We start from the raw sequence: 72,089 nt of genomic DNA on the forward strand, positions 1-72,089 counted from the left end.
TGCTCGGTCGGATGCCGATATGTAAACCAACAAGGGAAGATTCAGTTTCGGCTTTGTCAGTATCGGCGGCGATGCTAGCGACCTTTTGAGTTCTAAGAAGGCTTCCTCACATTCGTTTGCCCAGACAAATCGGTCGTTCTTCTTTAAACATTGGAAAAGCGGCAACGCCTTATCGGCTGACTTGGAAAGGAAACGTGATAAGGAAGCCATCCTTCCCGTGAGCTGCTGCACCTCCTTTATCGTGGAAGGACTCCTCATGTTAATGATCGCCGAGCATTTGTCAGGATTTGCCTCGATGCCGCGATGAGTTAGCAAAAAACCCAGGAATTTTCTCGCTTGGACTCCAAAGGAACATTTCTCGGGGTTCAACTTAAGCTGGTATTTTCCTATGGTATCGAACAATTCCCTCAGGTCGTCTATATGCCGGTCCAAACTCATTGACTTTACCACCATGTCGTCCACGTAGGCCTCCACGTTCTTACCCAACTGATCCACCAGCACTTTGTCCATCAGACGTTGATACGTTGCCCCTGCATTTTTCAATCCAAAAGGCATTACCTTATAGCAATAGTTGGCCTGGTCAGCAATGAACGCAGTTTTATCCTCGTCGGTTGTGTGCATTCGGATCTGATTGTAACCAGAATACGCATCCATAAAACTTAGCAACTCGTATCCCGACGCACCATCGACAAGGCAGTCTATATTCGGTAGGGGGTATGAATCCTTCGGGCACGCCTTGTTTAGATCGGTGAAATCTGTGCACATTCTCCATTTTCCGCTGCTTTTTCGTACCATCACAACATTTACAAGCCAAGTCGGGTATTGTATTTCTCGGACGAATCCTGCTGTTAGCAACTTGTCGGTTTCTTCAGCAATTGCTTTGCGCTTGTCCTCACCAAACTTCCTCCTCTTTTGGATGACGGGTTTTGCGCGTGGATCGATGGCTAGCTTGTGGCACATGAAATCGGGGTCCACTCCTGGCATATCTCTGACGTGCCACGCGAATGCTGACACGTTCGCCCTTAACACTTCAACCAATTTCTCGGCATCCTCCTGACTGAGGGATGTACCAACCTTCACCTTCTTTCCCTCCATCAACGTCACCTCCTTGATGTCTTCCGCAGGGGCTGGTCGGCGATCAAAATGGCTCACTCTGGGGTCTAGGTCGATGGAGTGGACCTCCTGCTCCACCTGTGCCGTATACAGTCGTCTTCATGCTTTCAAACTGTCGCCATAGCATTTCCGAGCCACCTCCTGGTCCACTCGGAGAGTGCCCACAGTACCATTCGGCAACGGATACTTCACCTTCAGGTGGGGAGTAGACACCACCGCTCCTAGCTTGTTCAGGGTCGGCCTGCCGATCAATATACTATAGGATGACTGCGCGTTGACCACCAGATACCGAACAACCACCGTCTTCATCTGAGCGCCCTGGCCAAAGGTTGTTTCCAGGTCGGCATATCCCCTTGCAATGACCTGGTCTCCTGCAAAACCCACTAAAGTTCCTGCATAAGGGATTAGTCGTTCGTTAGGTATCTTCATCCCCTCGAAAGTTTCCCAAAATAAAATGTCAGCGGACCTTCCCTGGTCAATCAATACACGCTTCACGTTGTACCCCATGACGATCGCCGATACGACGACGGGGTCGTCCTCATGAGGGGCCACTCCCTCATAATCTGAGTCCGAGAACGAAATCACTGGCTGATTAGGTCGCCGGAACTCCGATAAGGTGAGCACTGACCGAGTGTACCTTTTTCGTGCAGAAGAGGTAATTCCCCCGCCCGCGAAGCCCCCCGCTACGGTGTTGAAATCCCCATGGATTGGTTGCTGATGGGCTTCCGACGGTTTTGCAGGCACGCCTCCGGGAGGAGTTCTCTCTTTACGCCTATCCCTCCCGGCGTCGTCTTGCGTACGCCTGGGTCGCCTATCCGACGAGCTTCCCTCCTGCTTTTTCGCTACGAACTCCTTCAGTCGTCCCTCCTTGATCAACCGTTCTATCTGCCTTCCCAGAACGAAACAATTTTCAGTTGTATGCCCGTGAGTCCTGTGAAACTCACACCACGCGGTTTTGAAAGGGCCCAACTGACGCTTCGTCACCGCTGGGAACTCAAACAGCGAGGCACTATTAACATTGTGGAGTATCTGTCTCCTGGGAACAGTGAGTGGAGTGAACTTCTCTTCTTCATCGCCCCGCATCCACTCGCCTCTTGACCGACCACCATGATCGGCCTGTCGGTAATTGCCCTCCTTCGCACTGTACCGGTCGCCCCGCTTATTCCAGTCTGACCGAGGTCGGAGATGTTTGTTTCCCTCTTTATTGCTGCCTCCTGCTTCTCGGTTCTCAGCCGCCCTTTTAACAATCTGGTTTTCCTCCGTCTTGATGTGGCTCAAAGCAAAAGCCCTTACCTCCGACATCGTTTGACAGTTCGCTCTTTCGAGTGCAATGTCGAAAGCCCCAGACCTCAGACCTTTCTGGAATGCGATAACCGCCATCCTCTCGTCCAATGATGCTATCCTCAAAGCGACCTCATTAAATCTTTGCAGGAAATCTTTCAGAGATTCCTCGCGTTGCTGTTTGAGGTCGAACAAATCTGATGTGATCGGCGGCTTCTTTTTGTTAGCAGCGAATTGCGCCATGAAGAGCCGGCTGAAAACATCAAAATCGGTGATCGCCCTATCCGGGAGACCGCTAAACCAGTCGAGCGCCGCCTTCTTGAGAGTGCCCATGAACAACTTGCAACGGACTTCCATGCTCCCTTCACAGATTAACATTTGAGCCCGGAAGTCTGTCAAGTGCTGACTGGGATCTTGCGTTCCATCGAAAGGCTCGATCTGCGGTATCCGATGATCCCTAGGGATCACCTCGGCCTCTATGGCCTCCGAAAATGGTCGAAAATCCCTAGGGACCTCCAACATGACGTCCTCCTCAACAGTCCTAGTACTGGCCGCTACTCTGGCCTGCAGCTCGTCGGCTCTTCTCCTTATCTCCTCATTTTCGCGTTGAATGGCCTCCTCTCTCTCCCTGGATCATGCATTGTCCTCCCTTAAACCATTGATCATGGCCATCATCTCCTCCATGGTAGGGGGTTGCGAGTTGTTGTTGTTGCCGCCTCTCGCCATGGTAAAGTGTAGGTCTTTCTGTATGACTTGGGGCGTAGGAAGAGTTTCACCGTAGCCCCACGGTGGGCGCCAAAATGTTCCGGCCAAGGGGTGGACTAGGGTTTTTTCCTAGGTCGTGCCTCAAAGCCAGAGCATTCAAAAGTGTGTTCTGCCGTCTCAACTCTAGGGTTTCAGGCTTTATGGTGCGTTGTTCGTGGGCCTCTTAGACCCCGAGGATCAAGGGATTTCCCTAACCATTCTTATCACGATGATGCGAGATCAACGGGAACGAGTTCAGTCGGGGTCCGACCGACAGGGTCTATACCGAAATCCGACGAGATAAGTGCCGAGTGGTTCCCTGGTAGGCAAGAGGAATCGAGCTCGCTAAGCCTAGTCGGGTCATGACCGAATAGGCTTTTACTGAACCCTACATCGGGTTAATACCGAGTAGGAAATCATGGTCACCTTATTTCCGAGTGCCCATAAGGCGAGAGGTTTTAGGGCCTGGTTGCCAAGTCGGGTAATTTCCGAGTATAGGGCTGTTGACGTCCTATCACCGTTAAGGAGATCAGATCGGCCCACGACCGAGACGGTACAAAACTTATAAGTACATATATTATATTTATGATAATATCTTTTGTATATCATTATACGTAACATTTCTGATAGTGAGATATTCTTGAAATCAAAAGGTCATGTTAACAAAAACTCTCTCCATTAAGATATGTTTGAGTGTTTGACAATAAATAAGAGTTATTAAAAGGAAAAAATTAAGTATAATTTCCTAAATATAATTAGAATATATATTAATGAAATCTACATTTAATATAAATATATATTAAGAGATAAAATTTTAAATTTAATTAGAAAATAATATAAATCATATCTAAGAAAGAATATCTAAATTTTGTCCTTATTAAAATTCCTTTGGAGTTTGGAAACAAAGTTGAAAACCCATTAAATGAAAAATTGAACTGGGACAAGAGTCCGTTTGCTACTTTTCATGAAAGCATTAAATTTATTAATCAACATGTGAGTTGTTTAATTTGCTCTTGACTCTTGGGAGACATGCATATATATTGCATAGGTTCCGATGTACTTTCGGTGAATACATGTTTAAACGTGTGTTTGTGTTATTGATAACATTCATTCTTAAGTAACTAAAAGAAGAAATATATGAGATGAAGCTTCTAAGTAATCGTATTTTTGCCCCTCCTAAAATGAAAACCAAACACACTCTAAGTGTTTAGATTTGAAAATTTCATCAGCACATGTGATCATAATTAAGATCAGTGGATACAAGCTGGCGACTTTGGCGCAAGTGTTGTTTGGCTGAGACGTAGTTTATCCGGAGAAAATGGAGAAGATCGAGGAATTGGGAAGATAGAATGAAAGAGTTGAAATTCTGACTGGCATATCATCCTCTTTGTTAAAAATAAAAAAGACAAAATATTCACGTTTTAAAAATGAGAAACTAAAAGTTGAACTTTAAAATATTTATAAAGTTATAAAAAAAATGTTTTATTTTTATTTTTATTTTTAAATTGAAAGCATAAATGTTACAAGAAAATAAGGATTTATTGCTATGGCCTGGTCGATGGAGATTTTATGAAGCTAGCTAGAGTTTGGTACCAACATAGATAGCTATGAAGCAAATATTTTTTTTACTTCTTATTTTCATACCTTCTTTTCTTATGGTCTAGGAGCTAAAAATTTGAATTTAAAAGTTCTTCGCAGATCAATAATATCCGTTCTAATAATAGTTTGAGACTAAGAATTCGTTTTAAAAAAAATAATTTATTCAAGATTTTATTTAATAAATTCTTATATAACAAGTGTTTAAAATTAAATAAGTTATTATATTTAAATATATATGTTAAGAAGCACTAATACAATTTTTAGGTGTTTGAATATATCATTATTTAAGTACTTATAAGATTTTATTTCATTTTAAAATTTTAAAAAATTACAAATCACATTTTGACTGAAAATAAAATAAAGATTTTAAAATATTTTTAATCCCTACAAAATTAGTTAGTTTTAATTTCAGTTCTTATAAATTTTTTTCTGTATTTTTCATCCTTCTAAAATTGAAACAATCAACTTTAGTTCCTATTTTTTGTATGATTATTTTAACAAGTTTTTTGTTTATTAAAATATTAAGCTAACATCTTAGATATTACATATGATTATTAGTGATAGCATGTCAATGTTTGACACTTTTAAAAGTTTGTTTAGATCCTTAAAATAATAATTATTCATTTATTTTAAAATAACCGGGAAAAAATAATAGTGACTTTAAAATTTAAAGGATGAAAATTAAGGAAATTTTTTTTATAGATATTAAACAAAAAATAATTTATTTTATGAGGACCAAAAAAATGTTTACAAATTTTAGAATGATAAGAAATAAAGATTTTTTTTTGCAAAGATCAAAATCAAAACTCCTAATTTTACGAAGATTAAAAATATATTTGAGCTAAATAAAAATATAAAAATTTACTAAATATTTCTAAAAATGCCATTATACATCACAATAATATTAAAAATAATAAAAAATATTAGTCACCATTCACTTAACTTTAGTTTATGAAAACATAAAATTATTAATAAAATATGAAAAATCAATATATATATATATATATATATAACCATGATTAAAAAATAAAAATTAAGAACCTTAAATTTTAAATATCAAAATTCAATTCTATATATTTTTATAAAATTATGATAAAAAATTATTGAATAAATCCTAACAACAAAATTATTTTAGATGTACTATTTTAGAGAAAAAAGTGACAATTGTTTTTATAATAGCGTAATGTGGATTTTGCGAGTGAGAAAGAAAAAAAAATTGGAGGAGAAGAGAAAAAAAATATAGAGGAACAAAATCTTTTTTAAGGAGAAATGAAAATCTTTGAGGGAATAATGAAAAAAATATATATTAATTTTTAGTGAAAGAATGAAGAAAAAAAACCTATTTATGTCAATGATATCATTCAAGCTTGGTATTTTTTATTAAATTCTCACATAAGTTATATTAAACAGTAATTAATCAAAATAAATTTAAAACATCTTATAAATTACTTATAAGTTATTTTATAAATTTATCCAAATTTTTTTATAAATACTTATTAAATAAGATAAATATAAATAAGTTGTTGATAAATTTTCTTAAACAGACCTAACTAAATAGTCATTGACTAACCATGTGCTCTATCTAAATTTTTAATTTTTTTAATTAATTTACTATTTATTAATTGTGTTAAGTCTTGTTGATACCAGTTAATTCATCGCTGAAGCATTGTCTTATGTTTAGTGGTATTGAAAAATATAAATAGTTAATTATTAAATAAAAAAATTACAGCTCATCCGTGATTTATCACTTGATTCAAGGATGTTTAACACTTCTACCAAAAATGTCATTTTATGTCGATATTCTGAATTATGTTAACATATATTTTTGAAACATTCATATAATTATATATAATCTAAAATCAACTGAGAATTACGTAACAAAAATTGTGAATTGTATATTCAACAACCATATTATATTACATTAGTAATATAAAAAGTTTTTTTTTAATTATTATTTTTATATCACAATGATATATATGTATTAGAAAACAGAGTAGAGGTACCAAACCAGAAATAGACAATTTCTAACAAACATCTGCATCATACAGACACTCACCATTGAAAAGGTTAGAACTTATTTATGATCAAAATTTGACGTGAATAAAGGATAACCTAATGAGTACAAAAAAACAGCTAATAGTAGTCATTAGTGGAGGAAGAGTCCAATAGGCAAGACAAACAAAAATACTAAACTAACTACTGAGCGTAAATTTTGAACAAACTAACCATTTTATCATTATAAAAGTAAAGAATTTGTTATATATGATTATATACACACGGCATTCTTCAAAAGCAGAAAAAAAATGGCCGATATATTTTCTATTAAAATTATTGTTGTTGTTTCACGTGTGACATGTCTATTAAATAATTAAATTTAAGTAGTTGTTATGGTTACAAAATAAAGACCAAGGAACTGAACCATAAAAGTAAACGAAAGGAAAGAAAACCTGTCCCATTTTGGGTTTTCTATTTCGTTTCTGCCTCTTCTCTGTTTCTTGGTCTCATCTTTCTCTTCGGAGCTCTAATAAGTAATAACAACTCCTTATTCTTTTCAGACTCGAGTTCAGTCCATTGACAATTTTTTTTTTTTTTGTTTTGCCTTTCACACAGTAACGCATATTTATATACCAGAAAAATAAAAAAGTAATGCATATTTTTATTCAAGGCCATAATGTGAATCGAGAGACAAGGCCTAGTTTGCCGAATACAGATATATTTAATAATACTACAAAGTATACTAACATAGGAGAGAGTTTCATTAAATAATAAGGTTCATTGATATATAAACGCTTATTTATTATCATGGAGGCAGACTTAATGTGACCAAAAGTTAAAAAAAAAAATGGATTAAGTGTACACATGTGGCATACCACTTTGGTTATTTCATTTATAAACGCCAAATTGCTATGATCACCACCATATCCTCTTATTCTTGATTTTGATTCAAAGACATTGTTACACTTAAATCATGGTTCGCACGTTTGTAAGGCAAAAATCCATGTTGGTTCTAATTCTCTGTGTGTTTCTAACATTCTCGTGGCCCCAAGCTGCAGCTGAAGACAGCGAAGCAAATGCTCTGTTGAAGTGGAAACACAGCCTTGACACCTCCAGCCAAGCTCTCTTGTCAACATGGAGTGGTAATAGTTCATGCAAATGGAAAGGAATTCAGTGTGACAAATCCAACTCAGTCTCCTCCATAGATCTTACAAATTTTGGACTTAAAGGTACACTTCACACTCTCACCTTCTCCTCTTTCCCTAACCTCCTCACCCTAAATATCTACCAAAACTCCTTTTATGGGACCATTCCCCCACAAATCGGTAACTTGTCCAAAGTAAATGTTTTGAATTTTTCTTTAAATTCTTTCCATGGTTCCATCCCTCAAGAAATGTGGACACTAGGGAGTTTACATAGCCTTGATCTTTCCTTGTGTCAACTAAGTGGAGAGATTCCTAATTCCATAGCAAACTTGTCCAACCTGTCATTTCTAGATTTAGGTGGCAACACATTTTCTAGCCACATTCCTCCACAAATTGGAAAGTTGCACAAGTTGGAGTATCTAGGTATTGCAGGTAGTAACCTCTCTGGTTCCATTCCTCAGGAAATTGGAATGTTGACAAACCTTAGGCTTATTGATTTGTCAAGAAACTCTCTCTCTGGTACTATCCCTGAAACAATAGGTAACATGAGCAATTTAAACCAACTTTACCTTTCAAATAACTCCCTTCTATCAGGACCAATCCCATTCTCCTTATGGAACATGTCTAACTTGACCTTGCTCTACCTAGATGCCAATAAACTTTCTGGTTCAATCCCTGAGTCCATAGAAAAATTGGCCAATTTAGAGCAACTTGCACTTGATATCAATAACCTTTCCGGATCCATTCCTTCCACCATTGGAAACTTGACAAAGCTCACCATGTTGTATTTGAGCTTTAATAATCTTTCCGGGTCGATTCCTCCCTCTATAGGAAATTTGATCAATTTGGATGCCCTTAGCCTCCAAGCAAACAATCTCTCTGGAGCAATTCCTGCCACATTTGGAAACTTGCAAAGGCTCACCATTTTGGAATTGTCCACCAACAAACTTAATGATAGTATTCCACAAGGCTTGTATAACATTACCAACTGGTATTCCTTGTTACTAGCTGAGAATGATTTCACAGGCCATTTACCACCTCAAATTTGCTCTGCTGGCTCACTGGTTTTCTTTAATGCTTATCACAACCGTTTCACGGGTCCAGTGCCAAGAAGCTTAAAGAATTGCTCTAGTATTGCTAGAATAAGACTGGAAGGAAACCAATTGGAAGGAGATATAGCACAAGACTTTGGTGTATATCCAAATTTGAAATACATTGATTTAAGTGACAACAGATTTCACGGTCACATTTCACCAAACTGGGGAAAGTGCCCTAATCTCGATACCTTGATGATGTCCAACAATAATATTTCTGGTGGTATACCAATTGAGCTTGTTGAGGCAACTAATCTAGGTAGGCTACACCTTTCTTCAAATCACTTGAATGGAAAACTACCAAAAGAGATAAGTAAGCTAAAGTCATTGGTTGAACTCAAGATCAGCAACAACCATCTTTCAGGAAACATTCCCACTGAAGTAGGATTGTTGCAGAATCTTCGAGTGTTGGATCTTGCAGCAAACGAGTTGACTGGTGCAATACCAGAACAAGTTATATCATTACCCAAATTACTAGAATTGAATTTGAGCAATAATAAAATAAATGGAAGTATTCCCCTTGAGTTTCGCCAATTCCAGTCTCTTCAATCTCTTGATCTTAGTGGGAATTCATTGAGTGGAACAATACCAAGAAAACTTGCAGAGGTGAAGCAATTGCAATGGTTGAATCTTTCACATAATGATCTTTCTGGAAGTATTCCATCTGGTTTTGATGGCATGTCAAGTTTGATTTCGGTCAACATATCTTACAACCAGTTAGAAGGGCCCCTTCCAAATAATCAAGCCTTTCTTAAGGCTCCAATTGGATCATTAAGAAATAATAAAGGCTTGTGTGGTAATGTCACAGGTTTGCTTCTTTGTCCAACCACCAACCATAGTCAAAAGAGCAACAAAGTCATCCTAGTGGTATTGCTTAGTTTAGGAACTCTAATACTAGTGTTATGTGCGGTGGCACTTTCAATGTATATATTTTATGGTAGTAAAAGAAAGGAAAAAGGTCATTCTAGTTTCGAAGGAGCACATAAGGAAGTATTCTTTTCCATATGGAGCTTTGATGGGAAAATCATGTTTGAAAATATCATTAAAGCTACAGAGAATTTTGATAATAAATATCTCATTGGAGCAGGAAGTCAAGGATATGTTTACAAAGTGGTCTTGCCTACAGGTTTGGTTGTTGCTGTGAAGAAACTTCATTCAGTGATTGATGAGGAAATGTCAGATTTTAGTTCAAAGGCTTTTGCAAGTGAGATTCAAGCCTTGACAGAAATCAAGCACCGAAACATTATAAAGTTGCATGGATTTTGCTCACATTCACAGGTCTCATTTCTTGTTTATGAATTCATGGAGGGGGGCAGCTTAGATCAAATGTTGGACAATGACACACATGCAAGTGCATTTGATTGGGAAAAAAGGGTTAATGTTGTTAAAGGTGTGGCCAATGCTATTTCTTATTTGCATCATGATTGCTCACCTCCAATTGTTCATCGAGATATATCAAGTAAGAATGTTCTTCTAGATCTTGAATATGAAGCTCATGTCTCTGACTTTGGCACTGCAAAGTTTTTGAAGCCAAGTTCAGATAGTTGGACCCAATTTGCAGGCACCTTTGGGTATGCTGCTCCAGGTTAGACCCTTTTCCCTTATATTTAAAAATGAAAATAGTCACATCATTTTTCATTTACATTACTCTTTATTACTTTGGAATTTTTTGAGGGTTTGGTTCCACTCCCAAGCATGTATTGGACTAATCTCATGCTAGAGTTTGTGAAATGAAAATATGGTGAAAACATGTTATGTGCAAATAACATGATCAATTTAGATAATTCAAGATACTACACTTGATTTCATAATGAAACTTACATTGCTTTATGCATAATATGTCTTCAAAATTGTTTGTTTTCAGAGTTGGCCCAAACAATGGAAGTGAATGAGAAATGTGATGTTTATAGTTTTGGAGTACTTGCTTTGGAAATCATTATGGGAAAACATCCAAGAGATCTCATTTCTCAATTTATGTCACCATCTATGGTACCAATTGTTAATGATTTGCTATTAGCTGATGTTATAGATCAACGACCTCCTCAACCTACAAAACCAATTGATGGGGAGGTGATCTTAATTACAAGGTTAGCATTTGCATGCTTAAGTGAAAATCCACGTTCTCGACCAACCATGGATCAAGTATCTAAGGCTCTTATAACAGGGAAATCACCTTTGCCTGACCAATTTCCTATGATCAAACTAGGACAACTACGCTGAATCATTGGAGTAATAAAATATTTAGTTTCCTTTTTATTCTTGTGTATCCCATTCTTCTTCCTTCTTTATGTTGTAAGCTTACCTACTTTGTTCATTGTATATATCAAGTACAATATTTGAAACTACTAATTTGTTCAAGTAAAATTGTAGATTGACTAGTAATGTAGTTATATAAATAGAGGGAAACTTGAGTTATCATTCACACATGAATTAGGCTCACACTCAAATTCTATGATGTTACAAGTTTATTATGGTAGTTGTTATGTGATTTATTTGGACTTTGGGCCATTATCAGACTAACCACAAATGTATGACCTTAATTGAGATGTCTATTTCCTTATTGCGAGAGTGATGGTAGGAATGTGTGTTGGAAATCCCAATTAACTTGTTGGACGACTCTTGTTATATGAGCTAACTTTTGAAATTAAATTAGATCCAAACTTGAATTTTAAAACAATTTTTTTAATGACAATTTTTCTAAAATGCAATTTTAGGATTAGTAAGTTAATATAAGAATCAGATTAATAACACAAATAATGCTATATATAAACATGTCCAATTCACACCTGAGATGTGAATTGGCTTTCCCATATATCCGTTATTGTACCTAAAATATGTAATACAATGATAGCCAAACAACTAAGGCATAAAATATCCAAGGAACAACATGCACATCATAACACAAGATCCTAGCTAAAGTCAAACTTACATCTAAATATGCATTCATCCATAAAATGGTGATATACGATTAAAATCCTAACAATACCAACACCATTGGGAATTTTTCATTTGCGCCTAACAGTAATAGGACTCTTTACAATATGTTTTCCATCTGTCCACCGTAATTCTCCGAATTGATAGGTTCCCCGCTTAGTTACACTCCTTGCTTGCACAATAACCTGAAATGTCTTCTTTTCACCAATTTTCTTAAAACTCAAGGAATTTGGCACAACGGTGATGTTATATCCAACCACATGGGTAATATTTGCAATGTAAGTGCTTGATGGCCCAACATTTGTGACTGTGCGACTAATGGTTACAGACTTTAAACCAAGATTTGGCAATGTGATTGAAGGGTAGTTCAAGTCTGTTACTTTGTAAGAGCCTGAACAAATGAATATCCTATTGAAATTGAGCGTGGAAATGAGTTGTTGGTCATATCCAGAAGCACATAAGAAGTTCAAGTAATCAGCAAGGCTTAGGTCATAAACAAGGCCAGGATCTATTGCAAGGTCGGGTTGAACATGTCCTGAACCATAAGCGAAGGGAGTTGCCCGTATTTTATCAAATGCATCCTTTATTGGCTTGTTTGTGTTATCACGTGTGGTGGCTGAAAATATGTGTACTTAAGTTAGAAGTTTAGCTAGAGAAGAAATACACTTGCATATACAATATGAATGAACTCACACAATAAATATGACCTATTAAAATATATTACTCATGTAATAAATTTAAGTATAACAAGAAATGAGAAAAATAATAACCTATTAAATATAAGATTTTTTTTATACACTATTAATGTAGAATAAATAAATTATCAATTAACCAAAAATTATGATAGGCATAAATTATGAGATAATTTTGTTTGCTTAAAGTGAATAAACTTACTGTATATTATAATTTGTGATTGGATGGTTGCTTATATATTATAATTTTTATGTGCGGAGAAATTGTTATACCTTCTGTCTATTATATCCTAGTTAATTTTTAATCACATATAATTAAGTTGTATTAGCATTTTCCTTAAACTGAAAAATTTAATTGTCAGAAAAAATCGTCAATCATAGTTAAATAATTATTTATCATGTGAGAGAGAGCACCTGTGGTCATGATTGCAGATTTTATAGCAGCAGGACTCCAATTAGGGTGAAGTGTTTTGAGAAGTCCAGCGATGCCAGCAACATGAGGGGAAGACATGGAAGTTCCTTGCAATACATTGAATGGAAACCCACGACGAGTGTCTGTTATCAAGTTCGATGCACTTGCAAATAGTGAATATGCAGCTAGTATGTTTACACCAGGCGCAGTGACATCAGGCTGAAACCAAAAGCAAAAAAAGTGTCTCATAAAAATAATATATATAGCGTAATACAGTTTATATATAATATAACAAATCCAATTCTAATTATGAGCACCACCTTTAGTATTGATGGTTGAATCTTATTGGGTCCTCTAGATGAGAATGAAGCCATAATTGGAGCTGGCTCTCTTCCAAACAATGTTCTTGCTGGGGACATTTTTATTGTAGAACCTAAGCTTATAGAGTCCCTACAAAACAAATGGTGTACATAAAAACTTTTGAAGTGTGTCATTTGGAAAGGTTAAAAGGATTTCTAACAAGTGGTGTGCGAGAAGTGTATAAAATTACGTGGCAGTTAGGTCAGAAAGACCGGGCTTTGTCTTTCCATGTTTTTTGGGCCTGTTGACAGTGGACAAAACATGAGGCTCAGCAAGAAGTGTATTCCCACTTTGTTGTTGATTGTCCAAAATCATTCCCTTGGCGCCTGCAGATAGAGCCTCCTGACCCTCACCGACTGATTTTATTTTTCCTTCTCGAACACATGACACTATTTTTCCATGTACTTTTCTAGGATCAAGTGTTCCACGCCTACAAAGTTGACTGCACCAACATATACATATAAAGAAGAAAGTAAGAAACATCTGTTTAACAAACGTGTTTCAATGAAAAGCTTTTGAGATTTTTCACTTACGCGTCTCGAAATGTGGCATTAGAAAGCTTAGCATCGGTGGCAAGGATCAGAGAAAAGGCCTGATTGGGTGGCAAATTCACAAACAGACTCGCTCCCTATAGTATAATAGAAATGCATATACAACAATAAGCTTACGTTTAGATGTCAAAAGAAAAAGAAAAACAAAAGGAAAAAGTGAAAAGAAAAAGAAAATAAATTTCAAAAATTTAGAGATGTAGGTGGTATTTTCATAATTTAGCTTATAATAAAGAATTTAAATAATTTAAAATTAGTTTTTGTTAAAGACTTAAACTAAACACTTATGAAATAGAAGATGAATGATACCGTGGTTTGTTGATTGTTGTTACCATTAGCAATGGTTAAAGTACTAGTAAAATCTCTGTCTATTGTGCTAGCAGCAATTGTGAAGACCCAAGGAGCCACATTGACAACAGATCCTGGAGTTGGTCCATCATTCCCTGCAGAGGCAACTAAAAGTATGTTTCTAGCAATTGCATGGAATGCCCCAATGGAAACCTCATCTGTGAATATTCCTTCGGGAGTGACAACGTGACTGCCACCAGCCGAAAGATTGATGATATCAACACCATCGTCTATGGCTTGGTCAATAGCAGCTAACACATCCGCACCATAACAATTGGCTGAATCGGTTAGAGACCAACACACTTTATAAGCTGCAACTCGAGCCCTTGGGGACCCTCCCTTTGCAGTGCCATTGCCAACTGCAAAAACACTTGCACCTTCAACAAAGTTGCCTGCAGCAGTTGATAGAGTATGGGTACCATGCCCCACAAAGTCACGCGCCGTATGTAGCAATGGATCAAGTTGGCCATTATATGCCTCAAAAGCTTTGTTAAAGAATCTTGCTCCAATCAGCTTCCTATTTCATAGGTAAATGAATCTTCAATCGTGTTAGCGTCATACAAGGTTGATGTAACATACAATAGCGGCGATGGCATCGATTGTTGATGTGGTACATGGGTGATGATTTAGCATTAATTATGTGTCATGTTAGAAATTATCATGACACATCACTAACTAACTAATATGCACCTCAACATTTCACATGAGTGGTCAATTAATTATATCAAATGAATAATTAACAGGGTAACAAAAAGTATGAAATTTTGAAAATTAAGTTATAAATGCAAAATTTTGAAAGTTGGGTAATAAAATTTGTAAAATAATTAAATATGAATGATAAAAAGTGTAATTATTTTTTTTTATAATTTAATTGTGTTAAATGTAAAAGAGAAAGAAATAGATGTTAGCGACGCAAATACTCTTAATTTATAGCAAACTCTAATTTGAATAAGGTAGAAGAGGAGAATAACCTGTTGCATGGAATTTTCCTTGAGCCGGGAAGTTTGTTAATTTGACAAACATTAGCCCCGCGCCATTTTGAAGGGACGGGGCCAAATCCTTCATCACTGAAGCTCTCGGATTCAGGCCAAACACCTTTCAAGGGCCAAATCAGGATTAAAGGATACTACGGATTTTTTTTTAGATTCAGACTAAATTGATCTTTTCCACTTATTTTTACTCTCTTGAGATGAAAATTTGATAAAAAAATTTAATTCATTTTAATATTAATTATCACGTGATTTACTTAATATTAGATCAATAATATTATATCATTGTCAATGTTATAGTTTTAAAGGTTATATTAAAATTATAAATTTTAAAAAATTCAGAGACTAAAATTAAGATTTTAAAAATTAGATATCAAAATCGCAGATAAGTATTATAATTTACAACACCTAGAGTATAATGTATCCTTTGCCTTTCTAATTAAAAAGACATGGTAACGTCAATTCAATAAAAAAAATTATCTTAAAAAAAATGTTATATTAACTTTTCAATGTAGTATATATTAATTATTTTTTTTTCATTTATACTACTAATAATATTATGTAGAAAGTAGTTATAATATTGCATTGTTTCTAGAAAAAAATAATTAATTATAAGATTAAAATTACAAAATCACTATTTGCTTTTATCTATTTTCTTTCTTGAGTCTTTATTATAGGAACCCAATTATCAAATTAGTATGATACTTTTCAGAAGATCCAATATATGCTGTCTCAATCATTATTTTTTACTTTACAAAAATACCCTTATTGATTTTTTTAATTCATGCAAATAAGTAAAACTCATTTAATATATGTCACTTAAACCACAAATAGTCTTTTATTTATGCTCTTGAAATAAAAAATAAAAAAAAAAACTTTCGAAACATATATTAAGTGTTTCATTAATTTAGAGATAGTTTTAGGAAGAAGTAAAAATTTGAGATATATTTATTGATTTTAACATTAAAAAAAATGACTTCTTTTAATCTTAGTGAATAAGTTATTTATAAAGTATTAATTCTTTTGAATCCGTGTAAAATAATGTAGATCGACATTTATCATGAAAGGAAAATTCGTTAGCATTTTCCAAAATAAAGCAAAATTCACCTGTGTCTATGTTAGCAATTATTGCATTTTCACCAAATCTTCCCTTTTGCCAAGCAGAGTTTTTCCCATTTTTGTGCACTCCAAGAAATTCCCATGACCGGGTAGTGTGCAATTTATGTTGTTTGCTCAAGAACACAGATACTACATTTGGGTTTTCTGCACCATACCAAACATTAATTAATTGTGTAATCCATTAATTTGAAACGAATTAAATTGAAATTGACTGGTGATTAATTAGTGGTGAGGTTCGGCAATTGAAACATGCTCACTTGCAATATCAGCAGCTTCTTCCTCCTCAAGTAGCGCAGCAAACCCATTGATGTGTCTATTATATGAGTAAATAATTGCTTCTTTCGCTTTCTCCTCACTGTTAAAGAATTAGATGTGATGTATAATTCACCCTAAATTTATTTGTTTCTGTATCTAGTAGACTTAAACTTTTTGAGATAGTTAATAGTAGTTCGTAACATAATTAATATCAAAGCATATAAGTACAACTAATTAAGTGGTTTTAGGTTCACTCGTTAACATCCTCCCTTTTTTTTCGTAAAAATAATTTAGTTATAATAAAGAAGTTTTTATTATTATTATTATTATTATTTTTTTACAATAGTTAAGTTATCATAAGATACGATGTAAAGTCATAACCTATTAACTACTAATTTCTTTGAAAATTTCTAATTATAAAATTATGGATCATATGAAAAGTCAGATTCGATTTTAAGTCATAACTAATAAGAATAAATAGACTTAATTAATTGTGTGATTCTCGTGCACTAATTAAAAGGAAATTTAATTTCACATCACAAAATAAGTATACTGTATACCTATGATGTTTACATGCTTCAAATTTAAAATGCTACGTGAGAAGGACAACTACAAGTTGGAAATATAATATAAATTTATTTATTTATCTTATCTAATCATTTAAACTTTAAGAATATAATTGATTAAATTAAATGAAATAATTTCTTAAAAGAGTCAATCTTCCAATGATCTCTTTAATAGTAATATATAAGCGGGATATGAAAAATTAACATGTAAAATTAAATTACAATAACTAATGAAAAATGTTTAGACACAATAATAAAGGTCTTGTTAACATGTGTCTTTATCACACAGAAGACTATTTAAATACATTTTGCAATCATTTTTTTTATATTTATTTTACTTTTATTCATTAACCAGTGCTTTTATCATTTTCTTAATAAGAAAAACAAAAATTAAATCATGATGTTTATACCTTGAGAAGATTGAAGCTAGTAAATTGTGATGAGAATGCGTAGCAATTTGGAGGTCAAGAGACGTAGGGCTGGGACCGTGAGAATGAGCTCCCAAGTATACAATGTAACACTGTAAACAAAACTAATCCAACGATTAATAGGTGAAATGTGAGATCCACATGATGATGGCAAATTCAGCAACATCACAAACAAATCATCATCATAATTTCATCATAGAAACTGATAAATAAATGAGCAACAAGCTTGCCTTTTTGCTGCCATGAACAGCTCCCAAAAGGAAAATGAAAAGAAAAAAAGATGAAAGGATAAGCTTATGGCCAAAAATGGAGCTTCCCATTCTTTTCCAGTGGTTTTGAGAATTTATTATCAGATAGAATGCCTTGCATATATAGGGCACCCTCTCTCTCTCTTTTTCTCCTAAACCTTCTCATTTTCTCTTCCGGAAATGTGCTTCATGAATGTTGACACACAGCTTTTGCTTATAAACAGACAACCATTTCTTTTGTTTTCCAATCTTTCAAGCCAATTTCTGTACTTTCTTCCCCACTATTATTATTTTTTGGAAGTTAATTTCATTCTTCCTTAATCACTTTAATCATTATGTAGAGAAACACTTTAATGCTTAATCATTCTTCCCTGGACCTCAAAATATATATACTTCTCTTTCCGCGAGTATAGCAAATAATATTTTATTTTAAAATATTTTCTCTAGTCTTTATAAGCCTTGTAATAATAAATAAATAATCATATGCTCTGTTTTTTATTTTACTTTTTTTCATTCAAAAAATGTATTTAATGAATAAAAAATATTATTCTTTGAAATTTATAAAAGTGGATGGTAGTAGGTATGCATGAGGTTTTAGGTTAGTGCACGGAAAACATTATCATTCCCATTGGCTAGTGCGCTGGAAAGTGGAAAACATGGTGAGTACTAAATATGGTCAAATATATAATAAATTTTTTTTTTACATTAATTAAAAATAATAACATTAATTTGATTATTCCCATTAGCTAATGCGCTGGAAAGAGAAAACAGGATGATGTCATTCGTAATAACACTATTTCATAATTTTCATGAAATTTGAAATCAAGAAAATAGGATGAGTGATTAAAAATAAAACCTTAATTTTAAATAAAAAAAGTACTCACTAGTGTAAAAGAGCTGGTTAGAACAATAATTTTATTTTAGGTCAAATCAACATATTATAAAAAAGTGACATAGCAATAAAATTGTAAGTGGGATATTTGTTTTATAATAAGTATAATTTTACTTGACATATGTAAAAGTTTTATTTTTATGTTGAGTGAGTGAATACATCACATAAAATGTGTTAGGTTAAATTAATATTGAAATTGATCCTAATATTTTTATAATGAGTGATAATATACTGGATATAAATATTTTTCTATGTCATCGGGTGAAACAACACATACCATACAAAGGTTTTCTAAAGACAATCCCAAATGTGTATTGGCGCTCATATTCGTCTTAACACTCACCCTCTCTTATATCTTTGGAGATTGTGTCTTAGTTTTCCATTTGAGATTGAATACGAAGCTTACATTATTAATGTATAATGATTATATATTGAATCTTAAATTATATGTACGGATAATATATATATATATATATATATATATATATATATATTATAGTTGATTAATATATATGTAAAGGTTAAGTCTTATTCTAAATTTGATAAGATTTTGGTTTATTATATTTTTTGTGTTATTTTGGTGCATGCTTGATTGTGGTACATTTGATATCATCACTTTTATGTTGTGTTCTTAGAGACCAAAGCAAAAAGAATCTCAATTCATGCTAATTAAAAAGGTTGGTTACATTATTTAATTTTACTAATTTCATCTAAAAAAATACATAATTGATTTTACTAAATTGCTTGTGACAGTTTCAAGACTTATCTTGGGAAGCTTAAATACTTCCTTAGCCTTGAACTTTCTCATGGAGCCAATGGCTTATTTCTTTCTCAACAAAAATATACATTGAATATTTTAAAAGAATGTGGAATGCTTGACTGGAGGCCCAATGCTTTTCCTATGGAGTAACACCACAATTTGTTGAGTGACACAGGAAACATGTACTCTAGCCCACAACAATAAAAGCGACTCCTTGGTATATTAATCTACCTTACAATTACCCGACTAGAAATTAGTTATTTTATTCATGTGCTCAACCAATTTATGCAAGTGCCACATCAAGCACATTGGGCGGTGGCCATGTGTGTACTTTGGTACCTAAAATCATTCCTTGAGCAATTTTTCTCATTTTTAAAGGACAATGATTTGAAACGTCACTAGTGCAAAAAGAGCCTTTTACGTCACCTAAATTACGTCAGAATAGGTCAATACCGACGTTATAAAAATGCGGTGGCAGAATGGTAAATAAAGAGAACTAATTTACGTCGGCCTGGTGGGGGTCCGACGTAATTAAATTAGCAATTCTACGTCAGAGCAGTATACAAGCCGACGTAGAATTGCTAATTTACGTCGGATCCCCACCAGGCCGACGTAAATTAGCCTCATATTCCCGCGCGGCTTCTACACTCTAAAAGGATCGTTCACGCATATGGAGAATTCAAAATTTTAAACCCAAACTCATCTCCCACTTCCTTCTCAAATCGTGGCTCTTCGTTGATCTACATCTTGCTCTCTTCTTCGTTTTCTTCACTTTTCTTCACAACAAGGTACCCATTTCCTATTTCTTCGTTTTCTTCACTTGACACAATGTTTTCTCACTGAAAAAAATGGATTTTTTCATGTTTAAGGTTGCATTTGTCCTCGTGAGGGTCTTTAAGGTAACCCATCTTCTTCTATTTACTACTTTCTTTGTGCATTCTGAGTTTTTAAAGCTGGAGAAGGAAGTGGCCAAGTCCAGGTTGGAGAACGGGCCGTTCTGGTTGGAGAACGGGCCGTCTCCTTGCAGAACGGGCCGTTCTCCAACCAGAACGGCCCATTCTGCTTGCAGTCATTTTTTTTATTTAAATTTTTTACAACTTTTTACGTCGGACCTTCTAGTGTCCGACGTAAATTTACGTCAATTTTCGTGCCCCCGACGTAAAATTTACGTCTCCCGCTTCTACGTCGCAACGTTTTCCGACGTAAAACCCCCTAAAATGACCGACGAAAAATCTATATTCTGCACTAGTGCGTGTGGGATATTGGGATTTTGATTGGGTTTCTTTTCCCAACACTAGGCGGTCTATTTCATGTTATTTGATGAAGTTAGGATCCTTACTAGTGTCATGGAAAATAAAAAAATAAAATATGGTGACACACTCTTCTTGTGAAGCAGAGTATCGAGCAATGGCTCATGCATCAAATGAAGTTATTTGGTTACAAGACTTATTGCTTACTCAACAAGTCTCTTGTTTAGGACCTACTCAATTATTTTGTGATGGTCAATCAACACTTCATATAGTAGCAAATCCAATTTTTCATGAATGGAAGAAACATATTAATTGAAGTTGATTATCATTTTATTCGGGAGCACTTGAAGCATCAAACCATTCCAACAAGCTATTTGCACATAAAATAACAACTAACAAATTTGTTTACAAAAGCAACGGGTCAGAAATTGTTTCATGATCTTTTATCTAAGTTAGAAGTTATTAACCCTACTCTCCAACTTGAGGGGGAGTAATAATAAAATAACATGATTGAAATTTATTTATATTCTTGTAGTTGTCAATAAATATGATCACGTCGTTAGTATCTTAACAAATAAAGGTAAACTATCATATTTCAAATTTAGATTAAGTTTATTATATGTTACTTGTAATTTATAATTCTTATCTTTATCAACTAGTTTCTCCCATATATTTTATTAATATATATATATATATATATATATATATATATATATATATATATATATATCTTTAAGTAATTTTATAAAAAAAACGTAATTTAAATCTGATGATTTTTTTTATAGTAAAATATGACTTTGGTTTTATAAAGCATGTATGATCTCATTAACCATGATAACATCGAAAATATACATGATGTTATTATATATCAAAAGAATTTTTTTTTATATAGAGATATAATTCTTTTTTCTCTAAGTCGACTCCTATAAGATTAAAATAGTACCTTTAGTTGCATTGCATGCTCAAATAATTAATCAAATACGAGTTTTTACTTAATTTTCTTTGTTTAAAAGACAAAAACTTGGAATTAAGTAGTCTTTATCTACTAAACCTTGCTTCACTCATTAAATCATTGTTAACAAGATAACAATATTTTTTAACACATGAGAGCATGGCAATGTAATATTCATATTTTTTGAAAAAAGAGTGTAATTTATTCTAAGATAAAAGATTAAAATTATATTTTAACCTAATGATAAATCACCAAAAATTATATTTGTTTAATAATAGGAATTTCATACCATACAATTTTCATATCATGAATTAATAGTTAAATTTTTAATTTTATATCGTATAAAATAGAGTTGTCAAAACGGGCAGCCCGGCCCGTTTGGCCCGGCCCACCTCAACTCACTTTTTAAGTGGGCTAACCCGGCCCGGCCCACCAAATTTATTATGCAAATTTTTCTAGCCCGGCCCGGCCCACCACGGGTTGGTGGGCTAAACGGGCCGCCCACCAACCCACCTGATTTTTAAAAAAAAATTATAATTTAAAATAAATTTCAATATAAAATAATATTTAATCTAAAGTAAAAATTATTAAACTAAGTATCATGGATACAACATTAAAATTAAATTAATAAGTGTGCAACTTTAAAAAATTAAAAAAAAAAATAAAAAATCTTTCATGAGAGTGATTATTCATCAATATTAAATTTTATTAGAGGTTTGAATAGATAAATTTATAGTAATTTCATATTGTTTAACATTGATTTTATTTTTATCTATAAAAAAATGATATCTTATTAAAATAATGCATATAATAATAAATAGTTAAGTAAGTTGTTAGTGAGTTTAGGGGATGGGTTGGTAAGTGGGTCAGGTGAACCCGTGGTGGGCCAGGTCGAAAGTGGGCCGAGTCATATTTTTTGACCCATCATAAATTTTTTCATTTTTTTGGCCCGGCCCGGCCCGTTTTCAAGGTGGGCCGGGTTGACCTACGGGCTGGAGCCCACTTTGACAGCTCTAGTATAAAATACTTGTAACATCCTACCTTTTCGTAATTAAATTAATAATATATATTTTATTATAAAATTTAAAGGATTAATGTTAGAGAGTATTTTAAGGTCGAAGTTATATTTTATATATTTATTTTATTAAATTATATGAGGCTTATATTATAATATAATATTTTATTATTGTTTTATTATTATTATTATTATTATTATTATTATTATTATTAAGTGAGGGAAAGAAAGAGTTTGTAATTAGAATCAAGGTTGAACAGCTGTGGATGAATTATAGGAATTAAGTTAGGTTTAATATTAAATACAAAGACATGTCAATTTTTTGCTTATGCTCTCATTTTTCTTTTACTCTCTAAAGAACCAGGAGAAGATCATCTTCGAGACCCACGTTCTCTGCTGTTTGTTGATAGAAGTGAGGGGGGAGTAAGAATTTTCATTCTAAGACGTGGGATAATTGATGATAGGGAGGTTGACACCCAACCTTTATATATGTTGTTTGAAGGGGAAAATCTCAATTTTTTTTGTTCCCATTTGTTGTTTTTCCATGTGGTTCTGTTCTTAGATTGATATGAATCGTGATCATATATGATTAATTTCGTGCATTGAACCCTTTTTAGTATGAATTGAGTTGCTTGAGGGTTTTTATGGGAACCCTAAGAATGTATGAGTGAATGGTCATTGTGTGAATAATTAATGGAAGTTGTAATTGCATGAAATTCGTATCTTATGATGCATTGTATGAGTAAAATAAAGTGTTTTATAAATTGAAATTATAAATGTATATGTTGGGTTTGCTGTTTGCAAATCATAATTTTGCAGGGTTTTTGGTTTTTGATATGATGTCAGACACCACTTGTGTCTCGTCAGGTGTTGAGGTACCCGAGAGTAGGGCTTACTCTCCTTATTCTATTTTTGTCGGGAGTGGGGTATGTCTTGCCAGGTGCTAATAAGGCCACGAGTCTCTATGACACTCACACTGAGCATGGGTTAAGGCTCCTCGGACATGGGGGTTCCAGGGGTGTCCTTGCTACTATCTCACTGAGTGAGATATGGGTCACATCAGGCGTGAGTCCTTTTGAGAGTTATGAGTCCTCTCTAAGCGAGTTGTGCCGGGCACAAATGAATTTTTGTTAGGCATTGACTATATATAAAAAGAAGGTTCCTTATGAGAGCTAAGAGATGTGAGAAGTAATTTGAATGTTGATGAATGTGGATTGAATATGTATGCTTGATAGATTGTTTGAATGAGATACTTGATTCCGGTTGGCAAATTGTGTATATGGTAAAATGTATGTAGCATCGATAACAATTGTGAGCATGACAAATGTATGTGTGGAAAGTCGTTGAGTATACATATATATAGTGATTTGATGATGTAAAGAGTCTATATGACATGCATCATATGCACGTAAATTGATAAATTAATAAAACATTTTAAATGTATTATGCATATCTTGAGATCAGTATCACATGCATGCAAATTGAGAGTCTGTGTCCATTACATTCCATATTTTCATGTAAATTAATTATCATCGATGTGTTATAAATGAGTGATTGTGTGATGGTGATACATGAGTTATTGATAAAGATAAATATTTGCTATTCATGTTATTGTATTAATAATGTATGGATTGTGTTTGACTATTTATCTTTTATTTCATGCCATGAGCTAGACTGAGAGGTTTTCTCACTCCCCTTTGTTTCCATGTTTTGGCTATATGTATGTTGTTGTAGGTAATGCTCATTAGGATCTTGATGATGTTGGTGACGAGGCTTAATTCTTTTCTTGGGAGCACTCTGATATGATATGTAACATCAAGGCTTAGATTAGGTATATTTTGTTTTAATTTTTAGTAGAAGAGTTATGTTTGGTTTTATATTTCTACATTAGTATGGAGTTTGTTATGCGAGACTCTTTACCCCAAGTTGGAGGTTTTTCAATTGTCTATATTTGATCATGAATTTAGAGTATTTTTATAAATATATGTGTTAAGAAGTTTTCAATTATCTACGTATACGAGATAGATGGTGTCACATTTAGGCCAATATTTCTTGCTAGTCATTAAGAGTTAACTGCTTAGGGTTTCATTTTATAATGATGGGTTGAAAGTCCTATGTAGGTGAGCAGGAGAAGGCCAACTTGACTTGATCAAGCTGGATGGTACATGTTCCGGCCAAGAGACGCGCTAGGGTTTTTTCCTAAGTCAAGCCTCAAAGCCAGAGCATTCAAGAGTGTAATCTGCCTGCTCAACTTTAGGGTTTTGGGTTTTATGGTACGTCGTTCATGGGCTTCTTGGGCCCCGAGAATCAAGGGATTTCCCTAACCGTTCTTATCATGATGGTGCGAGTTAATGGGAACGAGCTTGGTCGGATTCCGACCGACTGGACCCATACCGAGGGTCCAGTAAGGTAATTGCCGAGTGGTTCCCTTGTAGGCGAGAGGAATCGAGCTTAGCAGGTCGAGTCGGGCTATGACCAATTAGGTCTGTACTGAAACTTAGACGAGAGGTAACTTAGTCGGATTTTTACCTAGACAGTACACTAGTCGGATTTTTACCTAGACAGTACACTAGTTGGATTTTTACCTAGACGGTACACTAGTCGGGTTTTTACCTAGACGGTACACTTGTCGGGTTTTTACCTAGACGGTACACTTGTCGGGTTTTTACCTAGACGGTACACTAGCCCTCCAGCCTTGAGCGTGTAGGGCGAGAAGGCTTTACTAGATAGAGGGTCGGCTTAGCCATTGCCGACCTGTCCCTTGTTAACCCCATGGTCGGAATCCGGCCTAGACCGTACACTAGCCCTCCAGCCTTGAGCGTGTAAGGCGAGAAGGCTTTGCTAGATAGAGGGTCGGCTTAGCCATTGCTGACCTGTCCCTTGTTAACCCCATGGTCGGAATCCGACCTAGACCGTACACTAGCCCTCCAGCCTTGAGCGTGTAAGGCGAGAAGGCTTTGCTAGATAGAGGGTCGGCTTAGCCATTGCCGACCTGTCCCTTGTTAACCCCATGGTCGGAATCCGGCCTAGCCCGTACACTAGAAATATGGAGGTTTTAAAACCAAAACAATCGCCAGAATTTCGATCTCAACAAAAGGTATAGTAATTCTAAGTTAACCAAAAGTAGTCTCCGAAATTCTGATAACCATAAACAGTGAATCACAAATATCATTGCTTAGAAGTATCACCATTAAAACGAGTATAATCGCGTAAATTCCGATTGGCATACTCCATGCATCAAGATTATTCTAAGTTAAAAGATTGGGGCAATAAGTAATAGTCGTCAAGATTCCGGCTTCAATGAGTAACCGCCGAAATCCCGACTTCACTTACGATCCAAAAAATTCTAAGTAACAAAAACGGTTTTTACATGTTGGGTTCTTGAACAATAGTGATCGCCTCAAAGCCGATTACCTTTGTAAATGGATCACTATTATTTTAAGTTATCACGGGGTTTGATAAGAACCTAAATTCCGTTTAGCATAAGTCACGAAAAATACTTTCGATGACCAAATATAATCGGCCATATGCCGAGTTCAACAATGTTTTTTTTTTTTTTTTTTTTTTTGAGTTTTGCGGGGTTGGATCACCCTATTGCTGATTCTATGTAATTGGAAAGAAAATTTGACCAAACAAATCGCCTAAGCTCCGAAAACAAACGGAAAATTTTTAGCATAAGTCATGAAAATTTTTCTAAATGAGTCGGTGATAATCCGATTTGTATAATGAGTTGAAAACCTTGTAAAATGAAATTTACTAGACCAATGGAAACTTTCCTAGTTGAAGATTAAAATATTCCGAAGCGAGTCGACCAAATTCTGAGTTGCATAACAAACAAAATTTCTGTCAGAATGAAATTTGCGTAGCCATTCGGTAAAATTCCGAATCGTAAAAAAGAAGTGGAAATTTTCCAAGTTAAGCGTTAGATCTTACGACCCCAGTCGTTCCAATTCTGACTATTCAAAAAATTTTGTACGTTTAGTCGGCCAAAGTCTGATTCGCATAATGTATAGAACCAAATTTAATACGGCCGGTCGGCCATATTCCGATCCATGTGATGCCGTGTTGCAAGATGAATGACAATCGGTCTAAAGCCGTGTCGAGTTTGTGCTCGTCCAGTCGAATTTGAACCGATCAATCACGATTTTTGGTCTTCGAGTTATTTATACTCGCCCAGTTAGATTTTTGCCGACAATCACGAGTTTGTCTTCGAGTTATTTATACTCGCCCAGTCGGACTTTTGCCGACAATCACGAGTTTTATCAATCGAGTTATTTATACTCGCCCAGCCGGACTATTGCCGACAATCACGAGTTTTATCAACCGAGTTATTTATACTCGCCCAGCCGGACTATTGCCGACAATCACGAGTTCTTCGAGTTATTTATACTCGCCCAGCCGGACTTTTGCCGATAATCACGAGTTTTATCAATCAAGTTATTTATACTCGCCCAGCCGGACTTTTGCCGACAATCACGAGTTTTATCAATCGAGTTATTTATACTCGCCCAGCCGGACTATTGCCGACAATCACGAGTTCTTTGAGTTATTTATACTCGCCCAGCCGGACTTTTTCCGACAATCACGAGTTCTTCGAGTTATTTATACTCGCCCAGCCGGACTTTTGCCGACAATCACGAGTTTTATCAATCGAGTTATTTATACTCGCCCAGCCGGACTATTGCCGACAATCACGAGTTCTTCGAGTTATTTATACTCGCCCCGCCGGACTTTTGCCGACAATCACGAGTTTGGTCTTCGAGTTATTTATACTCGCCCAGCCGGACTTTTGCCGACAATCACGAGTTTTATCAATCGAGTTATTTATACTCGCCCAGCCGGACTATTGCCGACAATCACGAGTTCTTCGAGTTATTTATACTCGCCCCGCCGGACTTTTGCCGACAATCACGAGTTTGGTCTTCGAGTTATTTATACTCGCCCAGCCGGACTATTGCCGATAATCACGAGTTTGCCTACAAGTCAGAATCAATTTGAAAATAATGATTTTATTATTTGATGGTACCTCATTAAAAACCTTTTTAGCATAACACCCTCGCAGCAGACTCCCATGCTTCCTCCACGAATTGACATCTGAGCACGAAAGTCCATTAGATGTTGACTAGGATCCTGTTTCGCGTCAAACGGTTCCACCTGCTGATACGAAGCTGTTCTTTGACAAACCAGTCCTCAGATTGACAATCCGAACGGTCAGAATAAAGAACCTCAATTCCTGAACCTAAAGTCCAAAAATCAGGCCGATCCAACGGTGAACGACTTCACACCGATTAAAACACAGTACCAGCTCTGTTTTGTGCTGGAACACTTTCACCTACTGATATGGAGCTGTTTTTCGACAAACCAGTCCTCAGATTGACAATCCGAACGGTCAGAATGAAGAACCTCACTTCCTGAACCTATAGCCCAAAAATCAGGCCGATCCAACGGTGAACGACTTCACACCGATTAAAACACAGTACCAGCTCTGTTTTGTGCTGGAACACTTTCACCCACTGATATGGAGCTGTTTTTCGACAAACCAGTCCTCAGATTGACAATCCGAACGGTCAGAATGAAGAAACATATTTCTGGAACCTATAGTCCAAAAATCAGCTCGATCCAACGGTGCAAGACCTTACACGGACGAAAACACAGAGCCAACTCTGTTTTTGTGCGGGAAACTTCCTCTCCTTCTCTCTCTCTGGGTCGCGCTCCTCTTTCATGCCATTGATCATGGTCATCATCTCCTCCATGGTTGGTGGTTGCGAGTTGTTGTTGTTGCCGCCTCTCGCTATGGTAAAGTGTAGGTTTTTTTTTTGTTTCTTGGGGCGTAGGAAGAGTTTCACCGTAGCCCCACGGTGGGCGCCAAAATGTTCCGGCCAAGAGACGCGCTAGGGTTTTTTCCTAAGTCAAGCCTCAAAGCCAGAGCATTCAAGAGTGTAATCTGCCTGCTCAACTTTAGGGTTTTGGGTTTTATGGTACGTCGTTCATGGGCTTCTTGGGCCCCGAGAATCAAGGGATTTCCCTAACCGTTCTTATCATGATGGTGCGAGTTAATGGGAACGAGCTTGGTCAGATTCCGACCGACTGGACCCATACCGAGGGTCCAGTAAGGTAATTGCCGAGTGGTTCCCTTGTAGGCGAGAGGAATCGAGCTTAGCAGGTCGAGTCGGGCTATGACCGATTAGGTCTGTACTGAAACTTAGACGAGAGGTAACTTAGTCGGATTTTTACCTAGACAGTACACTAGTCGGATTTTTACCTAGACAGTACACTAGTTGGATTTTTACCTAGACGGTACACTAGTCGGGTTTTTACCTAGACGGTACACTTGTCGGGTTTTTACCTAGACGGTACACTTGTCGGGTTTTTACCTAGACGGTACAGTACATAAGCTCCAAGCTCTTTAGAGTAAAGGAGTTATGAGTGAAGTTTCCCTTCTACACTAGAGATGTTGAGTTTCTTTAGCGAGGGTGAGGAGCAGTTAGATCAAATTATGACTAGCTTCGTGTTAGATTCATTGTGGAAGGTTAAATTTGTTGAACCAAAGTGCTTGAAGAGTTGACTAGCTAGTAATCACTTAGGGTCTCGAAGCTCATAATCTTCAAGATGCGAGAGCTTAGAAGCTCAATAATTGTTTAAGAGCTTGAAAGTTCATAATCTTCAAGGTGTTAGAGCTCGTTTGCTCAGAAATCATGCAAAAGCACAAAGACTTGTAATCTTCAAGGCACAAGAGCTTGTTTGCTAAAAAATTATGCATGTGTAAGAGTTTGTACGCTCAAAAATCATGTAGGAATGTAATAAAGGAACACAGTAGCTCATTTACTCAAAAATTGTGTATGCACAAGAGCTTATTCTCTCGAAAATCATGCAAGAATGTTGTAAAGGAATGTGAAAGCTCATTTGCTCGAAAATTGCATACGCACGAGAACTCGTTTGCTAAAAAATTACATTGGAACAATGTAGAGGAACTCGAGAGCTTGTTTGCTCAAAAATTGTGTGTGCGAAAGCTCGTTCACTAAAAAATTATGCAATAATGTTGTTGAGGAATGTGATAGCTCATTTGCTCAAAAATCACCTATGCACGAGAGCCCTTTTACTTAGAACTTGCACAAGAAAATTGTAGATGAACACCAAAGCTTGTTTGCTTAAAAATTACATGCACGTGAAAACTCATATGATTGAAAATTGCATAGGAACGTAGAAGAATGTGAAAGCTCATTTGCTTAAAAATTGCGTGTGCGCAAGAGCTCGCTTGCTCAGAAATTGCGTATAAAATCAGACGCGAGAGCTCATTTGCTTGGAAATCGCATGTGAACTTGAATGGAAGAGCTCATTCGCTAAAAAATCACATGTGAAGTCCAACGCAAGAGCTCATTTGCTCAATAATCACATGTAAACTTTGATGCGAGAGCTCTATCGCTCAAAAATCATGCGTGAACTTTGGCGCGAGTGCTTGTTTGCTTAGAAATTGCATGTGAACTCAAACGTAAGAGCTCATTATCTATGAAATCATGTGTGAACTCAAACGTGCGAGCTCATTCGTTCAAAAATTGTGCTTGAACATGAACGTGAGCACTCATTCGCTTGAAAATTGCATGTGAAGTTGGGCACAAGAGCTCATTTGCTTGGAATCGCATGTTAAGTCGAATGCAAGAGATCGTTTGCTTGAAAATTGCGTGTGAACTTGGATGTGAGAGCTCGTTCGCTCGAAAATCACATATGAAGTTGGACATGAGCACTCGTTTTCTCAAAATTGCATGTGAAGTCAAACATAAGAGCTCATTCACTCAGAAATTGTGTTTAAACTCGAAAGCAAGAGCTCATTCACTTAGAAATCACACATGAAGTTGGATGCAATAACTAATTTACTTAGAAATCGCGTGTGAAAAATTCGTGTTACAAACGCGATAGCTCGTTCACTCAAAAATCATGCGTGAAGTTGGACACAAAAGCTTGTTCGTTCATAAATCATGCATGAACTTGGAAGTTTGCGACTTGATGGCAAGCTCGGAAGCTTGACCTTGTTTTGTCTAGGCCTACATGTATGTTATTTCCTTTAATTTTCTTTGAAAACATAACAATGCTATTTAAATGAATTAGCGAGTGACTTTTGTGTAACAATCAAAAGAAAAAAAGAACATAAAGGATAATTAATGTCTCTTCAATAATAAATTAAAGGGGGAAGATCAAAACGTCGATTGGCCTCATACTGCTAGTGAAAGGCCACAAAGGCTTTCTCATTGCATTTCTGCATGGCTTCCATGCATTATAGAAGTTTAGCGGTGGACGACAAACAACATAATGGTGGTGGCGGATATCAAGACTAGCCCGGGGTAGCCAGTAGTCGCGGATGTCGTTGTTGCATTATTTGGTTTTGAGTGGAAATCATGTGTGGCTGGATGATAGTTTCATTTTGGCCGCACAGTATGCACCAAATGTTCTTACCAAAATCCTGCAAATGCTCCAACGACGGGATGATGTCTTTATTGGTCCAATATTCACGGTAATAGGGACATTATAAAAATACTTTGACGCCCAAGTTAGAGAGAAACTTAGGTTAAGAATGAGATTAATGTATAATGAGATCTAGTACCGACAGACTTACGGTTAAAATAGTAGATAATGAAAAAGGAAGAGAGAGAAAAAGGGATTATAAAACTAAAAAAAAATGTGTTTAAAAGAGAAGATTTAAGTGAATTTGAGATGATATTGTGGTAAAGTTTGTATAAATTTAATTTCACTCTCTTGTGAGTGAATTTATGTAAAAATTTTCATTAAAAAAAAGCATGAACAAGACTATCCCTACCCCATTCTTTAAATTTATATTTAAAAATAATTAGTCAAACATAAAAATTTTATTATCTAAATAACTTTTTTTTTACATTAAAAATATAATTATATAAAATACAATTTTAAAATTTTAAATTTCTCTCTATTTTTTACTTAATTTTACACTACCAAAATGTGTTTTTACTCAAAGTAAATTTTTAGTAAAATGAAACAAAACTATCACAAGATAGATCGGATACTAAGTCCGGGTTATAATAGTGGTAAATTGAGTTAACCACTCCAACAACAGAATGTTTTGCTATACATTAATCAAATATATTAAAATATCCATACATACATGAAATTATATTCTATTGAAACCATTTTTCCTCGCATTTATGATATTATTAGAAAAATTTAAGTCTCACATTGATTAGAATTAAGGTAATTAAAGAATATATAAGTGTAGAGTAATCTTCAGTTTACAAGTCGATTTTGTAGAGTTGAGATAGGTTTAAATTCACAATTTTAAGATGATATCAAAGGTATCATAGATCCTTAAAAATGGGCAACTATCCTAAATTATTCAAAAAGGATCACCTACCATTTATCCACTTACTAAGTCTAATAGTACTAAACGTGAGAGGGTGTATTGAAAAAAACTCAAGTCTTACATCGACTAAAAATAAGACAATTAAAGAATATATAACTAGAGAGCAACCCCTTAACAAGTTATACATTATTTTGTATCATCAATTATAGGTGTACATAGATAAGTGCATATAATTTATATTTTAAATTTTTAATGTGTGCAATTAAATCAATAATTTAATTGCCTTATTAATATATACTAACTATAATTTTTTATAGAATTATTTAAGCCATGATATGAATTTTTTTGAAATCTATAAATATGAAATATATTATACATGAATAATTTTTTTAAAAAAATTTAATAAAAATTGTTATACAACCCAATTAGTGATTTATGAGTTCATTTCTGATACACTAATTTATTAACGTAACTAGTTTCATGACTAATCTAATTTTTAAAATATTGCTTAAGAGATCAAAATACATTTAAGTCAAATAAATAATTATTATTACATTAAAACTAAAAATATTATTTATTTTAGGATACTTTTTGAACTTCCATGATTGTATGAGACGCAGAGGACGCAGAGGGGGTATTCTTATCGATTCCTGATATTTTAGGAACCAAACACGTAGTCAATAAGAATTAATTGTTTCGTTTTATAAATTAATTTCAAATTATTTGTGAAAAATATTTTATTAAATCATATAATAATATATTATCATATTATTTAATGCATTGAAATATATTATTTATTTGTTAACATATATAATTAAATATTTGTTTTTGGTTATATCACGATTAGATTACAGAATATGTTTAATAATAATTTATAATTTTTTAATAATAAGTTATAACATTTTTAAAGCCATTTATGTCGCAGTATAATAATTTATGTCGCAGTATAACTTTTTTTTTTTTCTGTTAACATTTTGGTTTCAAGTATTGAAAATTTTGTTCACAGAGAAAACATTCAGAAACTAATTAAAATCAAATAAAATTTGTTCAGAAACTAAAAATAATAATTTAAAAAATTTAAAGATTAAAAATATATTTAATTCTTTATATATATACAAACTTGTGTTATAAGCTTTTAAAAAGGTTATAATAATGATGCAACTTATAGTAATTCATATTCTAATAAAGGAAGTATTCCTTTTATCACAGAGTTTAAATTATTCAACGATGGTACTAATAATAAAATACATTTGATATATGAGAATTTTTTTTCATATTTGATAGTCATAATTTATGATTCTCATGAATAATAAAAATATGTTTGATTATTCATGAGTATTTATGAAAATATTTATATATTAAATAAATAATAATAATTTTTATTGTATTAAATAAGAAAATAAAAGTAACATCACATATTATAGAATAAAACTTTTTATTTAATTCGAGAATGTTTAATTTTCATCGTTCAATAGAACAATGAATAATTTTATGATAAAGAAAGATAAAGATTATTTATAAAAAAATTTAATTAAAAATATTATTTTTAATTAATAAATTAAATGTGTGAAACTAATTTTTCTAACTTCAGATTCCTAGACAAGGGAAAAAAAAATCCTTGTAGGAAATGCCTCCAAAGGAAAATTATATCACGAAAACTTTTGTACATATTTTAGTTTACTAAAGTGTAAATGCTTTTAAGTAGGTTTCATCTAATTTTTGTCCATTCTCTAGGACTGGAGGTTTCAAATTCAACTCTTCTTAGCTCAAGAATCACGAACAAAGGGAGGAATGTGAAGTTACGTCAAATCGTTCAGCAATTACGACTCAGCAATTCTAGTTAAGATCGTTGATCGATCCTCACATGAAGAAATTGAAGATCTTCTTAACATGATTTTTTCCAAGGGATCTCGTGGATCACCAATCCATTTACTGCACATTCAACAATCGTTCAGCGATTATGGTGTGTTGCTAAAGTGAGTTTGAAAAACACGCAAAATAAAAATAATTATTTAACATGAAGAGGTGGAAAGAGATCCAAAACAATATAGACGACGTCACAAATTTTTACTTCAATTGTACACCAAATAAATAAAAATTAGTTAATGAAACAATTAATTCATAAAAATCTTATTAAATCAATCTTATTGGTTGAGGTTATAAATTAAAACTTAAAGTGTAATATATTAACATAATTTTGTGTAACAAAATTTGAATACTTTAAATGACTAATGGAATATTATTTTCATTATATTCCTTCAATAAAATAATTTGCAAATTAAAATTCTATACTTTTTCAATGGCTTAAAATTGTCAATAATTAATGGACAAATAACTTTATTTACAAAAAAAAAAATCCTCACTCTATGATTTAAAACTATGAATACATGATGAATAATAACTTTAGAAAACATTTAAAAATATTATATAAATTTTTTAGTATTAACGTAAATATATAAATATTTTTTTTATATATATTCTAAAACATTTGCGGCGTGATGGATATAAATATTAACTAAAACAATTGCGGGGTATGCAGCTCCATTTGGTGGGGTGAGTTAAAAATAGAAAGAAATTATAAATGAGTTTTTTTATAGGAATTTTTTTTTCCATAAACACATTATGAAAGAAAGATAATAAATTAATAACAAAGAGAATAAAGAATATATATAAATTAGAGAAGACTAACTTATTTATAAATATATATACCAGCTAATAATTACATAACTAAGAAATAATATAAATTAAATATGATCATTTACTAATTAAATTACCAATTATTATTCATAATATTTTCTTTTATATGTTTATTATTTTAGAATTAATGACTAATCTTCGCTTAAATGTAACTTACACCGTCCAAAACTCGATGCTAAGAGCACCATATAAACATGAGTTAACAACTAAAAAACTAACTCATATAGTTGCGAATAATCCAACGGTTGAGATCATGCTGTAAAAGGCATGACCATTGTAGAGGATCCAAGTTGATTTAAAAGCCCAACAATATTAGAGAGATGATATAAGAGCATAGACAAATTTATATTCCATAAAGAAGGGCTAATTTTTTAATAATGGATTTAAATAAAAATTAAATTTTAATAATTAAATATATCATATCATTTATCTAACTTATTAAAAATATTTATAAATCATAAAATTTGTTAATAATATAGAATATGTATAAAATTTAAATCAATCTCTCAATATAAAAATAAACAGTTAATTAAAAATTCATCTATCATCTTTTTCTTAAGTTTATTTTCACTATTTGCATAATAAAAAATAAACTATCAGTTATAACAACTGAAATAAAAAGAGTTGGTCTCAATCAAATTAAAAGGTCAAATACATATTTTCTTGATAATTATATTCTGTCACAATTAATAAATGCATTTTATCCTAATATTTTTTTCAGATATATTTTATCATAATATTTTTTAAAATATGGTACAATAAATAATATTAAGTATATTTTCTTAAGTTTTCATTAGAATCTTTATTTCATCTCCCTTAATGGTACACTGTTTTGAGTGGATATCTAAAGCACTATAATTTAGTGGGTCTTTCAATGGTCCTCTTTGCTTTCAAAGTTATATTTTTATTGGTCTTCCATTACGGCCCTCTTTGTTAATTTCTATTGCACCATCAAGTGAAATAATAGTTGAGACAGGACTTTAGACGAGTGACTACATGTTTTGTGCATAAATGTGTATTGGCTTATAGTGCTAGACTTTGAAAAGTGTAGTCAAGTCATAATAAGTACCCACTAATGCCACTTGATTATTTCCTATTTAAGAATATCCCAGCTCCAAATTCTGTCGCCACCACAAGACACCATCCATTTCCAAGAATCTGATTGTATTGTTGATCCAGAAATCCTTTTATACTAAGAACCATGGTATCCATCAAGATTCTTTTCTATTTTCTGTTGGTCTTTCTATCATACTCTTCACCCCAAGTTGCTAGTTTTTCCAAAATCATAGTTGCCGTTGGTGATCAAGGTGCAGCGAAAAACAGTGAAGCAAAGGCACTGTTAAAGTGGAAAAATAGCCTTGACAAAACCAGCCAAGATCTCTTGTCAACATGGAGAGGTAATAGTCCATGCAAATGGAAAGGAATTCAATGTTTCTCAAACTCTGTCTCCTCCATAAATCTTCCAGATTATGGACTCAAAGGTACACTTCACACACTCAACTTCTCCTCTTTCGCTAACCTCCTTAGCCTAAATATCTACAACAACTCCTTTTATGGAACCATTCCCCCACAAATTGGTAATATGTCCAAAATAAATGTTTTGAATTTTTCTTTAAATTCTTTCCATGGCTCCATCCCTCAAGAAATGTGGTCACTAAGGAGTTTACAAGGCCTTGATCTTTCCACATGTCAACTAAGTGGAACAATTTCTAATTCCATAGCAAACTTGTCCAAATTGTCATATCTAGATTTAGGCACCAACAATTTTTTAGGCCACGTTCCTCTAGAGATCGGAAAGTTGAACAAGTTGGAGTATCTAAGCATTGCGGAGAATAACCTTTTCGGTCCCATTCCTCAAGACATTGGAATGTTGACAAACCTTAAGCTTATTGATTTGTCAACAAACTCTCTATCCGGTAGTATCCCTGAAACAATAGGTAACTTGAGTAATTTAAATGAACTTTACCTTTCTAATAACTCCCTTCTATCAGGGCCAATTCCATCCTCTTTGTGGAATGTGTCTAACTTGACCTTGCTCTACCTTGATAACAACACACTTTCTGGATCAATCTCTTCCACCATTGGAAACTTGGCCAATTTAGTGGAACTTGCACTAGATGTAAACCACTTTTCCGGATCGATTCCGTCCACCATTGGAAACTTGACAAAGCTAATAGTGTTGTATTTAGGATTTAACAATCTTTTTGGAACAATTCCTCCCTCAGTAGGAAATTTGATCAATTTGGATGTCCTTAGTCTCCAAGTAAACCATCTCTCAGGAACAATTCCAGCCACAGTTGGAAATTTGAAAAGTCTCACTACTTTGGAATTGTCCACCAACAAACTTAATGGCAACATTCCACAATCCTTGAATGACATTCCCTATTGGTATTCCTTGTTACTGGCCGATAATGATTTCACAGGTCATTTACCACCTGAAATTTGCTCATCTGGGTCACTGGCATTCTTTACTGCTCATCTCAACCATTTCACAGGTCCAGTTCCAAGAAGCTTAAAGAATTGCTCTAGTATTGCTAGACTCAGGCTGGAAGGAAACCAATTGGAAGGAGATATAGCACATGATTTTGGTGTCTATCCAAATTTGGAATACATTGATTTGAGTGACAATAAGTTTTACGGCCAAATTTCACCAAATTGGGGTAAGTGCCCTAGCATTGATACCTTGAAGATATCCAACAATAATATTTCTGGTTGCATACCAATCGAGCTTGTTGGGGCAACTAAGTTGGGGAGGCTTCATCTTTCTTCAAATCACTTGACTGGAAAGCTACCAAAAGAGCTAAGTAAATTAAAATCATTAATTGAAGTCAACATCAATAACAATCATCTTTCGGGAAACATTCCCATTGAAATAGGATTGTTGCAGAATCTTCAACTCTTGGATCTTGGAAAAAACGAGTTTAGTGGCACAATACCAAAACAAGCAATAATGTTGCCCAAATTAATAAAACTGAATTTGAGCGATAATAAAATAAATGGAATAATTCCTTTTGATTTTGGCCAATTAAAGTCTCTTCAAACTCTTGATCTTAGTGGGAATTTGTTAAGTGGAACAATACCAGGAGATCTTGGAGATTTAAAGCAATTAGAAATGTTGGATCTCTCTTCCAATAATCTTTCAGGTACTATTCCATCTTGTTTTGATCTCATGTTAAGTTTGACTTCGGTCAACATATCAAACAACCAGTTAGAAGGGCCACTTCCAAAAACTCGAGCCTTTCTTAAGGCTCCAATTGAATCATTGAAAAATAACAAAGGCTTGTGTGGAAATGTCATTGGTTTGATGCTTTGCCCAACCAACCACATTCAAAAGAGGCATGAAAGCATTCTACTTCCATTATTCCTTATCTTGAGTGCTCTTATACTAGTATTATGTGGGGTGGGTGTTTCAATGTATATTCTTTGTCGGAAAGCAAAGAAGAAAGAAACAAATGCTAAAGAAAAATCAGAGTCTGAAGAAGTATTTTCCATATGGAGCCATGATGGAAAACTTGTGTTCGAAAATATCATTGAAGCTACCAATAATTTCAATGAGAGGTATCTCATAGGAGTGGGAGGGCAAGGATATGTTTACAGGGTTGAGTTTCCTTCAGGTCAGGTTTATGCTGTGAAGAAAATTCATTTGGAAAAAGATGGAGAAAATTCGAATTTTAAAGCTTTCGAAAATGAAATTAGAGCTTTGACCGAAATTAGACACCGCAACATTATAAAGCTCTATGGATTTTGCTCACATCCACGATTCTCATTTTTGGTTTATAATTTTTTGGAAGGGGGTAGCTTGGATCAATTACTGTGCAATGACACAAAAGCAGCCACATTTGAGTGGGAAATGAGGGTGAATGTTGTTAAAGGAGTGGCCAATGCTTTATCCTATATGCATCATGATTGCTCACCTCCAATAATTCATCGTGATATATCAAGCAAGAATGTTCTTTTGGATTCACAACATGAAGCTCATGTCTCTGATTTTGGGACAGCTAAGATTCTAAAGCTGGGTTCACACACTTGGACCACATTTGCAGGCACATTTGGGTATGCAGCTCCAGGTTGGACCCTTTTTCTTCATTCTTACTTTCTTAGAAATATAGATAGAAATGATCACATTCTTTTTAATTAATGTACAACATTTTATATTCAAATTTTGTTTAAACATTGTTTACTTATAGAGGAATTGGACTAATCGTTAAGCAAAAATTAGTATACAAAAGTGATATGTGTGCACATACAAAATCCATTTGGAAAATATAAGTTAGTGAACTTGTAGCATATACAAAAACCCCTACACTGGTTTATCTGTAACTTCAAATTTTTGATATGTTGTAGAGCTTGCCCAAACTATGGAAGTAACTGAGAAATGTGATGTCTTCAGTTTTGGAGTGCTTTCTCTAGAAATCATCATGGGGAAGCATCCAGGAGATCTTATTTCTTCATGGTTATGTTCATCTTCAGCAACAGTAACTTGTAATTTGAAACTAATTGATATATTAGACCAAAGACCACCTCAACCTCTAAATTCAATTGTGGGGGATGTCATTTTGGTTGCAAGCATGGCATTTTCTTGCTTGAGTGAAAATCCTTGTTCTCGTCCAACCATGGATCAAGTGTCGAAAACGTTTATGATGGGGAAATCACCTTTAGCAAACCAATTCCCTATGATTAGACTTGGGCAACTGCTATAAAGCAATGAACTAATTAAATATTTTGCTTTTCTTGTTTTCTTCTTTATACACATTTATCCTTTCTCTTATCACATATATAAGTTACTAAAGTAGTTAGATTTTCTGGTTCAAATACTAGGGGGATTTTGATAATGATTTTTTTTACATTTACTTTTGTGGGAAGTCCTTAGTGGAATTTGAGCTTGCATATGTACAAATTATTCGTGTGAATAAAGAACTAATTTATGAATTAAAGTATCGTAGATTCTCTATCATTTTGATCCTTTTTTATCTCTTCTTTTGGGTAAGTTTGCTTTTAAGTAATGCCTTTAACCATTTTAGATAAAGTTTTATTCAATTTTCATCCATTGGCTCCCTATTCAATGGATAATTTGGGAAGTTGGTTATGATAATGTTTTTAAACCTGACCCAATTTCATTGAACTAACAAAATACTAGGTTATTCAATTAATGACTCGAACTATCTATGCATACCTTTTTCTACTTTTCCCGCGAAAGGAAAATCTAGGAAGAGCACTTGTTGAGATGCAAAAAAGGGTTCCACATCATTAAGAAATAAGGAGAAACATAGGATTATAAAACACAAACATGCTCCATTGATAAGAAGTTTTTTGAGTGATTACCAAAAAACAAATTTATGAGGATTTAAGTTTAAAATAGACAATATCGTACCAATGTTGTCCCACATCATTAGGAGAGAAGGAGAAATATGAGTTTATAAAACACACATACTTATTAGTATGAGAACTTGAGAACTTTTAAGTGTTGACCAAAAGAAAATCTTTGAAAGTTTAAATCCAAAGTGAAAAATATCATAAAATAATATGGAGATCCAACACATAACAAGATATACTAATGCTTTTCTTGAAAAAATATATCTTAATACAACGAGTACACAACAACCCATCAACACTTATGTCACAAGCGATACCTAAGTATTTTACTTTCTTTTCATTCTTGTGTATTCCGTCCTTATTTGTGTTGTATGTTGTAAGATTACTTATTTTGTTCATTGTATATATCATGTACAATTTGAAAATACTAATTTGTTCATGTAATAGTTATGATAAAAAAATTAAGCAAAATAAAATGAAAATAATGGAAAGGGGAAATTCTAGAAGTAACTATAATTAAATTAATCAATGGATTTACCTCGGTTGAATAAAACATATATGCATGAATTATTGTAAACTCTTTTGACATCAAATTCAATTATGATGGATAAAAAATAAAAAAAAATTGCATAAAGCTTACACTCCACTAAGATCTCATCCAAATTTAAACCCATTGATTTAAAAACAAAACCCCAATTTATACGACTCATATCTTATCCCACTAGGGGAAAATTCATTATTTTTCCTTCTCATTATTCACCCCCAAAGTCATCATTTAGGGAAAACTTCATATTTTGTAGCTTATAATTTTAGACTTATCAATGGGGAACACGACATACACTCACAAGTTGCAATTTATTTGCCACTTTCTAGTGTTGTAACTTCCAGACATGATGTGCAGGGTAGAAATTTAAGGTTTGAAAGTTATCAAGTAACCAATTTAAGATACTATGTATCAAATTTTTTAAGCATTTAACTGATTTGACATGAGGTTTAGTAAATTAGTTACATGACAATTGATTAAGTTTAGATAAATTAATAATCACGCAAATGAGACTTTTAGCAAAATACACTTCAACATTTGTGACTTCAAAAGGGAAAACCTTGCATCTCATTCTCATTGTTCTATCGCCATGCGATGGTGATGTCCATCGCCCCTCTCCTTCCCCACCATAAAATGTTTGCCACTCGTTTTCGATGATCAGAAAACCTAGAGGGCACCCACCCTCGATGAGCCCCTTCACCCATTCCCACACCTCCTTGGGGCCCGTATTCAGGTAAAATGTGTTGACCACATGATCCACGTTGTAGTTTTTGCATCTGGACAAATGGGTGCTCCACCAAGGCTTGAATCAAAAGATTCTGGTAAACCTGATGCCCAAAGCTTGCCATCGAAGAACATATGGAAATTGCGTTCTTCCCAATTATTGCTAAACATCAAAACCCTAACAACCATGCTGTTGCACCGATTGAGTAGAAAAGCCCTCTCTTGCTTTCATCTTCTCCCTTAGCCAACTTCATGTGTCATCACAAATTTGGAATATTTTACGGCTTAGAGCTCCTCTAAATCATGAAGGTGCTTCTGAAAAAATTTAGCATAGGATCATGATCCCTATTAGAATAAAAACAAAGTCTTACATCCTCGAAACGTGAAAAGGAATAAGGGTTTATAAAACATACATAGTCTTCATTGGTATAAGGTCTTTTAGGCAATGACTAAAAGCAAAATTCTTGAGAGTTTAGGCCTAAAGTAAAGAATATCATATCAGTGTAGAGACTTGTATGTGTGAGAACCCCCATTGCCTAATAGTGGTACCAAAGTTAATGGTTTAATCAAGGGACCGACTTGAATGAGTATTATATTTGACAATAGAAGGAGGTGGATCCCTTATGTCAAAAGTCTTCTTGATGATGTGGAGGTTAGGTGGCATGTCTCATTAATGTGAGCTAGTAGTGGTTCAAGTGTCTAGATCTTATTGGAAGGTGATAATTAAGTAAGGATGGCATGCAATGAGAAAAAGTGGATATGAGTTTCACTATCCCTATTCCCATATCCTATACTTGTCCTCATCCCCAAACCCAACAAGTATGAAATTTGTGTCCTTATTCCCGCATCCTTGTAGGATATCGGGTATACTCGTACTCGGCCAATACCTACTAAAAGTAATTAAATATTTTTTTTAAAAATATATACAAAAAAATTTCAACATAGAGTAACAATTATAGAATTACATTAGTTAAGTTTTATTTTATATAAATTTAAAATAGAGTAAGAATTACTTAAATGTTAAGCAATTTTTTTTTTAAAAATAAATTAAGTTTTAGAAACTTAAATAACATGTACGAGTATGAGTATGGATATGGGACAGGTAAGCATATACTGATCCTCATCCCTATAGCCAATTGAATAAATCAAGTATTATCTGGTCAAATCGAGTATTTCTTGTCAAAGTCGGGGTAAGTTCAAGTATTACTTGCGGTACGAGTTTACTTGTCATCCCTATGACTAAGTTCTAAGCATCACCATTGAATACTCATTGATGGAAAAAGGGATTTATTCTAAAGGTGTTAAGTCAGACGAAGAAACTTCCAGCAAGGTTTTAAATGAGACAAATATAATACATATTGTTATTTCTAACAAGTATGTTAGTGTTTCAAAAAAAGACATAAATACGGGCAAGTCAAAGTATAAAGAATATATGAACCAAGAGGCAGTGCGAGCAATCAAAATAAAAGAAAAGCTACAAGATATCAGATATCAGATAAAGAGATCAAGCAAAATCAAGTCCAGAGTAAGAAGGAAAATGATCAAACCTCAGATGATACAAGAGCAAGCTTGATCAAAAGGCAAAATGTAGCTCAAAGGTCAAAAACCAAATATTAGCACTAGTAGAAAAATAGTCTTTTACGTCACTATTTTTACGTCGGTCAAAACAGAAAACGACGTAGAAAAGACGCGGTGGCATTTTTGTAAATTTTGTGAACTTTTTTACGTTGGACTTAATAGGGTCCGACGTAAAATGTAAAATCTACGTCGCACGTACTTAATGACCGACGTAAATTTTAAATTTTACGTCGGAGTTTACTGTATCCGACGTAAAAAATCTCTCCAAATTTTCCCGCCTCAACAACCATTTCGGTAGGTTTTAAATTTAACCATTTCGGTATAACTGGGCAGGGGAACGTAGCTCTCTCACAGAAGCTTCCTTTGGGATTAACTGGGTAGAGGTGCCAGATGCTAAGCTGTGGAAGAGAGGTGCCCGATGCTCTCCGCTGAAACAGGACTTCAAGCCTTCGAAAGCTATGGAAGAGAGGTGTTTTTTTCTTCATCCACACCAACATTGTAGATGCATGGCAACAAGAGAAAGGTCACGTTTCCTTTTCCCATGTACAAGTTCCCTTTTGTATGTATTTTTCTTCACTGCTGCACCCTCTCGTTTCTTCACAGGTAGAAAATTCTTTGCGCGTGGGTGGATCTGCAGCAGAACGGGCCGTTCTGCAAGGAGAACGGCCCGTGCTGCAAGGAGAACGGGCCATTCTGCAAGGAGAACGGCCCGTCCTGCAAGGAGAACGACCCGTTCTCCTTGCACACAATAAAGAAGATCATACATCATCTCCATTCATAAGAAAAGTGCACGGAGTCATCAAAGAAATGAAAAGAAAGAAGAGAAACACAAGAACGCAAATTCATAAGTTAAAGTCGTGTGTGTCAGAGCAAGTATAACCACTCTTCAGAGAAAGACAATACTCGCACAGCCAAAAATGTCAGAAAAGGTACAAATACATCTAAGTCATGATTATAAGTCAAACATAGAAATAAACAAACCGGGAAAAGATCTCACGTAACCCAGAATCATCGAGCAAACATTTAATGCAAAATAAACTACATTAAATACAAAATCTACGAAACCCAGACAAACTGAACAAAGCAAAAAAGTGGTTAATCAAGCATCAAGAGCTATAAGAAGAAAGATGAAAGGAGGTCAAGAATGAAGTCAACAACACAACAAATGAAGGATAACTCAAACAGAAAGATACTTCAGAAAATTAAAAGAACAAATCTAGCCATCCACAATATGTTGACCAGACCATAGAAGAAGTCAAAACATCAACAACAAACACTCAGATGAAGAATGAGGTTGAGACGCATAGAACTACTAGACGCAAACGAAGACTACACTACAAGAAATGTTACATGTAGTGACATACAATATATGTAGGTACAATATATGTAGGTATATATCTATTTGACATATAGTTACACACAATTTTAGTGTTGATTTTGAATGAGATTTAACAACATATTTTGTGTGTCACTATAGTATATACCCACTTTTTAATAATATACCAACATATATTGTAGTTATTGTGTGGGTAAAAGTAATTTTTAGTGACATGTATAGTATCACTATAGGATGTGTGTCACTGTCTAGTAATTTTGTTGTAGTGCTAGCATGCCAATTTTTAAAGAATCAAGTCTCAAAGGACTACTCAGGCACCGTCTACAATCATATAAGCACTCTCAACATAATAGCATGACTAAAAGAAGAAGAAAGAAACGCACGCTAAAGCAAAAGCATGCACATGTCAAAAAAAGTGCATTACTTTTTTAGAAAAGGACACCGCCCTATAGCTATATGACCAGAAAAGGACAAAAAAGTTCATAGGTCTTTGCTAAATTCGAATACAACTACTAACTAGGCAAAGAAAAATGCACGCAATATCCATAAACGGGAAGCAACATTAAATGAGTATATCAGACTAGTCATGAATGAATATATCTACTTCAACGGACACTTGCAATGAGTAGATTTTACAAGACCATATATATATCACTACCTCAAATCTTGAAAGGCTTGGCTTTTTAGAAAAAGAGTGATATCAAGCTCATGAGGCAAAGAGATCAGAGATGAGCGTTCATAGTCAAATGTACAATGCAATATTGTATTTTATCTATGTAAACTAAGGTGTTCGAATTATGAACGAAAACCTTAGTGAGTGTTGTAAATCTATGTACCCTCTTCATGAAAGTAACCCAAACACTCAAACACAAATCTTTGTAAGACTAAGGTCATAAATCTCAGTGAGTGTAGAAATTCTCAATCCTCTCTGTGAGAGTTATGTACGCAATCAAGTCAGAAATATTACCCATCTATAAAGCCTAAAGAGGCTAGGAAAAGAATACTTGTAAAGCCTATAGAGGTTTGTCAAAGAATACTCACTAAGAGCCAGAAGTGGTTGAGTAAAGAATACTAACATTGATGAGTGAAGTCGACGGGCCAGGAGTGGTCAAGAATACTTGAGAAACCAGAAGTGGTTTAAGAATACTAGCGTTGATGAGTGAAGTCGACGGGCCAGGAGTGGTCGAGAATACTTGAGAAACCAGAAGTGATTTAAGAATACTAGCGTTGAAGTCGACGGGCTAGGAGTGGTCGAGAATACTTGGGAACCAGAAGTAATTTAAGAATACTAGCGTTGATGAGTGAAGTTGACAGGCCAGGAGTGGTTGAGAATACTTGGGGAACCATAAGTGGTTTAAGAATACTAGCGTTGATGAGTGAAGTCGACGGGTCAGGAGTGGTTGAGAATACTTGGGAACCAGAAGTGGTTTAAGAATACTAGCGTTGATGAGTGAAGTCAATGGGTCAGGAGTGGTCGAGAATACTTGGGGAATCAGAAGTGGTTCAAGAATAATAGCGTTGATGAGTGAAGTTGACGAGCCAGGAGTGGTCGAGAATACTCGGGTCCAGGAGCGGACGATAATACTCAATGTTCTTTGTGTTTTATATCTAGTGGAACCTTTCAATTGAAAGAGACTAGACGTAGTTCAATTGAGCGAACCAATATAAAAATGATTGCAATGTTTTACTTATATCTCAGACGCAAACTATTCTTAATTGTTAAATCTTATTGAAAACTTCGTCAAATGATTATTCTTCATTAAAACCATTTTTTAAACGAAGACGCAAATTTGGTTTAGCAAATTTATTACACTTAAAGTTTTGTCCACTACCTGTTCTCCAACACAACTATCTTTAGAAGGAAAATGCAAGTATTTAAATTATTATTATAATAAACCTTTTTTTTAAATAGACGATAAAACCCTCATACTGAAAATGATCCTGTCAAACCAATCCTGGGTTGTTTCTGTTTAGCATTTACTAATATTATTTTTACTAGATGAAAGAGAACCTCATTTAGGAAAGAAACTTTAAAATTCCTTTGCTCTATAGCTTCTTCTCCCGATTGCACTGTTTTGTTAACATTCTATATCAGTTTAAAAATTGATGTAAAAAATCTCATTTCTACATCAATTACTGATAGAACTAATATAGAATATGTTGTAGAGCAGTATTTTTGTTGTAGTGTAAGAATGTGTTAGAGATTCCAATTAACTAGTTGGAAGTAGCTTTCACTATATTAGCTGACTTTTAAAGTTGAGACAAATCTAAACTCAAATTCAAAATTACATTTTTTGGCAATTAATTAGAATATTATATTACTGTTGAATTCTTAACATTTTTCGGCCAGAAATTTCTTAAAATGCAATTTCAAATTTGAAAGATTAATAACAAAGATACTATATATACAAGCATGTCCATTGCACCTACATTCGATGAGAAAGATGACGTGATATGAGGACTTTCCCTTTACCACATATCCATATTTATTTTATATATTATACATAATACACACAATACAATGATAGCCAAACAACCAAATAGGCATAAAATAACCAAAGAACAACAAGCACATCATAACATGAGATCCTAGCTAGATTCAAACTTATATGCATGCATCCATACAATTTTAATATAACAATCCTAACACAACCAACATTTAAGGATTTTTCAATATTTGCGTCTAATAGTAATAGGGCTCTTTACTATATATTTTCCATTTGTCCATCGCAATTCCCCGAATTGATAGGATCCCCGCTTAGTTACACTGTTTGCTTGCACAATAACCTGGAAGGTCTTCTTTTCATCAATTTTCTTGAAACTCAAGGAATTTGGCACAACGGTGATGTTATATCCAACCACTTGGGCAGTTGCAGTATACGTGCTTGGTGGGCCAACATTGGTGACTGTGCGAGTAATGGTTACGGCTTTTGAGCCAAGATTTGGCAATGTGATTGAAGGGTAGTTCAAGTCTGTTACTTTGTGAGAGCCTGAACAAGTGAATGTCCTATTGAAATTGAGTCCGGAAATGAGTTGTTGGTTGTATCCGGAAGCACATAAGAAGTTCAAGTAATCAGTGAGGCCTATATCATAAACGAGTCCAGGATCTATCGCAATGTCGGGTTGAACATGCCCTGAACCATAAGCGAAGGGAGTTGCCAGTGTTTTATCAAAAGCATCTTTTATTGGCCTATTTGTGTTATCAAGTGTGTTTGCTGCAAGGACAATATCCTTAAACTATTAGACTTTATAAATTTCGTGAAAAAAAAAATAAGCATGCATATATCATTGAATTATTAGTCATTGAGAAAATTATTGCATACTTTATTTCAACAACATGATTATAAAAAAAATAATATTATCATGGAGTGCGAGATAGCACCTGTGGTCATGATTGCTGATTTAATAGCTGCTGGACTCCAATTAGGATGACGTGTTTTGAGAAGTCCAGCGATGCCCGAGACATGAGGGCAAGACATAGAAGTTCCTTGCAATACATTGAATTGAAACCTACGACGAGTGTCTGTTGGCAAGTTGGATGCAGTTGCGAATGGTGAATATGCAGAAAGTATGCTCACACCAGGTGCAGTCACATCAGGCTAAAACCAGAAAAAAGAAAAGAGTTTCAATTTCCAAAATTATATGTTGTACAATTGATACCAAGTCCATTACTAATAGTTAAAGTGCAGCACCTTGAGTATTGATGGCTGAATCAAATTGGGTCCTCTAGACGAGAATGAAGCCATAACTGGAGCTGGCCTTCTTCCAAGGAGTGTTCTTGCTCCAGAGATTTTAATTTTTGCACCTGAGCTTATAGGGTCGTCCCTGCAAAATAAATGTATAATGAAACGTTCATGTGTGCATAAAAAAAGTCAACAAATATTAAAAGGTGGTGGGCGAGATGGATATATAATTACGAGGCAGTTGTGTGAAAGGCAGCGGGCCTTCTCTTTTTATGACCTGGACCCTGGTCCACAGTGGACAAAACATGAGGCTCAGCAAGACGTGTATTCCCATTTCGCCTTTGATTGCTCAAAATCATTCCCTTGGCACCCGCAGTTTGAGCTTCTAGACCCTCACCTACTGACTTAATTTTTCCATCTCGAACGCATGCCACTAATTTTCCCCTTACTTTTCTAGGATCAAGTGTTCCAGGCCTACAAAGTTGGCTGCACGAATATATATACATACAAAGAAGAAAGAAAGTAAGAAACATTCATTTAATAAACACGATGTTTTTGAAAAAAATTAAGCTTGTGAGGTTTTATACTTACGCATCTCGAAATGAAGCATTAGCAAGTTTAGCATCAGTGGAAAGAATCAACGAAAAGGCTTGATTGGGTGGCAAATTTACAAAAAGACTGGCACCCTGCATAGTGTAATAGAAATATATATATATATATATATATATATATATATATATATATATATATATAACAATAAGCCTCTATTTGGATGAACAAAAATGAAATCAGAGGAAACAAATATCGAAACAAATGAATTTTTTAAGTTGTTTAGGTTTAAAAAATAAATAAATAAGTTTGTTTAATTTGAGAAAGATTGTTTTAATTTTAGTCATTATTATTTTGTTCTAGTTCTTATAATATATCTATTTTATCTTGATTTCTATAATATTTCATTCGTTTTGAATTAATTCCTTTAAAATAAAGTAGGAACTAAAAATAAATTATTTACGTATTAAAAAAATAAAAATGAATAATATATATATATATATAACAAGTACATATTTATAAAATAAAATGAATGATGTGTTAAAAATAAATTAATTAATATATTTTAAATATTTTCTAAATTTTCTTTTATTTTGAATTTATTATCAACATGGCAATCCACCATTCCAATAAGAAAGTGATATTTTCAACTCACATTTTGTTCCACCCAACCCACTTTAGGAAAATGGTGGCAGACCTTGCCACCATTACTTTGTATCTCTCTTTTTCTGTGGCCACATATTTTTGCAAATGTTTAAAAAAGTAGTGAGAAGAAGAAGAAAAAAAAAGTCGATACCTCAATTTGTTGATTGTTGTTTCCAATGGTTAAAGTACTGCTAAATTCCCTGTCTATTGTGCTAGCAGCGATTGTGAAGACCCAAGGAGCCACATTGACAACAGTTCCTAGATCTGGTCCATCATTCCCTGCAGAGGCAACTAAAAGTATGTTTCTAGCAATTGCATGGAATGCCCCAATGGAAACCTCGTCTGTGAATATTCCTTCGGGAGTGACAACGTAACTGCCACCAGCAGAAAGACTAATGATATCGACACCATCGTCTATGGCTTGGTCAATAGCAGCTAACACATCCGCACCATAACAACTGGCTGGGTCTGTTAGAGACCAACACACTTTATAAGCTGCAACTCGAGCCCTTGGGGACCCTCCCTTTGCAGTGCCATTGCCAACGGCAAATACTTTCGCACCTTCAACAAAATTGCCCCCAGCGGTTGATAGAGTATGGGTACCATGCCCTTGGTAGTCACGTGCTGTATGTTCTGCTGAACCAAGTTGGCCGTTGTAAGCCTCGTAAGCTTTGTTAAAGAATCTTGCTCCAATCAACTTTCTGTTTCATGGGTGAAGGAATATAATTTAATACCGAAATATGAACAAAATAAGATATATAAGAAAGCACCGAAGCTCGAGAGTAACCTGTAATATCCGTACCACTATGCCGAGCTTGAGCTCGGCATCACAGCACGGAGTGACCTCGGACACGCGCTAGGCGACATCGGCTCACTATCCAATTAGGTCATAAACTGATCTCGGGCCCAAGGCCCAACAAAACCCTAATATACACAAAGGTACGTGCATTACTTATACGAGACTCATACACCCACAAACACTAACTTGAGCATCGGAGTCTCTTTTGCAGGTATCACCCCCATCTTGGAGCATCAAGCGTACCAGCAAAGGAGGCTCACCAATCTTACTCAGAGGATCATCTCTACAGCAGATTTCTGGTAAGTACATTTGGCGCCCACCGTGGGGCCGATCAAGACAGCTCTTATCGGCCACTCTTATGGTTTCTACCAGAAGCCATAGCAGACGCGCAACAGACGACCTAGATCACGCAACTACCATGGACAACGAAGCAGCATTGAGAAGGCTGATCGAGCAGGTCGAGCAGATGCGGCAGCAACACACCGCCGATCTGCAAAACATGCGTGCCAAGCACGAAACTGACCTAGCCGCGATGCGAACTGCCAATGAAGCAGACCTAGCAGCGCTGCGCATCGAGAATGAGCGTATCCGCGCTCAGCTACCACGGCGCACCTCTGATCAACCCCCTCAACCGAGTCACCTAAACGAGGAAGAGGGGCACTCGGTTTCTCAACCGCCAATAGCGCATAGGACACCGACTCCAAAGCCTGCCACGCATCGATCTCATGCACCGACACACAAATCGGCCCATGAGGTCAGCAATGCTCCTACTCATGCTGTGGGGGATCAACCAACCTTCCGCCGTCATCCTTTTGTGGATGGAATTATGGAGACACCACTCCCTCTTGGATGGAAGCCTCTCCACCTCGACCGCTACGACGGCACGACAGACCCAGACGAGCATATCAACCTGTACACCACACAGGTAAACCTCTACACCAATAACGATGCTATTCTGTGTAGGGTTTTTCCGACCTCGCTTAAAGGGGCCGCGACTAACTGGTACACCCAGCTACCTGCCGAGTCAATTGACAGCTTCGACACCCTGGTCAGACGGTTCACGGCGCAATACGCAACGAGCCGACCTCATCACATCACATCCGCCGCCTTGGCCATCCTCAGACAGGGCGAGGACGAACCATTAAGGACATTCATGGAGCGCTTCGCTGGCATCTCCATCAAAATCCGCAACTTAAACCCCGAGGTCGCACTGCACTCCATGCTCATGGCGTTGAAGCCAGGACCTTTCGTCGACAGCCTTTGCCGACGACCTCCTCCCTACATGGACGAGCTCCGAGCTCGCGCTGCTGGGTACATCCAGATGGAGGAGCATGTCGAGTTTCGCAAGGCAATTCGCGACAAACCACAAGGAAAGCAAGACCAAGGTCAGGCCACGAACATTTAAAGTTGGCGACCTTGTTTGGCGATTACGGGGAGAAGCAAGAACAGACCCCTCCAAAGGAAAATTTGGAACTTGGAATTCCACCCACCTCAAATTTTATTTCTCTTAACTTGTAAATTCAGGGGATGTACTTTTTTTCCTCCTCAGCCTTTTTTTCCACTAAAGAAAAGGGTTTTTGGCCAAGGGAGGTTTTAACGAGGCACCCCTCAGAAATAAATCAACAAAGCAACTCCATTCCCATACATTTTCGGTATTGGCACATTAACCATGACGACTAACCAAGGTTGAGTCCGAACCTTGATATGCCAAGGTCGAGTCCGAACCATGAGATCACATTATCTTAACCAAGGTCGAGTTCGAACCTTGATATGCCAAGGTCGAGTTTGAACCTTGATATGCCAAGGTCGAGTTTGAACCTTGATATGCCAAGGTCGAGTCCGAACCTTGAGATCACATTTTCTTAACCAAGGTCGAGTTCGAACCTTGATATGCCAAGGTCGAGTCCGAACCTTGATTTGCCAAGGTCGAGTCCGAACCTTGAGATCACATTTTCTTAACTAAGGTCGAGTTCGAACCTTGATATGCCAAGGTTGAATCCGAACCTTGATGCCAAGGTCGAGTCCAAACCTTGAGATCACATTTTTTTAACCAAGGTCGTGTTCGAACCTTGATATGCCAAGGTCGAATCTCAACCTTGATGCCAAGGTCGAGTTCGAACCTTGATATGCCAAGGTCGAGTCCGAACCTTGAGATCACATTTTCTTAACCAAGGTCGAGTTCGAACCTTGATATGCCAAGGTCGAGTCCAAACCTTAAGATCACATTTTCTTAACCAAGGTCGAGTTCGAACCTTGATATGCCAAGGTCGAGTCTGAACCTTGAGATCACATCTACTTAAGAAGGTCAAATTTGAACCTTCAAACAACAAATTTGGGAACTCCTCAGAAACCCCTTTGCTCTTACATCACTCGGTGCTTGGGGGGCTAGTGTACTGGCCAGCCGAGTTGCCGACTTGTCCCTCACCAATCTGCTGACTCGGTCAAAGGTTTACCAGCCTAACCAAGCAGTAAGCTCATTATTGCCGAGCTCCTCAGCCCGACCATGAAACATGGACATCGGAACACCACATCAGCCCAAAGAGGCCACGTCATCAAACAAATAAAAATACAATCTTGTCACCGCGCTGCCCACGCGTTATGGGAACGAGGTGACGGTTATGACACATGGCGTCATGACAAATAGGCGTACGCGAAAAGTCACGACCCCTTGTCAAGCTCGGTCTTAACTCCTCGACCTACGGTCTTCGGAGCTCGGGGGGCTAATGTACTATCTGTACCGCTATGCCGAGCTTGATCTCGGCATCACAGCGCGGAGTGACCTCGGACACGCGCTAGGCGACATCGGCTCGCTATCCAATTAGGTCATAAACTGATCTCGGGCCCAAGGCCCAACAAAACCCTAATACACACAAAGGTACGTGCATTACTTATACGAGACTCATACACCCACAAATACTAACTTGAACATCGGAGTCTCTTTTGCAGGTACCACCCCCATCTTGGAGCATCAAGCGTACCAGCGAAGGAGGCTCACCAATCTTACTCGGAGGATCATCTCTACAGCAGATTTCCGGTAAGAACATAACCTAAATATATCTTCAACAAACAGAATGGGAAAAGAAAAAGTAACCTGTTGCATGGACTTGTCTTGGAGCCCGAGAGTTTGTTAATTTGACAAACGTTACCTCCGCGCCATTTTGATGGGATAGGGCCAAATCCATTATCATTGAAGCTTCTGGATTCGGGCCAAACACCTATTCAAGGATGATTCTAAATTAAAGAAAGCCAATCTGTTATTTTAGTCTAAAATAATCCCAGAACTTTAGTTTTATCATATTTTCTCAACTTCAGATCAACGACATGATGCAAGAGACTGTGTTATTTTTTTTTTTTGGTGTTGGAGAGACTGTGTTATTTAAGAATATTATGGTAATTTACAATATTATTTAAAACATAATTTATCTCTTATTTCACTGATTTCTCTCTTCTCTTTTATCATTAATTTTTTTTCTCTTGTTCCAATTTTACATTGATTTCTCTGCCCGATCATCACTGAGATCTGGTGTTATTCTTCTATCTTACATTAATAAATCTTGCTTCTCCCACTCAAGACTCAACCCAAAAGTATGTATTATATTGTATTTTATTTTTGTTATAACACGGATCAGAGACGAGCTCAATCTGGCATGGATCCGAGACATGGTGAAGATGAACCAAATAAGATATTGCTTTATGATGGAGCTTGCGTCTAAATAACAGTATTTTACTTTAGAAGATCAGTTTTTGATTTAATGCAGAAGCAAATAGCTGTTTCCAGCATGGTGATGTGGAATTGTCCTTTTATTTTGTGGAGTCTAGTTACGTTGATATCATTTTACTAATTAGGATATTGAACTCTCCATTTTTTTTTAACAAGTGATATTGCATGCTATATGTGTTTTAGGTGCATATTATTTTTCATTTTCTAATTCAAAACATGTAATTATGTTGATTTTATAATGTTTTAATTTAATTATATGTTTCTTATTGTTTAATTGCTAATTGTTGTAGTATTGTTATTTAAGAACTTTGGAGTTGGGAGACTGATAATTAAATTGGTCTCTAGGGTAGTTGGACTAGAAATAAATTAGTAAAGCTTCAAAAGGGATATATTAGATTTTTCTTAAAATGAGAGCCTCAAAAGTTTAAGTTTTAAGAATTTTATAGAGAAATTAGTAAGAGATTTCTGGAACTCACAATCTTATTCTCCTTTTTTTTTGGAAATATTTCCTTTCTCCTTCTTTGTAGTTGATTAATATTATTGAGTGGGTGATTCAGAGTTTGCGGAACTTAGATAATCCCGAGTCAAAAGTTGTTTAGAGTCGGTTCTTCTTTTCCCCTCTTGTTATTTCGGTTTTTCAAGAGGTAAGAGAAACTTATATTTTAGATTGTTGTTGAATGCTTGCTGTTTGATGTTGAAATTCGTGGTTGTATGATTTATTTGGTGGAAATCAGATAATGGAAAATGTTTTAGAAGTGTTCTAGAAAATGGGGTTCTTGAGTGATTTGAGTGAATATGAGTTGTAGTGGCTGCATGTTGTAAATTAAGTTTGTTTTCGAGCTGTTTGTGATGTCTATATGTTGTGTGTTGCATGTTGGTTATTGGCTAAGTTTCAAGTGGATTGGCTTGAAATCGAGTTTTTCATAAGAGCAAAAGTGATATCACTTTGGGCATAACTTCAACCAATGGTTTTGTCTTACCCATGTTAGATGTAAGATTGGTGGCATCAGATTGAGAAAAAAGAATCGTTTCAAGTTGAAATCACGTTGGGCGCCCATGGAGTGGTGCCAAACATGAGTTGTGTGGGGACTCCTACACATTGAGGTCGGACGTGGGTTCTTACCACGTCAAGAGTGAAAGAGTGGGAGACTCCCTACCTCAATCATGTTGGGTGCGAGTGTAACACCCCATTTTCATAAATATTATATTAGTATTTTATTAATAATTTTGGTATTTTTATTTTTATTATTGAGAGTTGATTAATATTTATTTTATTATTAATTATTATATTTTGTGATACTTTCTACTTGAACATGTTTGGTTTATTTATGAAGATCATATTATTCAGTTTTATTTTATTACTTATGTCTAATTACATGTGGGGTAGAGGGTGTCACAATAAGTAGTTTGACATCAGATGTAGGTAAGATAAGGAATCCTTAGTCTCAATGGCGACAAGTATCCTCTAAGTGGCATCATACGCGAGTTGCATAATATGAAATTTTTTTGTTTAAGTTGTTTTTAAGGTTGAATGATGATGAATAAGTAGTATGAATGATGATGTATGATGATGAATCTATATGTTATAAGTTGATATATTATATATTGATATTTAAGTTTTTAAGTTGTAAGTTGTTAAAATGATAAAGTTGTATGTGGTATGATGATATAGTTGTTCATGTTGTTAAAATTGTTAGGCATGTGTGTTGAAAATAAATGTCTTTGATAAGATATATATAAAAGCTACAAAGAGAGTAAAAAAATATTTTAGAAATTAGAATATTTCATTAAGTGAATATATATTGTGATACTCCGAGAGTCCGATTAAAATCCTTCAATAAGTAAGTTGACTTCTTAATGAATGGTTATTAAGTTATTTCCTCTAACTTTTATGTGGTATTCATATATATGTTGATATAATGAAAGCATACATATATAAAACGACCAATCAAATAAAGTATAAGGTTAAGAACTTAGTAAGGTATTTGTTACTCATATAATTAATGTATTTTTGTTTTTTCTTTTCTTTTGTGTTTGGTGTTCTTACCATTGATTTTAAGTTATAACGTGCTTTTGATTTGAGTGCACGAGTCCAAGTCCATTAATGTGTAAGATTTAAGAAAATAAAATAAATATTAAGTTCATGCATTAGAGGTTGGCCAAAATTTCTTTAACCACAAATACTACTGACTACCACACAACATTCTTTTTCTCTAACTTTAAATTTGTTTTACTCATTTCTCTTACTTTTCTAATGGTATGCAAATAATTTATATTCATGCCAATGGTTATCGGTTACTATTGTTGTAAAAGATAAATTAGTTAGTAATGTAATATATTTTAGTTCAATGACTTTTTATAACATAATTAATAGAACCTCTTTGTAAATTTTTATCAGTAAGGTATATATCAAATTTTATAATAAATTCATAAAAAATTATTGGTGACATGAGAGACTTACAACTATCATTTATAATATTAACTTTAAAAAAAATTGATGTTTATAAATATATCTCTATCATATATTTTTAAATTGTTTTAAAATACATAACTATAAATATTTTATATAAAATTTAATTTTTATACATTCGTTAAATATATTTTAATTTCAACTTACCTGTGTCGATGTTAGCAATTATTATATTTTCACCAAATCTTCCCTTTTGCCATGCAGAGTTCTTTCCATTTCGGTGTAGTCCAAGAAATTCCCATGACCTCGTAGTATGCAATTGATGCTTTTTGCTCAAAAACACAGACACCACTTTTGGGTTTTCTGCACCATTATTCCAAATATCAATTAATTGTGTCATCAATTAATTTAAAACAAGATTAAGGTAATTAGTCGTGAATATCAACAATGGAAGCATGGTCGCTCACTTGCAATATCAGCAGCTTCTTCCTCCTCAAGTAGCGCAGCAAACCCATTGATGTGTCTATTATATGAGTAAATAATTGCTTCTTTCGCTTTCTCCTCACTGTTAAAGAATTAGATGTGATGTATAATTCACCCTAAACATGAAACCAATTTGGCAATTTCATATGTCAAGTACTTCAATTTTGGTTTGATTTTCACACTTTCCCTTTTCTTTGTTCTTTAATTTATTATTTATTCAAAATAAGTACAGCTATACTAGTCGTAGTTTACATGCTTCAAATTTAAAAAGCTCTTACGTGAGAAGGACATGTTAGAAATATACTAATATCAAATCATTTACTTACCTTGTCTAACCATTCAAACTTTAAGAATAATTTGATTCAAAACATGAAACATATCGGCACTAATTTAAAAGAAGTCAGAGTCAATCTTCCAATTCAATGATTTCCTTTAATGATTTATACAGCATCCTTTTCTATTTATAAGTTCTAGTGTATAATTAGTCAGAGTTTTTACACACATATATCTCTATATTAGATAGTATTATCTACTTTAAATCAAAAGTCTTATGATTTTATTTTTTATCATTATTCAAAATATTTCTTAATAATAGAGATTATTGTGTAAATATAAACTTATATTCATTATCATATTTCAAGAATATAAGACATTAATCGCATCCTTTTAAGACCTAAATTAAAATAATTGCTTATTTTTTTATAAAGGATTTAATTTATATTGTCTTCTATATTAATTATTTTTAAATTAAAATATTGTTAATTAAAATGTATCAATAAAATGTATTAATTATTATTTTTTTAAAGAGCATATAATCTAATTAAAAAAAGATGTGTATTAATTAGGAGGGTGAAAATAATAATTAGAATTAGTGAATGATGTTTATATATACCTGGCCAAGATAGAAGCTAGTAAATTATAATGAGAATGCGTAGCAATTTGGAGGTCAAGAGACGTAGGGCTGGGACCGTGAGAATGAGCTCCCAAGTATACAATGTAACACTGTAAACAAAGCCAAGGGTTGGTGAAATGTGAGGAAGCAAACGATGGGAAATTGAGCAACATGAACATCACAAGCAAATGATAATGTATGTAAATGAATGAGCAATAATAAGCAAAACAAGCCTGCCTTTTTGCTGCCATGAACAGATTCCAGCAACAAAGTGAGAAGAACAAACGATGAAACGATAAGCCTTTGAAAGCCAAAAGTGGGGTTACCCATTTCTTTCCAAGTGATCTTTCAGAATTGCTTGTCGGCTATATATATATGGAGCTTCTTTCCTTATTTAACTAATAACTGTTGCCAAAACACTAATCTACTGTACGCTTTATATTTCAGTAAACAACACGATCACTTTCGTTTTTGTTCCAAACTCAAATTCGTTAATAACATTAGGTACTTTGCTTTTTGTTCCAAACTTAAATTCGTTGCCATAACGTTAGATGCATTCAAGCTATTCTCTATTTTGATATTCCTTAAATCGTCCCTGTTTTATAAATAACTATTGATCCTGATTTTTAAGTGGCACTGTAAATATATGGGAGGAAATCATTGATATATTAATCTCTAAAAATTATAAATTATAAATTTAGTCTCTAAAAATGTAATTCTAAAATTATAAAAATATATTTATATAACTAAAGTAATAATATTCAAGGACAAAAGTGTGTCTAATTACATCAAATAATTATTTAACTTTTTGACTATTTTTGTTTGACATTTTTTCTATCATTTTTTTGTCAATGATATATTTGTAAGATATAATTTTTATTCATCACATGTTATTTTTAGGGGCGGGCAACGGGCGGGTTCGGTCGAGTTCGGATGAAAAATGTTCAACCCAATGTAAATCGACTTTGGAAAAATGTGACTCATATCCGACCGACTGAGCTTTCGATTTGAGGCGGTTCGGGTTGCAATAGATTCGGATTTGGGCAAGTGGATACAATCGGGTTTGAGATTTTTTGTGAACCAAGTTATTTTAATGAAGGTGAAGCTTAAAACGGTAAAAAAATATTTTTAAAACAGTGTACAAAAATAGAATGAAGGTAACAATAGACGATGTAAATAGATTCGTAAATGAAACATTTACAAACTAAAGAAGCAAAAACAAAAGATAACAAAATTCATAGTTGTTACATGCAAAATAAATCTAAAGTTAGATTACAAAATCTATAAGAAACCACTGTCGCACAAGTTGTATTCAAAATGGAGATAGGAAGATGGAAAAGAAAGATAAAGAAACAAAAAGAAAAATCTAAAAGTAGACTAGTGTGTTGAGAAATTGATGAGGAAGGAAAAGACAAAAGAAATATCTAGGTTATGAGAAAAAGAAAAAAAAAAGTTACAAATTGATGACTATATTATACTTGAAATAAAGACTTTTGAGTTTGGATCATTATTGTTAGTTATACAAAAGTAATAAAAATATAAACTTATCTCATTTTCGGTTGGTTCGATTTTTAGCGGGTTTAAAAATTTAAAACCGAACCCACCTAATATAACCCGTATAAAATCAAAATTTTAACCCGATTTACCCGTAAAACCCACCCAAAAATAATATTTCTTATCAGGTTTTTTAGATTCGGTTGCTCACCCCTAGTTATTTTAACATACATAGAAATTGTACCTAAGACACCTTATTCCTCTTTATATTTGTTTTTCCCAACAATATAAACTATAGGTGATTTTTAGTAAAGAAAATATTATCTAAATCACGTAAAACTTATTACGAGCAATGAAGTTATTGTATTTAATGTTGTTACATTCTTATACTCGAATTCCAGGTGTTAAATTCAAATAATTATGCGTCAAGTTTTGCTGGACATGTTTGACACAACTTTTGTATTTTAAAATATAAGGAGAAGGAACGGTTAAATTGACCTAAGAGAATGAAGTATATATCATACACATAATCTTATATTTAACTTAGTGTGATTCTTATAAATAAAAATATTAAAAAAAACAAATAATTCACGTGGTCATTTTTTCTTTTCATTTGGACTTTGGAAGATGTGTCTGACCATACTTTTGCTTTTGAAAATATAGGTGACAGAAACAACTTTTTTTTTTTTTTCATACTATCTAAAAGATTTCTAGCTAATCTCTTTTCCACTACTACTATATCCTTATTATTATTTTAAAATGCAATTAAAGCGTGTGTATTAATTTTGTTTAAAGCATCCTCTACATAAAATGCAGTAACAATATTAGCTACTTTACAAACATATAAGTAAATGAAATTATAAAATAAGAAAAACGCACTTCATACTTCCGTGAACAAATTAAATAAATTAGTGATTTCTAAAAAAAATAGTAAAAAAATAAAATACAACATTAGTATATATATATATATATATATATATATTAAAAAAAAGTGGATATAAAAAAAATTCTTTTTTTATATATTGTTATAAATATAATGAATGAATAAGTGTGACAACCGTACTACCGTAATTTATTTTATTCAGTAATGGAGAATTAATTATTCCTTGAAAAAATAATATTCCCTTAACAGTAACCGTATAGGGGAAAGTTTTGGAAGTTTCGTTCTTCCTAAAAAGAATCATTCCATCATTACGCAGAGAAACACTTTAATCTTCTTTTTTTTTGGGGTATTCATGGGGGTGAAGGGTCCGGAGGAGATTCCAATCTTATCATATAACGCAGGGAAACACTTTAATCACTCCTTCGATATTTTAAAGTGAGTAATAACCTTTGGGAACCAAAAATATTCTCTCTCTTTTTTTTTGCATAAAAATATTTTCTTTAATCTCTTATTCACTTTTTCATTTAATACTTTTTTAATGAATAAAGATATATTATTCTTTGTCCTGCAAGAGTAATAAAGTTTGTTAGGCCTCACAACTTTTATCGACTAAGATCGAATATAGTATTTTTTATATTATATACTTTTTCATGTTAAAGATAAAATACATGATATATAATCTTATTGAAAATCTATCTTCAGAATGATTTATGGTTGAGTTTATAAGAAATTGATAGTTAGTTCTGTCCTGTATAAAATTTTATCTTACCTTAATTTAAATTTTTGTCTAAAAAAATATTATTCTTTTGAAATTGATTAAAGTGATCGGTTGGTACGCATAATTGAGTACAATATAGGAATAATTTAATTTTCGGTCAATAAGTTTAAGTTTATTTACATATAAAATATTTTGTTATGTATACACTTTGTTTTGTCTAGACTCGTTTTAGTAGATGAAAAAGAAAAGTGTATTAGGTTAGTGCACAGAGAACGATGGCATTCCTAATGCGCTAGCTGGAAAGTGAAAAAGATGGTAAAGTCATATATTCCATCCAAATAAATGAATTTGTTATCTCAGCAAATAGCAATGCATAATCTTCAAAATTCCCATAATCTCCCCTCTTCCGGTCACACACATTTTTTTATAAGGTTCAATTAATTTATATTCATCTTTTTTATTTAATTAGTTTAATTTTTTTATTATTAAAAGATTTAATTTAATTCATTAATTTTTAAAATAATAAACTATTCAAATCGACTTAATAATGATAAAAGGTAGAATAATATGTAAGGATTTTGAATTCAATTTTTGATGATGTGATTATAATTATAATAAATAAATAAAAATTAATAATATTAATTTTTTTTAATGTGACAAATATATGTCATTTTTTTTGTGTCGTGTTTATAAAAAATTAATATCTTTAGTCTTGATTGACGGAAGAGATAACATTATATGATTTTAAAAAATTTAAAAATCAAATTGAACATCTATACATATTATAAACGAAATATATATTTTAACAATTATCTTTTTATTTTAATTTTTATTAGACACTTTTACCTCTTCACATACTTTATAATTTTAAAAATTACTCTCTCCATAATAAATATATAAAAAAGGCCTTTATTCTTTAAATTTCAATATTTTTTACAATCATCTTCTCCTAAAACTCTTTAAAAATAAATTTAAAGAGATATTCTCTTCTTTTTTTATACTTACTTTAATAACAAAGAGATTAAATTAAATCAATTAAATAAAAAAGAAATCAAAAAAGTTAAATAATAAAGTAGAAAGTTGTTATAGTTATTTAATGAAAAATGAATAAATAAGTTAAAATAATTTTTTAAAAAAATATTATTTTAAATAAATAAATATTAATTTATGAGGAAGTAGACTTTAAATTTAACGGATCCTTGAAATTTGATATAGAACATGAGCTATTGAACAAAGTAAGTCTAAGTAAACTTACTCCTAAGATAAATGGAACCTCCTCATAAATTAATATTAATTTATTTATAGATTTTTCTTTTTTTTTTCTTTTACATTCATTCATGGTATAAAAAATAATATTTAATAAAAATAGTATAAAAATTAATATTTAAGTGGATAATGTTATTTTATTTTAGAAATTCCACCGACATTAATACCTTTTCCCTTTATTAAAAAGGTTTTTCGGTTTAAATTTTTTTTTTCAAACATTACTATTTGGCTAGTATTATAGTTTGGTTAAATATTTATCATATATCTTTAAGAATTATAATAAATTATATATAAATAAATATTATATTTAAATATATAAATAAAATTAAAATTTTTTATAAATAGAAATCTTTAAACATCAAAAATTATATTTTTGATTTAAAATAAATAATTTATATTATAAGATAATATTTATTTTTAATTATTAATCATTTATTTTAAAATATTTTAAATTTTAAATAAAAATTAAAATAAAATAAATTAAAATTAAACAAATTTTAGAAGTACATTTATTAAAAAATAATCCCTTAAATCATCTCTATAATCGTATGTGCTTAAAGTATATGATAAATGTTTTTTAAAAAAATCATGCACTATAGCATAACTTACGTATGGCGTGATGTAGGATGATTAATTAAACACTATTCAATAATGTAAACGTGAGTCACTCAATGACGTAATTCAATTAGTAATAATACAAGACTGCTGCCACCAATATTTTTAAAATGTGACCGATTATTAAACTGATTAAAGCACTTGTTTAAGTCTAATAGTTTAATTATAATTGAATCCTGATTCAATTGATATTAATAAAATAATAATATTATTATTATATAAATATAATTTTTAATTTTATAAAATTAAAATTAAAATAAATATCATTTTGTATATTTCTATTTTTTAAAGTATATGTAAAAATTTAAATATAATATTTGTTTAAATTTTAATAATGTAACATTGTAGGTTGAGAGTAGGTGTGAGAGTGTTGAGGGTTTAGTGATCTTAGGAGAAAAAGGTATTTAAGGTTTTATTTTGAGTTGGGCCCATTATCTCTAAATTCAATAAAGTCTAGAGAAGTTTTAGATAGAAGGGTTATGGGTCTGTAGGTTCTATTCTCCATAAAATTCCTTTGTTTTGATTCTTTTTCTTCCCTAAATCCCTAATCTCTTCTTTCTTCCCTTGAATTTAAGCTCAGGAGCTTGAATTGTCGTGGTTGAGAACATTGTGGTCCTATTTCGAGGTTAGCGAGTTTCTCCTTTCTTCTCTTCCTTCTCGTGATTGTTCTAGGCTCGAATTTAGTTTAGAGAAGCCAGAATGGTTGTTGTTTGATTTTGAGCATGGAATTCTTGTGTTCCTTGCTATTTTGGGCGGGTGAAATTTTGAAGGATTCAGATTTAGGGGTCATGTGTTGAAGGTTCTGGTTGTTTTAATGGTTGGATGCAAAAATGGGATGATTTGGTCTCATTTGTTGTTGCATGTGATGATTTTGGATGTTTTGAAGTGCCCAAAGGCTGGTTTCTATATTGCATGTGGTTGTTTTATGGAATTGCAAGTCTAATTGGTGTTAGGAATTGAAAAGAGACTGGTTTTATTCAAATATTTATGGGAGTTTTGTTGTCATATATACGCAGTTTCATGTTTGGGTTGCATATGGGTTTTATTTCAACTTTTGAGTCTTTTGTGTTGCATATATGAGTTGTTTCGGTTTAGGATTTTAGTGGGAAGCTTGGATAGAGTTTGGGTTAGAAAGCAGTGAGTTTGGAAGTGTTTAAGGCATTTTCGTGGCCTTGGACGTTGGTACACTCTTTTGTTGTCTGGTATAGGGGATGTTTTCACTATAGTTTTGTCGTGTCTGTACGAATGCTTTATTGACAAAAATAGTTTTTGTGATCTTCATGAAAGTTGTAGACTTGGATGTTAACTTTCCAATGACACTGGAATCATTTAAAACGAAGGTTTAGAACTCCAGTTATGACTATTTTAGTGAGTAGAGGTCAATTTGTTAATGTTGATTATATTTGTTGCGGTTTTTGAAATCTTTAGCTAAGTAGATGATCATTTTAGAATTTCATATCTTCATAAGAGTTGTAGCTAATCCTCTTAGCTTTCTTTTGAGATAGGTTTAAACTTATTTGGATGAGTATAATTCTCTATATGTTATTTTTTTTTACAGTTGTCGAAAGGAGATGCGTGTTGTTATGATATTTTTGAGTTGTTATGCAATGTAATGATGAAAACTGATTTTTGTTATGATGTTCTAAGGTGTTATCATGTGGATTGAAAATTTATTTAAAGTTATATGATACTATGTTATAAAGTTGATTCATATACATGTTATATGATGTAAACTGGTGATTGATTCATATATATGCTTGGAATGATATATATATGAATGTTTAAACATATATTCTAACATGATTTGGTATGCATGTATATAGATATGAGGATGATGATGAATAGGATGGTGAATTGACCATGTATGTGATGCATTATTGAATGTGATGTCTCATGGCATGTGTCTAGCCTAGGACTTGAAGAGAGAAAAAAAAATATTTTAAATCTTAAAGAGCTCACATAGAGTCTCTTGAGAGTGGTGTTGGATAGACCACTGATTTGAAAATCCTCTTAGAGAGGTAAGTCTCTGGGAGTGGGTTCACTACAAGAAAATTTGAAATTACAGATGATCAAAATTTGTGGGTAACACTTCATTTTCGACGGATTACAGACGAATAATAATCCGTCAGAAAATTGCTCGTCTAAAATATTTACTGACGGATTATAATCCGTGGGTAACTTTTCGACGGAATTACCCACGAATTTTATTTGTGGGTATTGTTGATAATATTTTTAAAAAATTATTTCTAAATTATATTAAATAACATTCTTATTTAGTGCAACCACCCCTCATATCTGACTTTTCAGCAGCTCCACTCCATGACACTTCACGCAACTTCTCGTTGGTCAGAATCCTTCACCAATCATACTTCTTCATGGGTAACTTTTTATGAGATATTAGTATGCTTTTAGAATCAAAGATTGACCCCCACAAACCCCACAAATTAACACAAGACTTTTTAGCGTGCCTTGTCGTCACTTACACATTTTTCTGGAAATCTTCCCAAAAGGTCAGCCATCTAGGGGTGAGCATAAAACTGAGACCCGAACCGAACCTGAAAAACCCGATAAAAAATATTACTTTTGGGTGGGTTCGGGATGGTTTTACGGGTAAATCGGGAAAAAATTTTGATTTTATACGGGTTATATTAGGTGGGTTCGGTTTTAAATTTTTAAACCCGCTAAAAACCGAACCTAACCGAAAATGAGATAAGTTTATATTTTTATTACTTTTGTATAACTAAACAACTATGGTCCAAACTCAAAAGTCTTTATTTCAATATAGCCATCAATTTGTAACTTTTTTTTTCTTTTTCTCATAACTTAGATATTTCTTTTGTCTTTTCCTTCCTCATCAATTTTTCAACACACTAGTCTATTTTTAGATTTTTCTTTTTGTTTCTTTCTTTATCTTTCTTTTCCATCTTCCTATCTCCATTTTGAGTACAACTTGTGCGACAGTGGTTTCTTATAGATTTTGTAATCTAACTTTAGATTTATTTTGCATGTAACAACTATGAATTTTGTTATCTTTTATTTTTGCTTCTTTAGTTTGTAAATGTTTCATTTACGAATCTACTTAGATCGTCTATTGTTACCTTCATTCTATTTTTGTACACTGTTTTAAAAATATTTTTTTACGGTTTTAAGCTTCACCTTTGTTAAAATAACTTGGTCCACAAAAAATCTCAAACCCGATTGTATCCACCCGCCCAAATCCGAATCCGTTGCAACCCGAACCGCCTCAAACTGAAAGCTCAGTCGATCGGATATGGGTCACATTTTTCCAAAGTCGGTTTACAACGAGTTGAACATTTTTCACCCGAACTCGACCGAACCTGCCCGTTGCCCACCCCTACACCCATCCCTAAATTACCTCATGTCGAGCACGTTTAACTGTGAAGTTCTTAAGGAATAAGCTACCAAAGAATAGATGCATCTTATTGATATAAATAGTATAAGTTAATTCATTTAAGTCATCTTCAACTATACAATCTCATACTTATACAATCTTTGGATCCTCTCATTCCAGTATATTTCACAAATTACAATATAATATAACACCATAAATTTTTTTATCTAAATTAAAAAATATTAATATTTTAGTTTATGTATATTACAAGTTACATTTTTATTTATTATAATTAAAATTTATAATAAATTATATATAAAAATAAATATTATAGTTAAATCAATAAATCATATTTAAAATTTATATAAATATATATTAAATAAAAATTAGTAACTAATCAAAGAATAATTAACTTTTATATATAAAGCACAAATGTCTTTCTTGTACCATAACATTTTTAGAGACTTTTCTTTAACTATAAGAATTTTATATATTTTTAAATTTTTTTTATCTAATTAAGTTTTTATTTATCATTATTAATTATAAATTAATTTTATTATTTTTAACATAAGTTATTAATAAAAATAATTACCCACGGATACATCCGTGGGTAATTCCATGAGTAATTATCTAATTTAATTTTTATTTATCATAATTACTTATAAATTAATTTTATTATTTTAACATAAATTATTAATAAAAAAATAATTATTCATAGATTTATCCATGAGTAATTACCAACGGATAAATCTGTAAGTAATTATCTAATTAATTTTTATTTATCATAATTATTTATAAATTTTATTATTTTTAAAATAAATTACTAATAAAAAATAATTACCTACGGATACATCTGTGGGTAATTATCTAATTTAATTTTTATTTATCATAATTACTTATGAATTAATTTTATTATTTTTAAAATAAATTATTAATAAAAAAATAATTACCCAGGATACATCCGTCGGTAATAATGTCAGTAATTTTGTGGGCATTGTTGATAATATTTTTTAAAAATTATTTTAAAATTATATTAAATAATACTCTTGTTTTATTAAAAACAATATAATTTAAAATTGATAAAATTATTATAAATGTTAAGAAATTATCTTTTAATTTTAGACTATCATGCATCAATATCATTTCACTAATTATATATTTCTCAATTTAAATAAAATTAACTATATGATATTAAAATATATTGATAGTAAATTATTATTTTATACTATCATTTAATTATAAATTTTTTATATATAATAGTTGGTATGGTAAATTAATTAGCATGAGAAAATTAGTTAAGTATTTAAGAATTTAATTTGTTAATCTTTTATCATTACATTTTTTAAAGTTATCGACAAAATTTTTTTTTCCATTTTTTATGAACAATGTTTTAGACAAATAATCCGTGGGAAATATTTCTCTGAAACATCATAATTTTCTCATAGAAAAAATTTGTGGGTAATATCCATCTGAAATTTCAGACGGAAAAAATTCGTGAGTAATATCCGTCAGAATCAATTATGTTTCAGACGGACACATATCTGTCAGAAAAATCCATCAGTAATGTTATTTTTCAGACGGATATTTATTCGTGGGAAAAAGTTTGTCGGTATCCTCGAAGTCCTTAGCTAGTGTTGAAGCGAGGTAAGAGGTCGAGGATTCTTCCCTTAACCAAGTAGTTAGGAAGGTTGCGTGTTTCCTTGTGGATAGTCGATAGGTGAACTCCACAAGTGACTTGGTAATACATGTGAAGGTCATGATAAGTCTGTACCCAACTGTACTATATATGACGATAGAATCGGACTTCCATTATTATAAGTGACACGATCTGAGTAAATCTGAGAAGGGATTTGATATCCCATTTTGTTGTGATCAAGCAAGCGCATTGAGCGTGAAAACAATTGGGGTGATTTCGGTAGGATAAGATGTCGTCATTTATACTGCTCTGTTGAAAAGGAGATTTCCTAGGTGAATGCGTGACGATGCATTAGATGATCGATATCCATTGGTATTTTTATGTGTTGCTTAACTGCATGATTATGGTTATGATGAAGTGTATGATGCTTGACTTCATGATTGGTGATTTGACGATTGAGTAGCATGGATGTTGATTCTTATGCTTGTATGATTGTTTATTGAACTCTAACTTACCTTTTTATTTTCCATGTGGATGGACTGCTATGATTATACTATGTGTGAGAGCAGACTAGGGTTTGGAAGAGGTGTTGGGTTTTGTCCTAATGTCGAAGTTACAGTTGGTGTAATTGGTTAGGTGTGCTTGACCGATACTAGGATAATATTATTTTGAATAATTGTATATATATAATATTCTATTTTATACATAAATATGTGGTTTTATCATTACATTTATATATGTGTATATTTTGTTATCCAGTTTAATATTTTATCTTAGTCAACTAGTGTAGTTCATGCAATTCCTCTTAGTGTAGAGATCATGACGAATCATTACAAATAAAATATAACAATATATATTAACAATTTTATATTTAGAATAGAAAAATTTTAAATTGATATAATATAAAACATAAAATATCATAATATAAAGTTTATAAATTAATATAAATGACTAAGTTATATCTTAAAGTAACATGATTTATTCTCATTTATAATTCTTATTAAATATATTTCTTTATTAATAATAAAAATATTTTTAAAAATTAGAAAATTTAAAAAAAATGTTTAAATATGGATTCAATCCAACTTTTTATACTAATTCTTGATAAACTTTTATTGGTTTTAAGCCGATTAATCTAATTTTTGATCAAATCTTTTGCATGTAACATCCTATTTTTTTTTAAATAAATAATTGAATTAGAGTAATTAGAAAATATAATAGAAATATTATATTACTAAAAATAAAATGGGAATAGCTAATTAAAAGATTTTGGATTAGGTTCTAAACCCAACCTAGAGACTAATTCAAAAAAGGAAAATAAAGAGGGAGTTAGGTTATTATACTCATTCCAAAAAACCTAAAGCACGGGCAAGAGGAGATTATTGGGAAAGACACAAATTAGCGACAAGAGCTACTAGAGGAGCATTGTTCCATGAGATCGTAACTCTAGGTAAGGAGAAGTGAGATTTTCAAGTTCTTATGCATATATGAGGGATGTTGGGATTTCGCTTCGAGTTAGTTTCTTTCCTTGTTAAATGTAAATATGTTTCTAATCATGAACTCAAAACACGACAAGTATACCGACACGACAAGTATACCGATTGTACAAGTAATATATTTAAGATCATATCCACAATGATTAGATAAGGTAAAAAATGGATAGTTGATGTTTTTATTTTATTTTTAGCTTGACAAAAGTGATCTCCTACTTCTACTTCTAGATATCTCTCTAGATACAATATAAATAGTTGTGTACTTCAAAGTATTTATATATTAATATTTCTGAATTAATTTTATTTTTATTAGAATTAGAATTTCTGACATCACAACTCATCATATGTCTTAAAATATTAAAGGCTTAAATATATTTTAAATTTATGTAAATAAGTAAGTTTTGACTTTAGTTTTTATAAAAATAAAAATAAAAATTCATCTTTGTAAAATTTATAAATATTATTCTGTTTTTATAATAATATTTTAATATTTATGATATTAATTTTATACTTTAATTTAAAAAAGTTTTTTAAATGGCAAGCTGTCACAACTTATGATGAAACTTAATTTTAATTTACATTAAAAATAACATTTTGAAAAGAATTTTACGACTTCAAATTATCACAATTTATATCTTAAAAATTTTATGATCTAAAGAATTACAGATCTAAATAATAACTTTTTTTTACTTATTAATTTTTTTTTTTGGGATTTCATCAACATTAGTTAAATTGAAAAAACTTAATCACCAATTATTATTATTAGATTCTATTAAAATGTTATATTTATTATTAATTATTATGTAATAATTCTTAAATAAACTATAATGACGTTAATCTAATTCGTAGCTATCTAAATAAACTCAATAGCCTATTCTATTCCTATAGATTAAAACATAGGGTGTAGAATAAAATGAAAATGGGCCTGATTGCTAATGATACAAATCCGTTAGCCATCTGAATAGGATTAGCCTATGTGCAGCAAGAGAAAAAAAAAAATAAAAAAAGTGGTACGGATCAGCCCGCAACTGAAATTAAGACAATGAAAAGTAATAAACAAAAATGGAATAAAACAAAGGGAAATGTTATATACACCATACACCTCTCTTTTCATTTATTTTTCCAAAAATTTCTTTACATACTCCTTTTATTTATTTATTTTTTAAAATAGATTTTATTTTCAAAAATTATATTCCTCCACTCTTTTTCTTTCATTAGTCTATTTTTCTCTAGTTACTATTTGTACGTCTCTCTTTTATTTATTTATTTTTTCTCTTTAGCAATCAAGACATTTATTTAACTCAATTTTATTATGTTTTTAAATCCTATTTTTTGCACTCTTAATTTTAACATTTTTAATCCCTATGTCTCTCGAAAGTGATATAACCAATTAAGTTTATTTGCTTCTATCAGTTAAGACCTAGAGCTGAATTTGATTTCCTTCATATTTTTTATCCTTTCATGTGGACTTGATCTAAAATATAGAGTTGACAATCAGTAATCTACTGAAAATTCTCAAAGAAATTAATGATTAATTCTAATCTTGGATGTCATTGTACGTTGACCTAATCAAAACTTTTTGTAACGAAAAACCCTAATTCTTTTATTCTATCTTCAAAAGATTATAAATTTACGAAAATGTCGTTTCCAAATATATGATATGTTGATTTTACAATAAATTTTTAATTAAAAATAAGATATATTTTTTTATTATTATTATCATTATAAAATTGTAATCTCTCATTCTTAAACTATACTTCTATATAGTCGTACTTTCTAAAAGATTAAAAATTTCTCTTTCGAATAAGTCTTAAAATATTATTCTGATCCTATTCTAATTAATTTATTCCAACGATAAAGATCACACTAGTGAAACCTTTGGAGAACACTAAAGTTGTAGGCTTTACCAATAATAAATACATAAATATTTATTAATGTAAGCTAAAGAAGGAATAATACGAGTTAGTGACAGAAAGAGAAATGTATGTGACAATAAATAACGTGAAAGTATGTTAATTTTATTTTTTACTCACACTTAACACTTAAGGATCTCAGACCAACACAATTTTATCCTTTTTATTTTTTTACATGTACGGTGGTGTTCAAGATGGATATGCAATATAGTTTGATGTGAAGGAAGTTTATGGCTTCAAGGCCATCAATATAGGAGCAAGTGGGGACCACATTAATTTTTGGTAGATAAGAAACTAACCTCAAACGTGTAATGTGCAAACACTTAGAGACTTACAAACGTCCAATGTAGAAACAAAGGCACTGGGAGACTTAGAGAATGAGAGAAGAGGTAATAGTTTTCGTAAACAGAGAGCGCGAGAATGAAAAATGAAACGTTAGCCATTTTAGGAAATATTTACGTCGGATTGGGGTGGTGCGACGTAAATTTACGTCAGACAAGGGAGGGTCCGACATAAATTTACGTTGGACAGTGCAACCTGCGACGTTAATTGGCTAATTTACGTCGGACCCCCTTTTGTCCGACGTAAATTAGTTTTCCCATATTTATGAAATTGCCACCACGTTTTTAAAACGTCGAGATTTCTAGTTTTGGATGTAAATTGGATGACGTAATACCCTTTTTTGCACTAGTGTGAATGCAGTGAAACATGCGTTCGTGGAGTAGTTTTATATTTTTGTTGAAATAATTTTGAAATTTTAAGCGAAAGACATTCATTCCATGAAGAGAAAGACATTACCCTCTCTTAAATGAAATGGTATAGACTCCTCTTCATTTTTAAAGTTATTATTATTATCTTTTAATTTTCTCTCTCAGTCTATTTTCTTTTATGTTCTTACTTAAATATGTTTTATTAACTAAATTGTGTTTTTCTTTTTATTTGATAATAACTAATTATCTTTCTTTTTCTTCTTCTTTTTCAGAGGCGTTGAGTTTACTTTTATTTTTCTTTTCATTTTCAGTTTTATTAATTAAATTGTGTTTTTCTTTTTATCTAATAGTAATTGACTATTTTTTTTAACAGAGGTGTTTCTTTTACTCTCCTTTTTCTTTTCATTTTGTTGTAATAATAATTGACTATCTCTCTTTCCATTTTTGGTAGAAGAAAGCTCTAAGAATTCAAATATGGTTCAGGCACACAAAGAATCACTCTATCTGTGTGTAATTTTTAATTAATTTTTATGTATGTTTTTAATTAATTGTTATTATTATTATAGATACTT

The 72,089-nt window shown here is 33.1% G+C and overlaps 5 protein-coding genes across 5 annotated transcripts; 2 read left to right on the forward strand and 3 right to left on the reverse strand.

The window, feature by feature from the left end:
• Positions 1–1,212: 1,212 nt before the first annotated feature.
• On the reverse strand, positions 1,213–2,916 carry LOC145957512 (uncharacterized). The gene has a single exon (XM_083073783.1). It carries the CDS (start codon positions 2,914–2,916, stop codon positions 1,213–1,215), a length of 1,704 nt encoding a protein of 567 aa, XP_082929909.1.
• Positions 2,917–7,160: 4,244 nt separating this feature from the next.
• On the forward strand, positions 7,161–11,393 carry LOC109789630 (uncharacterized). Its single transcript, XM_020348634.3, has 2 exons — positions 7,161–10,556; positions 10,836–11,393. Exons 1-2 carry the CDS (start codon positions 7,706–7,708, stop codon positions 11,189–11,191), a joined length of 3,207 nt encoding a protein of 1,068 aa, XP_020204223.2. The 5' UTR covers positions 7,161–7,705; the 3' UTR covers positions 11,192–11,393.
• A 319-nt stretch (positions 11,394–11,712) lies between these two features.
• On the reverse strand, positions 11,713–18,156 carry LOC109789632 (subtilisin-like protease Glyma18g48580). Its single transcript, XM_020348635.3, has 11 exons — positions 17,853–18,156; positions 17,605–17,714; positions 16,631–16,728; positions 16,362–16,517; positions 15,237–15,360; positions 14,227–14,782; positions 13,903–13,997; positions 13,560–13,811; positions 13,330–13,459; positions 13,012–13,228; positions 11,713–12,521 (listed from the first exon to the last, which is right to left on the reverse strand). The coding sequence occupies exons 1-11, from the start codon at positions 17,940–17,942 to the stop codon at positions 11,977–11,979; spliced, it is 2,373 nt and encodes a 790-aa protein (XP_020204224.1). The 5' UTR covers positions 17,943–18,156; the 3' UTR covers positions 11,713–11,976.
• A 17,650-nt stretch (positions 18,157–35,806) lies between these two features.
• On the forward strand, positions 35,807–39,695 carry LOC109789629 (uncharacterized). Its single transcript, XM_020348633.3, has 2 exons — positions 35,807–38,828; positions 39,106–39,695. Exons 1-2 carry the CDS (start codon positions 35,963–35,965, stop codon positions 39,459–39,461), a joined length of 3,222 nt encoding a protein of 1,073 aa, XP_020204222.2. The 5' UTR covers positions 35,807–35,962; the 3' UTR covers positions 39,462–39,695.
• Positions 39,696–46,686: 6,991 nt separating this feature from the next.
• On the reverse strand, positions 46,687–57,832 carry LOC109789631 (subtilisin-like protease Glyma18g48580). The gene is made up of 11 exons (XM_083073014.1): positions 57,675–57,832; positions 57,438–57,547; positions 56,530–56,627; positions 56,270–56,425; positions 53,023–53,146; positions 49,284–49,833; positions 48,530–48,624; positions 48,173–48,424; positions 47,948–48,080; positions 47,638–47,854; positions 46,687–47,470 (listed from the first exon to the last, which is right to left on the reverse strand). Exons 1-11 carry the CDS (start codon positions 57,765–57,767, stop codon positions 46,926–46,928), a joined length of 2,373 nt encoding a protein of 790 aa, XP_082929140.1. The 5' UTR covers positions 57,768–57,832; the 3' UTR covers positions 46,687–46,925.
• Between the last annotated feature and the right edge of the window lie 14,257 nt (positions 57,833–72,089).

Source organism: Cajanus cajan, chromosome 4, assembly GCF_000230855.2.
Source record: "Cajanus cajan strain Asha chromosome 4, NIPB_CcT2T_4, whole genome shotgun sequence".
Classification (NCBI taxonomy): domain Eukaryota; kingdom Viridiplantae; phylum Streptophyta; class Magnoliopsida; order Fabales; family Fabaceae; genus Cajanus; species Cajanus cajan.

Bases quoted from the DNA above. Each gene is read 5' to 3' on its own strand.
- LOC145957512 (XM_083073783.1), bottom strand. From the start codon at position 2,916: ATGTTGGAGGTCCCTAGGGATTTTCGACCATTTTCGGAGGCCATAGAG.
- LOC109789630 (XM_020348634.3), top strand. From the start codon at position 7,706: ATGGTTCGCACGTTTGTAAGGCAAAAATCCATGTTGGTTCTAATTCTC. The intron at 10,557-10,835 runs GTTAGACCCTTT...GTTTGTTTTCAG, and splicing joins CTTTGGGTATGCTGCTCCAG to AGTTGGCCCAAACAATGGAA.
- LOC109789632 (XM_020348635.3), bottom strand. From the start codon at position 17,942: ATGGGAAGCTCCATTTTTGGCCATAAGCTTATCCTTTCATCTTTTTTT. The intron at 16,518-16,630 runs GTGAGCATGTTT...GGTATGGTGCAG, and splicing joins AGAAGCTGCTGATATTGCAA to AAAACCCAAATGTAGTATCT. The intron at 13,812-13,902 runs GTAAGTGAAAAA...ATGTTGGTGCAG, and splicing joins AATGCCACATTTCGAGACGC to TCAACTTTGTAGGCGTGGAA.
- LOC109789629 (XM_020348633.3), top strand. From the start codon at position 35,963: ATGGTATCCATCAAGATTCTTTTCTATTTTCTGTTGGTCTTTCTATCA. The intron at 38,829-39,105 runs GTTGGACCCTTT...GATATGTTGTAG, and splicing joins ATTTGGGTATGCAGCTCCAG to AGCTTGCCCAAACTATGGAA.
- LOC109789631 (XM_083073014.1), bottom strand. From the start codon at position 57,767: ATGGGTAACCCCACTTTTGGCTTTCAAAGGCTTATCGTTTCATCGTTT. The intron at 57,548-57,674 runs GCAGGCTTGTTT...CTTTGTTTACAG, and splicing joins CTGTTCATGGCAGCAAAAAG to TGTTACATTGTATACTTGGG. The intron at 48,081-48,172 runs GTAATTATATAT...TTTATTTTGCAG, and splicing joins GCCTTTCACACAACTGCCTC to GGACGACCCTATAAGCTCAG.